The sequence below is a fragment of the Callospermophilus lateralis genome, chromosome 7, assembly GCF_048772815.1.
Source record: "Callospermophilus lateralis isolate mCalLat2 chromosome 7, mCalLat2.hap1, whole genome shotgun sequence".
NCBI classification, from domain to species: domain Eukaryota; kingdom Metazoa; phylum Chordata; class Mammalia; order Rodentia; family Sciuridae; genus Callospermophilus; species Callospermophilus lateralis.
The window spans coordinates 45483362-45555450 of NC_135311.1; the positions used below are offsets into that span (position 1 = coordinate 45483362).

The 72089-nt window shown below is 34.5% G+C and overlaps 2 pseudogenes; one reads left to right on the forward strand and one right to left on the reverse strand.

Annotated features, from left to right (window-relative positions):
- The first annotated feature begins 18093 nt into the window (after nucleotides 1-18093).
- LOC143404239 (poly(rC)-binding protein 2 pseudogene) lies at nucleotides 18094-18617 on the forward strand (annotated as a pseudogene).
- A 48466-nt stretch (nucleotides 18618-67083) lies between these two features.
- Nucleotides 67084-68011, reverse strand: LOC143404240 (putative vomeronasal receptor-like protein 4; annotated as a pseudogene).
- Nucleotides 68012-72089: the final 4078 nt, after the last annotated feature.

Below are 72089 nucleotides of genomic sequence, written 5' to 3' on the forward strand. Positions count from 1 at the left end.
TATCTTCACATATTATACATTTTTTTTTTATTTTTTTTATTTTTTTTTTATTTTCTTTTTATTGGTTGTTCAAAACCCTACAAAGCTCTTGACATATAACCTATTTTTGTGGTGGTAAATTTTGTGGAGTTACACTGGTTGTGTATTCAGATAAGAACATAAGAATGTTATTTCCAATTTATTCTACTGTTTTTAAGTACTTTTATGTAATTCCAAATAATGACAAAATAAACATCAAAGATAAAAAATAGGAAAAAAGTGAAATATCACTATAAAAATTTATGAACTACAAATTAAGGCAGTTTTTTAATAGTAGAAAAAATTATAAGAAATAAACAAAACTTGTAAGTTCTTCCTCATCAGTAACTTAAGTACAAATAAACTATTTTGAAAAAAATTAATCAGAACACAATGTGACTAACAAGATTAAACCTAAAAATATGTTAACTATTTCAGATGTAAATCTACAGAAGATTGTCTTTAGATATAAGGTCACAAAAAGACTAAATCAAAAAGATATAACAAATATTACATTCAAAATTGCAAAGATTATAATACTATATAAATAAGAGACAAAGTAGATTATTATATAAAGATAATTATGACCAATCCTGGGAATACAATCATAGTGAATATATTTGTAACACAAAAAATGGCATTGCATTAGTACCCAGGGAATTAAAAAAAAAAAAAAAAAAAAAAAAAAAAAACTTCAAAATGCATTAAAAACAAATTAGGTTTACAGAGGCAATCTTCTCTATAGTGTATGGAATATTATTCCAAAGAGATCAGGTTAGAAGCACAAAACAAATGTTAAAGATATTAAAATATTGAAGTTGCTTTCTAACATGACATAATAAGTTCCAAAACAAAAGTGAAAGTGATCTTCAAAATTTATGAATATGAGTTTGAAGCCAAATTCAGTGATTAAACAAGGCCCTAAGCAACTTAAATAGACACTGTAACAAAAAGAAATATAAAAACAGCTGCCAGCCAGACATGGTAACACACATCTGTAATTCAAGCAGCTTGGGAGTCTGACAGGAAGATTTTGAGTTCAAAGCCAGCCTCATCAAAAGAAAGGTACCATGATCAGGTAGGATTTATCCCTGGGATGCAAGGTTGGTTCAATATATGGAAATCAATAAATGTTATTCACCACATCAATAGGCTTAAAAATAAGAACCATATGATCATCTCCATAGATGCGGAAAAAGCATTCCACAAAGTACAGCATCCCTTTATGTTCAAAACTCTAGAAAAACTAGGGATAACAGAAACATACCTCAATATTGTAAAAGCAATCTATGCTAAGCCTCAGGCTAGCATTATTCTGAATGGAGAAAAACTGAAGGCATTCCCTCTAAAATCTGGAACAAGACAGGGATGCCCTCTCTCACCACTTCTGTTCAACATAGTTCTCGAATCACTGGCCAGAGCAATTAGACAGATGAAAGAAATTAAAGGCATAAAAATAGGAAAAGAAGAACTCAAATTATCACTATTTGCAGATGACATGATTCTATACCTAGCAGACCCAAAAGGGTCTACAAAGAAACTATTAGAGCTAATAAATGAATTCAGCAAAGTGGCAGGCTATAAAATCAACACACATAAATCAAAGGCATTCCTGTATATCAGCGACAAATCCTCTGAAATGGAAATGAGGACAACCACCCCATTCACAATATCCTCAAAAAAAAAAATAAAATACTTGGGAATCAACCTAACAAAAGAGGTGAAAGACTTATACAATGAAAACTACAGAACCCTAAAGAAAGAAATAGAAGAAGATCTTAGAAGATGGAAAAATATACCCTGTTCATGGATAGGTAGAAGTAACATCATCAAAATGGCGATATTACCAAAAGTTCTCTATAGGTTTAATGCAATGCCAATCAAAATCCCAACGGCATTTCTTGTAGAAATAGAGAAAGCAATCATGAAATTCATATGGAAAAATAAAAGACGCAGAATAGCAAAAACAATGCTAAGCAGAAAGTGTGAATCAGGCGGTATAGCTATACCAGACTTCAAACTATACTACAGAGCAATAGTAACAAAAACACCATGGTACTGGTACCAAAACAGGAGGGTGGACCAATGGTACAGAATAGAGGACACAGAAACCAATCCACAAAACTACAACTATCTTATATTCGATAAAGGGGCTAAAAGCATGCAATGGAAGAAGGATAGCATCTTCAACAAATGGTGTTGGGAAAACTGGAAATCCATTTGCAACAAAATGAAACTGAATCCCTTTCTCTTGCCATGCACAAAAGTGAACTCAAAGTAGATCAAGGAACTTGATATCAAATCAGAGACATGGCGTCTGATAGAAGAAAAAGTTGGCTATGATCTACATACTGTGGGGTCGGGCTCCAAATTCCTCAATAGGACACCCATAGCACAACAGTTAATAACTAGAATCAACAAATGGGACTTACTCAAACTAAAAAGTTTTTTCTCAGCAAAAGAAACAATAAGAGAGGTAAATAGGGAGCCTACGTCCTGGGAACAAATCTTTACTCCTCACACTTCAGACAGAGCCCTAATATCCAGAATATACAAAGAACTAAAAAAATTAGACAATGAGATAACGAATAACCCAATCAACAAATGGGCCAAGGACCTGAACAGAAATTTCTCAGAGGAGGACATACAATCAATCAACAAGTATATGAAAAAATGCTCACCATCTCTAGCAGTCAGAGAAATGCAAATCAAAACCACCCTAAGATACCATCTCACTCCAGTAAGATTGGCAGCCATTAGGAAGTCAAACAGCAACAAGTGCTGGCGAGGATGTGGGGAAAAGGGTACTCTTGTACATTGCTGGTGGGATTGCAAATTGGTGCGGCCAATTTGGAAAGCAGTATGGAGATTTCTTGGAAAGCTCAGAATGGAACCACCATTTGATCCAGCTATTCCCCTACTCGGTCTATTCCCTAAAGACCTAAAAAGAGCACACTATATGGACACTGCTACATCCATGTTCATAGCAGCACAATTCACAATAGCAAGACTGTGGAACCAACCTAGATGCCCTTCAATTGACGAATGGATAAAAAAAATGTGGCATTTATACACAATGGAGTATTACTCTGCATTAAAAAATGACAAAATCATAGAATTTGGAGGGAAATGGATGGCATTAGAGCAGATTATGCTAAGTGAAGCTAGCCAATCCCTTAAAAACAAATGCCAAATGTCTTCTTTGATATAAGGAGAGTAACTAAGAACAGAGTAGGGACGAAGAGCATGAGAAGAAGATTAACATTAAACAGGGATGAGAGGTGGGAGGGAAAGGGAGAGAGAAGGGAAATTGCATGTAAATGGAAGGAGACCCTCAGGGGTATACAAAATTACATACAAGAGGAAGTGAGGGGAAAGAAGAAAAATATAAGGGGGAGAAATGAACTACAGTAGAGGGGGTAGAGAGAGAAGAGGGGAGGGGAGGGGGAGGGGGGATAGTAGAGGATAGGAAAGGCAGCAGAATACAACAGACACCAGAATGGCAATATGTAACTCAATGGTTCTGCAACTGATGTGATTCTGCAATCTGTATATGGAGTAAAAATGGGAGCTCATATCCCACTTGAATCAAAGTGTGAAATATGATATATCAAGAACTATGTAATGTTTTGAACAACCTACAATAAAAATTAATTAAAAAAAAATAAAAAAAAGAAAGGTACTAAGCAAATCAAGGAGACCATATTTCTAAATAAAATAAAAAATGGGGACTTGGGATGTAGCTCAGTGTCTAAGTGCCTCAGAGATCAATCCCCAGTACCCTTCCCAAAAAAGGGTTGTTGATGAGGCTTAATTGTAAAGAACCTCTGCTAAAAAAAAGAAATAAAAATCCTATAGCACCCCAAATAATTTAAGCAGTCCATGTAATACCAATTAATCAATATTACTTTTGTATAAACAAATAAGTTATTTGAACAATTCTGTGGAATATTCTGGGTACATAAAATTTTTTATAAACTGCTTCCTGATATAAAAGTAATAAAAGCTACAATATTCAATATATTTTGAGGGTAATTGAGAAAGCCACAAGTAAGAAAACTGAAAGTACATCAACTAGCCCTCAACTTGATGATAAAATTAAAATATATTTACAGATCTATTGTCATTAAAACAACATTCAATAGAGACCAAGTGAATATCATTTCACATAATTACATGAAGGCAATTTCCAATGAACTATGAAAAGTTTTCAAACTTTTCAAAGATAAGAAATTATATAATATTTACAATGGTCAACTTTTAGTATAGTGTGTTAAGTGAAATAGTAATTGACGAAAACAAAACAAAAAAAAAAAAAACAGGTAATTCTACTTATGAGAGATATCTACTGTAGCCAAATATACAGACCAAAAGGAATGGCATCAGGGATGAAAAAGTGTGACAAAGGAGCACTTGTTTGGATGAAAAGTGAACTTATTTTTTAGTTGATACAAACTTTCTAGAAAAAATGTTACAAATTTTTGAAAGAACACTACTGACCAGTAAATTTAAAATATATAAGACAGTATTCAGGAAAGTTACACAGTTTTGATCACAATTACAAATTTGACAAATATATAAAAGTTAAAAGAATTGTAAAAATCTTTATGGTACATTTAAAAAGCTAAAATCTTACTCCTAGACAAAAGAACAGATTCATATATAGAGAGATGATGAATATGCCATTAATTCTAGCTACTTGGAAGGCTGAGGCATGGAAATACATTTTTAGCTTTAGCCACTTAGCAAGAGTCTATTTTAAACTAAAAGTCAAAAGGGGGTGATGATGAAGGTAAATATTATAAGAACCTCTGAGTTCAAACAAAATTTATATATATAGAAACTCTTGAGTTCAATCTACAGTGTGTACATATATAACAAAATTTAGGTACATCACATGAATAAGCACAAGAACAGGGTAAACAATCAAGGCACTATATATAAATCATAAATAAAACAGGGGTAATATTTATACATGTAAGTAAAAGTATAGAAAGCTTGATTGAAAATTGGCACTTGGTTCAAGTGCAGTCTAATTTCACTAATGTTTTCCTGAAGTGACAAATTATGATAATTTCTATTTAATCAAAACATATAGATATAAAAATAAAAACAATATCACTGATGTGAGAAAAACTAATGAAAACGCTGCAGCTGTCTATAGAGTGAAAGTCAAAAAAGACACAAGAATTAGAGTAATGTAACCCACAAAATTCTGAATAATTGTATTACAATAGAAATCTTTCTTTTAATTATTTTGTAGTTATAGGTGGACAGAATGCATTTATTTTATCTGTTTATTTTTATGTAGTGCTAAGGATCAAACACAGTACCTCACATGTATGAGGCAAGCCCGCTGCCACTAAACTACAGTCTAAGCCCTTAAAATTCTTCTTTAAACCACATTGATCAGCTATACTCACATAACCACTAGGAGCAGACACTGTGAATTACTGCTATTCATTACATAGCAGAATAAATTCACAATGTCCAGTATAATATAAAGCTCTGATGAGAAAATTTTGAATGAATAAATATTTAAATTATATTTAAAAAAATCTTCTATAATATTAATATATTATGGTTTTACTTAGAGGTGTTCGGAAATTAGCAGATGTTCAAGGGAGCCCCCGAATTAAAATAAGTGCCAGGTTATGCATATCCTCTCAGGCATTGTGGAATATTTTGTAGGGATTCTGACTGTGGAAATATACAGAGAATCATTCCTCTGGTGAGCAAATTCCTAGGCCAGGGGTAACAGGCACTCTGTTTCCCACCCTTAGAATGCCCTGGAATTTTCCGTAGGAACTAGTAATGTAATTAAATGCATGTGCAATGTCAAGCTGCTATGGCAGTGCTCTGCTCAAAAAGGCTCTGCACTAGAGTCTTATCAGCCTCAAACATGATCTCTGGAAGACAGCTCCTGAGAATAAAGGAACTCTCTCTTTTTTGAGCATGAAACTCTCTACATAATAGTAAGTTTATACAATGGAATTTCTTGAGAGCTATACAAAACTCCTAAGTTTGCACATTGTAACTTAGTATATAACTGAGGAATAAAGTGCATAATGTTGCTAAATTTCTAACCTGCCTAGTAATAAAATGACAATATGTAGTCATGATGCCAATGACCTAAATTAACCTATTGATACAAATAAAGCTTGGCAGCTTGGCCTCTTTGCCATGATGCCACCTTTCCTGCCTCTTGTCTATGTGTCTTCTTTTTTACTGTCCTACAATACTTTGTTAATTTGAATGTAGGGAGATCACTGGAGGACAAGAAGGAGCTTAAATAATTGAGTGCATGGTAAATATAGAGCATGGAATGCTCTTTATTGATTGCAATAGAAACAAACCTAGGCTTGAAAAACTAATTTCTGTTGGATTTTAGCTTATCAATTAACATTTTAAAATGTGAATTCCTCTTTGACATTTGGACCTCTTATCTGTATTCTTTGATTCATTGATTTCTACCCACTTTGATATGTCTACTGTCAGTTTTCTCTTCAAATCCCAAGGTTATTTCTTTGGGGACAGAAAGGTGACCAAGGATTACTTCGAGAAAGCAAAAATTTTTGATGAAAAATGAAATGTGTCACAATTTGTTATTTTCTTGGTAACTACAGAAGTCTTCTTAATGTTGTCCTCATTAGAAAAAAAGAAAAAGAAAATACCCCATAAGATTCTACACAATTATTTCTCATTTTTTTTCCAGACAAAAACACTAAAATAATTTGAAACCATTTTCATTCTCTACATTGTGACCACTACCTAGAAAAGATAAATTAAACATAGAAAGAAAAACCATCAACATTTTCTTTTCTACATAAACAAATGCCAATCTTTGTCCTAAAAATAAGAATCTAAAACTTTTTTTTCATGCAGAATAGAAATTGCAATAAGACACTCTACAAAGTTTAAAAAAAAAATCCTTGGTTTTGAATTAGAAATTCTGACTTAAATTTAGGCTCACCAATAAAGAGTAGGTTTCTACAGATCTCTAACATCACATCTCCATATAAAGTCTGCTGATAATGGTCCAGGCATTTCCATTCCTCTTCAGAAAAATCAATGATCACATCACTTAATGTCAATGGTTCCTGAAATAAAAATGAGTAAATGCATATCACATAAACTATATGATTAATGACATAGTATTTATTTCATAAAAAATGTACTGAGAGTTAAAAGAAGTGTCTTTCACATATAGTAGTGACCTCATCCATTCAGTAAGATACTTTTTTTGTGGTGCTGGGGATTGAACCCAGGGCCTTGTGTATGCAAGGCAAGCACTCTACCAACTAAGCGATATCCCCAGCCCTAATAATTAGTTACAAGCAGCAAAATTGGTGGATAAAGTTGGTATAATGGAACCCAGGGAGCAGCATATGTGAAGTAAAACACTGAGGCAAAGAAGTGGAAAAAAATCCAACATAATCCCAAAGGATGAATAATAGTAGCAATTAGTTATTGAATATTCAAAAAAAGAACAAACAAACAAAGCAATGATACTTGAGACATGCATAGCAAAATTATAAGTAATAATTTTACTCATACAACAGTGGTCACCTCAGTGACCATATGAGATAACTAAAGACACACGAAAACATCCAACAGTCCACATATTTATTTGAATGGTCAAAGTTGTCTATCTTCTCATATTTACACATACCATAAAACAAGTACTGTATTTAAAAAAATTACTTTTACTTCTTGAGACCACAACATCACAGCTCACTTCTAAAATAATAGAATAAAAATTTTAACTGTCAAACTATTACAAAACACTTAGGTCCTTGGGTCAACTTGAATTACATGGCAAAAAGTTATAAACAAATTAAAAAGCAAATTAAGTGAATAGACTGTTAATCTCTCAGTTTATAAGGAAACTGACACATCAGTTTAACATTCCCAGATTTGGATAACCATTCTCACTGTGAAACTGTATCCTCACCTGGCTCATTTCAAAGTAGGAAGTGAGAGAATACCAAGCAGTTAACAAAAAAATTCTGAAAGGTTCTGGCACCCTAAATGCCTCCCTGACAGCATAAAAATACTACTTTTTCCAGGGTCTCAATTATCACTAGTGAATAAACACATACGTGAAGTTAGTTTAAGGTTCTGATCTGTGATGTCTTTTTTCTGTATTATTATTATTGTTATTATTATTATTATTGTTGTTGTTGTTATTATTATTATTACTATTATTATTATTATTATTATTTAGATATTTAACCCAAGGGCACTGTATCCCAGAAAGGCATTTCTAGAAGATTAAATTTTTTTTTTTTTTTTAATTTTGATAATTGGGCTCACAAAATTGCTTAGGGCTTCTAAATTACTGAGACTGGACTCAAACTTACTTTCTTTCTACCTCATTTTTCCACAAAACTGTGATGTCAGGTGTGTGCCACCACTCCTGACTCTGCAACCCCTTTTGATACCAAATACTCAAATTTTCACAACAACTATTGTTTCGACAACTAGTAGTCCAATAATTCATTTATGATACCATTTAGTACAGATCCCACAAGGTTAAGGTTCACTCCTTTCAAATTTTACTAACTGAGGTACCAGTTTCAAGCCCCAGAATAGAAAAACATTTATATTTATGATTCATTTTCTATAATTTAACATCTCAATATCTACATGCTCAAGTTACTTATTCTGATAAAAAAAAAGAACACACTTATGGATACCAGGTTCTTATAAATTATATAAATCAGGAAGTTGACAATGGAAAACTTGCATAGAACATAAAAAATGTCAGAGAAAAATTGGACACTATATAGGCCATTTTAGGAAATAACTTGTTGAAGATATTACCTCCAATTTTTCTGTTCTGCTACAGCAGTGAAGAGCCCCCTTCCCATTATGATTTAGAAGATCCTCACTATTTTAAATATGTTGATTCAGTTACTCATTCTGCATATTTCCATTTTTTTTTCATCAAAAATATTTAATTGAACACTTTTACATTCAGGGGTAAGAACAAAATATTTGTAAAAGAAAAAATAAAAATGAAGCTTAAGTTTCTTCTCTATGTGAAACAATTATAATATTGAGCCATCGCATCTCAGCCCAAACCAACATATATTCAATTTTCTTAAAACTCTTAGAATACTTATTCATTGGCTTCAGGGTAAGGGATCCTTCACTTGGAATTTTGATATAATTACTTTTTTCGTACAGGAGAATTCTACAACTGAGATATATCCTATGCCTTTTAATTTATTTTTCCTTTTGAGATAGTGTCTCACTACGTTACTACACAAATCTTGAACTTTGACCTTTCTCCCTCAACTTCCAGGTAGTTGTTATTACTGGCATGTCCTAATGTTCCCAGAAAGACATAAATGTTCTAAACTCCTTTGGTCCACCTGCTTTTCACCTTCTTCTTTTTTTTCTAAAAACAAGCCCTTGACAGCCTAAGATTTTAGATGCATCCATATCTTATATTTGATAAATTTGAACTATTGCAATATAGATTTAGAAAAAAAAGCTGCTTATTACCTATCTCTAAATTTTTCCAATCTGATATTCTAGAAATAGCTCCACAGCAATGAAAACTATAACCACAAATAGAATTAAGATCTAACTTAACCTTCAATAATGTTCTATTGAAGGCTCAAAAATTGACCTTAGTTTGAATACAATTTTATTCTAAAATTTTCCTCTATCTTTTCTCTTTGGAAACATTTTTTTAATCTTTCAAATATTAGTGATAAATTACATTTCATAGGTAATGAAATGTTAAACAAAATGAGACATTCTTCATCCGCCATTCCATTTACTTAAATATTTGGTTACCACCCCAAACTTGAGGTACTACATTATGTCTTTCAATTAGCACATAGTGAGTTTTTCTTTGAAGACTTCTGAACAAACACACTAGGATTTTTTTTTCCAGAATTCTTGGTACAGTTTATTTTCCTTTCAAATTCTGGCACCTTATAATCATTTTTCCCGAGATGAGTAAGGAAAGGGAGGACAAAAATAATATTTGCCTTTCTTTTAAGATACAGAAGCACCTAAATAGATCAAGTATTTTAATATTTGATCTATTTAGATGAAACTATATAAAGAATATTCCTGTAATATCTAGAGTATCCAGGTAGTCTAACAAGGTGCACCATTCTCTGATTGCAGGCTGCTCTGAGGGAAGGGAGAGTTACACACAAGTTGGTATTCTGTAGGTAATTCAACAAACATGGAAGCTGTGGGCATCTTGGGTCAGATTCATGTAATTTTTACACCATGACCACTCAAAGACATGGCAGATATTGAAGAGACATCACACACTAAAGTTTCTTAAGGGGGCCCTAAACTTGCTGTCTATTCTTATAAAAGAGAAATAAACAAAAGGTTCAAAGATTTGTTTTTAATTTTGATACCAAGGATTAAACTCAGGACTGCCTATACACTTAGCATCATTTTCCTCCCTTTTATATTTTTTATTTTTAATATATTGATCCTCTTTTTTCATCCTACTAAAATGCTGAGATTATGAACATGCATCTTCACACCTGGCATTAGGTACAAATACTTTTTCAAAGAGTTTCATGTTATAACCACATGTTCCTCTCATGTGAAAGTACAACCACACAAATGCACATGCACACTCACTTTTTAAAATTCCATCCAAACCTAAGGGGAAAAGCTGATTTAAAACCCTGTGTTATTTGAAATGTTCCAGGGAACCATACTTCATATTATAGTAAATTAGCTGAGAAAAGATGAAACTTCAGAAAATCATGCTTACCACACATTTGGAATTAAAAATGGGTGCCACCTTGTAAGGAAAGAGAAACTGAAAACACCTTGGACCATAGCTCCTCCCAAATATTAATTATTTACATGAATCAAAATTCTCATGTCCTGGTCCTGTCTTTAATATCCACTCTGAAGGGGTGTAGGCAAGAAAGTACAGAGTTGGTTTCAGGCCAGGCAGAGGTCACCAATCTGGCATAGGACAAAAAGAAAAATCCTGACTGTCAACCCCATTCTTAGGGACAGAGGGGCAGTATATTGAGCATTATCAAATTTACGCCAGGTTAAAAGATTACAAAGGTGACCTCAAGAAACCCAGGTTCTCACAATTAGTTGTGATTAGTTTTATTCTGCCCCTTTCTTCTGTTTCGTAATGCCCAATCCTGCAGACATATCATTTTTAAAAATAATCTAGATCCTGAATGTTAGAGGAAAAGTGCCCGTGACAGAGTCACCCAGACATCACAAAACCTGGAGATGAATCAAGAGATTTGCCTGAGACAGAGATGAATTGTCTCCCGGATTTTGAAGCCTACCCTCTATTCTTTGGTTGTTGCTCTGATTCAATAATTATCACCCAAATCACTTCTGATTGAATAATTTTTACCTGAATATAAAAAATACCAAGCTCAGACCCCTCTGCCTCTGAATTGAAGGTGAAACAATTTCAACTCAGGCTATAGGACCCCAAAATAACAAAATATTAATTTTATTCCTTCTCAGCAGAGCTTTCTATGTGCAAGAAGACTTGGCTATACTAAGGGACATAGGTATTTAATGTTTAATATAATGTTACATCAATTATCAGTGACAATAATGCCAATGACAGATTAAAAATGCAAATAATATAGTGGGAATTACTTTACATTTTTGGGTTTCATAACCTTCATACTCTGGCTAAATGAGGCTTGTTTGTTTGGTTCCAGGGATAGACTCCAGTGATGTATCACTGAGAAATGTCTCCAGTTGTTTTCAAAATATATATATATTTTTTTCAAGAATCTCACTAAGTCTTTGAGGCTGGCCCTAAGCTTGTGATTAACTTTCTTTACTTTCCTGACTCACCAGCATTATAGGTATGCAACAACACACTGAGCTCATGTTCAGAAATTTTGATGCAGCTAGATTTTAGAAAAAGTAGTCAATCTTCTATAGCATCATAGTTAAAAGAAATAAAATGATGAATATATGTGTAACTGAACTTTTAGAGGTCACAAGTAAAACAAATAAAATAATTATAATAATTTATAAATAAATTCTTATAATTCATAAGTTATCACAAAATTGGTACTTTATAATAATTTAAGTTATAAAATAATTAGAATTTTATTACATAATAAAATTATGACTATATTTTCTAAGAAAACTATTATATTTTTAACACAAACTATCCATAATTTTATCATTCTAATATATAAACAATGAAATTTGTTAGCTAACTACATGTATTTTTCATTCAACTTTCAATTCTCACACTTCTTTTCACTTCTAATACTTCTCAATGTAGATCAGCCACATTCCAAAACTTCATTAGCCACATGTGGCAAATGTGCCACATCACAAGTGTATATCTGAGTGCTGTGGTTTCCTGGACTGCAGAAAATTGAATAACTGAAACCTTCCTTTCTTATTAGAGCTGAAAAACATGTCTTTCTTAACAATATTTCTTCTTTAAACCAAATGAGAAAGAAATGGTATTTTTAGGCCCAGGAGTGTGCTATAAGATGAGAGTTGTCTAAGGCAGGCCATTCTTCTAAAGTGATAATTGTTAAGGTCAGTAGCCTTTTCATATATTAGACAGCAAACAGAGGATGATGCAGATCCTGCGGGAATTGTCCTCATGTCTTCATGTCAGTCTACACCTTGAGACTAAAATTTAGTTGTGGACAAAAATATTAAAACTTTTTTTATTTTGCCATTGGGCCTTCATCCTAGTGATCCAGCTATGGTTGTATGGTTTATCTTTTTTTGTGGAGTATGCTGTGAGTTAAAGTACTAATAACATTTTCATGTCTACATGCATTTTGGCATTACCAAAATCATTTTATAGAACTTTCAATGTTAAATCAAGTAAAAAAAAAAAATTCAGTGCTTTTTCCATGCCTAAATCTATGCAGTTATCTTGAAATTAGCATGTTTTGAATTCTGGCTTCCTGATTCTATTAAATGTATTTAAGCTATCAAGTATTACCAATTTGTCAAGTATTATAAACTACCAGCAAACTTACTAATTCATGATTCAAATGAACACTTTATGAGTAAGCCAAATTTAGACTGGGTTTATTTTGGCTATTCTGATTTCAGCAGAAATTTTACAAGCATATGTTCTGCTATTTGACATGGTTACCCTGTCCTGGAAGAGAGATGGCTGTCCACTCTAGTCTTTTCATTCTCATCCACATGGACTCTTCTCCTTCATAAGCCTAATATGAGCTTCTTCTTCTTAAGATGGTGGGATTTACAAAGATAAAAATGGGAAGACATCAATATACTCTATGTCTAAGAACAATACCAGTACATTTCCATATTTTCTCTCTTCTACTGGATGTAATATAATAGCCAATTTTTTATTCACAAATTGATGAAGAGATATTATCTCTTAATAAAAACAGCTATAAAAGAGTATTGCCAATTTGCTGGGATACAGGGAAGGATATGGAACTAGAGATATTTTTGCATTTTATACTTTTTTATCTTTTCTTCCAGAGAATATTTGTATGTCTATTCTAAATTTACAAAATTTTACCATACCACAGATACTAAGAGTCTAGTCAGGTTTTGAACTCAGAATCACAATTGCCTACCTCAAAAACTCAAAGATTTTCTTAGGTCACCATAATCATGCAACTTTTCTAGGGCTCTTGATATAGTTAAATTGGTAGAATGCTTGCCTTGAATGCAAAAGACCCTAGGTTAAATCCCCAGCACCCCCCAAAAAATTATAAAACTTTTCTAGGAATTTAGTAACTAAAAAATTATACTCTGCTATAGAAGCATAATTCTTTTCAGCTTCAGATCCTTTACTACTTTTTACTATTCAAACACTTTCAAGAACACTCAAGTTTTTTTTTGTTTTTTTGTTTTTTTTTTAATAGGGAATAATTTGGGTAAATCAAATTGGACAATGTTTTGAAAATAAAGCTAAATGAATCATTTTTATTTCTCATCAGGAGATAATAGTAAAAAAATGTGCATAACACACAATATACAGGCAACTTAGTTTGTTCCTTTTCTTTGGTTTTCATAGTCTACTTTTTAATCTACACTAAACCTAGACATTCTTTTCATGAAACAGTCTCCTGATATGAAAGTAAGAGAACAAGATGGATCTGCTGAAAAAGAATATTTTTTCCACCAGAAGTTTGACTAAATACCTGAAGATATAAGAAAATAATCCTTTTATTTTTTTCAACATAGCAAATCTGTTTTCTATAAACCCCAGATGAAAGGCTGAAGTGGACAAATCCACAAAACACACAAGGAAACAACACAGAGCTAATGCATTTTCAACTGGGAACCAGTGACGAGCCCCTCTCCTTGTATATTTATTATTGGTGAGGTCATATGTCCATTTCTTGAATGTCATAGAAATATATTATATGTATTTTTAACAAATAGAATGATAAAAAAAACCTTCACTGCTTTTAAGCACAGAATATTTACATCATCCCCCCAAAAAAACATTCTCTTTCACATGCAACATTTTGTTCCCAGAAGGATGTTAGTGTAATAGATTATAGAACTACATTTTTATTTTGCCTGACATCATGCAATATAATTCAAATACAGCTGCTGAACTATACAGTATCTGTGAGAGTCAATAAGCATGTGTGCATCAGTAAAGTGTTCCTTTGTATTGATGACTGCTTTTATATTTTATGGATTCACTACAAATTGTTAATGTTAACATTCAAGAACATTTGAGTTATTTCTTATTTTGGATCATTAGGACTAGTGAGGCCATCAATAATTTTGAACAAATAATTGTTAAACTCAGCTTTTTCTTTCCTAGTATTTCAAGTAATTCAATGACACTATATATTATTTTTTTTCTGGTTGCTATGAAAATCATCATTTCCATCTTATCATTTCAATTTAATTAGTGTCAATATTATATGAGTTTACTAAATACAAAATAAAAATCTTACCACAGATTGTTTATTTTCTTGTAGTCTTTGTGCAACTACTATAAATATTTATGTACACATTATACATCCCCAAAATATACTGTATAATTTTTTTGTATGAAATAATTATAGATTATTATAAAACAAAGAGAAACAAGTATCAATCATAAGATTGCTAATACATGCTACCCATGATGATACACACCTAAAATAATTCCAGTGACTTGGGACGATGAGGCAACACAATAACAAGTACAAATACTGCCTCTTTTACTTAGCAAGGCTCTAAGTCACCCAGAAAAACACTGTCTCTAAGAAAAAATACAAAAAGAGCAAAGGAACTCAGGATGTGGCTCAGTGCTTAAGTGTACCTAGGTTCAATAAATGGTACCCTCCTCCCCCCAAAAAAAAGATTTGTAATATATTATAAAACAGGCAGTGTAGTAAAATGTTGACAATAATGTAACAAATACAGAATTTAATAGATAATAAGGAGAAATTATGAAATGTTATGAGTCACATTTTGGCTACAATATTAGTAGATATTTAGGTTTTGGTAAATTTTCTTTTCTATGTGCCACATATTTCTAAGTATAAATTTTCAATGTCATGATTTATAGTCTGAGATACCATTTAAACAACATGATACATTATTCTTTAATTGATTATTTTATGTTCTACAAGATACTTTGCTCTCAGATTTTTAGAGTTTCATAAAAGTGAATTCAAGAATGGTTTCAAAGTCACTGAACACTATACAATAAAAAGTATAGAGAACCTTTAATATCCCTGGTGAAAACTCTTAGACACATTAAAGATGAGAAAACAGTTTTATGTGAACATTTTGAATTTAAGTCTTCACTTTCAAATATTTACCTACACAATGACAGTATACTTTAGATAACATTCAGTCAGAAATTCACCACATTATACACTTTCATCAGAAGTCCAGGTGCATAAGCTTTGTTGACTTTTCTATTTCATCTACTTTTTTCTATTTTTATACCCTTCATTTTTGGTTACCTTGAAAGTATCTACTTTTTAAGCTCTGTTATTACACATTTGGGGAAAGAACAAAATCAAAATAGCAAGCCACACAAGGAAGCTACTTTGTATATACCTTATTTTCACCATTTTAAAAACATTGGTGAGAATCTCAAAAACCCACAATTTAGAAACAAACAAACAAACAACAACATCAAAAAAAAAAAACCACAAGACCACCAAACAGACAGAAGTACATTCATGAAAAAAACATGAAAGCAATAAATTCTCTTCTCTCAATTAAGTAGATTACAGAAGCAATAAAGAATTCCTCCAATCTTTAAAAACAAAAACATATATTTTCAGGAAGTTGGTCAGAATCAGCCCTCCACTTTTGAACACTGCAAAAAAAATATATTCAAAAGTATTTTAGAACAAAATATTTTATAAAAAATAAATAATGAAAAGTTATATAAAAGATAGAATACTTCCTAAAGTCACATCTACAGTAAGCAGCATTTAAGAAAAAAAATTAAAATGCTGTCAAATTTGAAGAGTTTGCCTTACCAAGCTGTTTCTGTTTCTGAAAATATGTTAGGCAGCTTTCAATTTTAATTTTCAAATATATGCACAACCTGGAAAACCAGTATTTATATTTGATACCTACCACTTCAGCATGATTCAGTTTGGTCACACCATCAATTAAACTTGCAAAAAATCTCTAGATTCCCATTGCTGCTAAAGGAAATAATCACAAATATAACAGCTTAAAATAGTAAAACCTCATTCTTTTATAGTTATGGATGTTTTTATTATTATGACAGAAAATTAATATCAAAGTATTAGCAAAGCCACGCTCTTTTCAGAAACTCTGGAAGAGAATCATTCTAGCTTCTAGTGGCTGTTGGTATTTTTTCTGAGGTTACAAATGTTTCCCTTTTCCTTGTAGTGATACAGCCTTCAAGAGAGACAAACAATATATATATATATATATATATATATATGAGAGAGAGAGAGAGAGAGAGAGAGAGAGAGGAGCATGGTGCTGTCATAACAAGCTACAACATTCAAGCATCATAGAATCTGAGAACTACAGCAACATAGGAGGTAGATACTCCATTGAGCTTATCTTATTCATGCTCAGACTATTTAAAATTTCATGCACAGTGGATGAAGAAAGAGAAGGGACACAGAGCCAGGAGAATGTAGCAAGACAGGTTAATTATGCACAAAAAGTGAGTGTGATGGATAAAAATGAGACATCATACACTGTCTTTCGATGCAGATCAGAGGACAGAGCCATGTCCATAGTGGAGGTCTTGGAACCTCATAGTTTTTCTTGGAACTCTGGAAACTCTCTCAATCCCTTGGAGCTTTGGATTATTCCAACTAATACTCTATTCATACTTTCTGCCTGTCCTTCATCATCCTCTCACAATAAATGTGCATGGTACTTATTTGAATACTGGAAAAGGAGAAACTACATCAGTGATCTCTGTTACTCAATTTTTTTAAGAACCTTTCCTGTATATTTCCATGGATTCATGTATCTGGAGATGAATTTTTAATATTTTAGAATGAGGAACACTCAGTGATCAAAGCTAAAATATAAAGTGGGAGAAAATACTTGCAAAGTACATATGTAGCAAAAAGTTGATATGACAGAATGAAAGTGGTTTATATTTGTGAGGAAAAGAAGGCATACAAAAAGAGTATGTTACAGTCAAAATATTTCTAAATTCACTTAATAAAAGAGAAAATATTCAATAATCACATGAATACTGAGACAAGTTAACAAAAAAGGAAATTTACTATTGCATACCAACCAGGAAGGGAAACATTAACTAGAAAGAAAAAAAAAAAAAACCTGAAGTTAAAAACATTGGAATTGGCCCAGACCAGCAGAGGCAGCAGCCAGAGCACTCTCTCCCGCCATCCTGCCTGCCCTCTGCCTGCCTCCACCTGCCCTGAGTCTCTTTCCTCCTTCCTTCTCCTCCTCCTCCTCCTCCACCCTCCTATGAGTGGGGGTGTTGCCTTCCCACCATTCCCTATTGTTCTGCCCCCCAGCCTTTCCCCTTCCTGCCTGCTCCCCTTTTCCCCTCAGTCATCTGGCACCTGCAGTTTTTGGCTTTCACCCCCACCAGTGTCCAAAGACTTGACCACTCAAAGTCCAGCTCCCATAACACTGCTCAGCATGGACACCAGTGTGATTGAAGCTGGATTAAATGTCACTCTCACCATTTGGCTACTTATGCATGGCAAGGAAGTTGGCAGTATCATGGGAAAGAAAGGTAATTGGTTAAGAAGATGTGTGAAGAGAGTGGTGCACATATCAATATCTCAGAAAGGAATTGTCCTGAGAGAATTATCACTTTGGCTGGACCCACTAATGCCATCTTCAAAGCCATTGTTATGAACATTGACAAACTGGAAGAGGACATCAGCAGCTCTATGACCAATTTTACAGCTGCCAGTAGACCCCTGGTCACTCTGAGGCTGGTGGTCCCTGCTAGTCAGTGTGGCTCTCTCATTGGAAATGGTGATTTCAAGATTAAGGAAATATGAGAGAGTACATGGGCTCAAGTCCAGGTGGCAGGGGATATGCTCCCCAGTTCAACTGAGTGGGCCATCACTATTGCTGGCATTCCACAATCTATCATTGAGTGTGTCAAACAGATCTGTGTGGTCATGTTGGAGAGCATAAGGAATGTGGCATAGTTGGGAATCAAGGATCTGAATGTGGACATAATGGAAGAAAAGGCAAAGTGGAATGAGTAGAAGAAAAAGTGGTGAAGGAGTAAAAGAATAGATCTGAGGAGGAAAAAGAAACTGCTAACTGTGTATTAGATGAGAAAAATATTGATCACAAGGAGGAGAAGACAGGAAATATTGTGGCAGCATAATACTTACCCCAGTGGCCTCATCTTAGGCAATTCCTAAAAACCAGAACTTAATAGTATAATCAAACAAGGATGCCACACACCTGGATTCCTGCTCTTTGAGCTCTACAGAGATGTCACACTCTTTTTCTTTCAAGACTTCTAATTTCTTCCTCTCCAGGCACTGCTCATCCAACTTAAATCTTCTGTTGCTCCATTTCTAAACCTGTTCCATCTGAGCTCCCTCAGGTTGTCTCCAGTAGCTCACACCTAATCTTTTTTTTCTTCAACCCATCCCACCACTCCTTATACTCTGGTAGCCTCCCATAACTGAACTATTAATGCTCCATTACTGAAATTTTGAGCTACCCCTCTTTTTTCTGACTCCTGGATCACCCTCTGATTTGCTCCACCAACAAAACATCAAGCATATTTGGTGTAAGATTTTGTTTCCTATACAATGAGCTACATCTTTCACTCATTTTATTGTATAATTAAATAAATAAATTATTTCACTCTTTTTAGAATAATACTTTAAAAGAACTAGTTGGAGAAATATAGTTGAAGTTACCACTAGGGTGACTGGAGGGTATAGTTAAAGCAAGAGGATATGAAGCTGTTTTCTGTAGCATCATTAATGTTCTATTTCTTAACAGAAATAGTAGCTACATAGTATGTTTCTCTTGTAATAATTCAAGATCTGTAGAATTTTGATGCTGACCAAGTATTTGCATTGTTAAATACGATCAAGTTAATTTCATAAAAGGTGGTGGGGAAGAGCATAAGGGAGAGACTAAAAAATCAGGGTACTAGAAATTATACTATTAAATGATTAATTCAAAATAAAACTAAGAATTCATTAGCTAAATATCGGTCTCAATATTTTGAGAAAGACAATTTTTATAGGTATAGACTGGAGGGAAAATACTAACAAAGGAGTAATATTTAAACATATTAACAGTGAATATAGCATAGAAAATGTCAGTATTTCTAAATATTGCATTGAAAACACAACTAAAATTAAAAGAGCTCTGGTAAATTTCACAAGTAAAATTTTTATATTATTTATATATTATATACTTGTAAAATGTATGGTATGTATAATGATGCCTCATTTAATGATGTGGATACATTCTGAAAAATACACCAAAAGGTGATTCTGTTATTTTGCTAATGATATAGGGTACTTACATAATTCTATATGGTATAGACTACCACATACCTATGTTATAATTTAGCCATTAGAGTACATAAAGTTCATTATTAATGAAAATATTGTACCACATATTATTATAGGACTAACATTTCAGAAATCAATATAGATCTCATAATGAGGTGAATTATTAGTCCTGTGAAACTAAAGACAGAATACTTAAAAAGACTCTGGCCATTTAGGCAAGGATAAAACAGAGAAACTGACCTATCATAAAGGAGAAAAAATGACAACTTTTCCAAAGAAAGCTGCTAAAACAATGGAGTATCTGCATAACAAAAAAGTCCCATTGTATTATTTCCTGGTATGACTTAATAAATCATTCAATTGTAAAAAATACTTTAATATGAAAGAAAACCATAAGATATGCCAAAGTTTTTATAAGAAAGAGATTTATTCAGTGTATATACTGGTTGGTGACTGTAATGCCAGATACTTGAAAGAAAAAGGAAGAAATATTGCAAAATTAAGATCAGCTTAAGCATCTTAGTGAGATGCCTACTCAAAATAAACTTTAACAATGACTGTGAATGTGTCTGATAGTGTGCCACACATTTCCTTAATCATTCAGAATAATAAAATAATAATAATATAAGAGAGAGAAATATGGTTGTTTGTTTTCAAAGTTAAATGATATTTTTATAACAAAACAGAAAAAATACTTAAATTCAATTTATATTTATAATATGATACCATTAAAGGGTACAAACTGAAGTAACAAATTGGGAAAAAAAAACTAATTGTCTCACATATGACAAAATGTATGCCTCACATATGATAAAGGAGTAACAGAAGCTAGGGAAAGAGGATCCCAAGTTTAAAGCTAGGTTAGCAACTCATCCAGGCTCATAAGCAAATTAGAGACTGTCTCAATCATAAAAAATAAAAAGATCAGGGGATGTTGCACAGTAGTTAAGAATCCCTGATTTCAAAACTAGGTACCAAACAAAAAAAAAGTAAATAAAAATAAAAAGAATGTCAAAAACAGAGACTCCAAAAAAGAGAAAGTAAGAGCTATGAATGGTAGCAGATTTCTATACTCCCAGCAGCTCAGGATACTTAAGAAAAAAAAATCTGAATTCAAACCCCATCTTAGCAATTTAGCGAGGCCCTAATCAATTAAGTGAGACCATATATCAAAACATAATATTAAAAAAAAAAGATGTAGGATGTTGTTCAGTGGTTAAGTCCCTCTGGATTTGATCTCTGGTACCAATTAAAGGAAGGGAAGAGACTTCAATAGCCTCCTTTTTATTTTGAACATAAGTGTTCAATAATTATAAAATAGCTCAATAGCTTTAGAAAATTGAAAAGGCAATGTACATTGAGAAAGATATAAGGAGAACAGGGTTAGAAAGACAAAGGGAATACAGTGAGAAAAATGATTTCCAGAACCCATTTGCATCATAATACATCCAGTTTGACAAATATATGAGTCTTCACATAATTTTATCTAGATGTCACATACATGTGATATTTTGCATTCATGCATGTTTAAAAACATGTAGAGTTTGAGAAAATAAAAATATTCAAAAGAACATAAAAGACTTGATCATATACATGATTGTGTACATGATAAAACTCATCATTACCAAGTTGTAAAATTTCTTCTAAATCTACAATATCACCTCATTAAAATGTTAGCACATTTTACTTTTAATGAGAGAAGTGACCAGAGCAAAAATTTTAAAATTTATCTGGAATGTTATGTTATACATGAAATCAGCCCCCAAATTGTGAATTAAAAGAATAACATATTTTACAATAATAAAAACCAAGGAATCATAATACAATACAAAATCCATAGATAAATGTATATGTATGTAAAACTTTATTTGCACTTAATAGAAATTGAAAGGTCAACATAAGTCTGAACACCTCAAGAACAACATCACATGTGAATGATTGACATGGCCAAACCAAGAAAGATTGACTTGGGGGCAGAATTCACTGGTGTAGTTTATGTATACAATCTGCAAAGCACTGGTTTAAAATTCCAGCCTAATGATAAAAGGCATATCTTAAGTGAGGGCAATGTTGCAAAAATAAATGAATAGTAGCTCCTGACTTTCTCTCCATCCATGAATACATTAAATGGAAATATTATGTTTCAAGTTCCTCTTAGGCAAAGTAAAATGAATGAGTTGAGAGATTTATATAAACAGTACAACTAAGAAAATATCTGCCACTTATATGATTTTAAAAAGCTAGTGTAGACTTGGGTCTCAGTCCAGCCTTAGGCAATGTGCTATGTAATTGGAACAGAATTAACAACAGCCAATGTCACCCCGAAAAGAGGAATATTGGACCATACATATAACTCCCTACCTCTAAATAGTTTTTTGTGCTTTAGATTTTAATTTTGCTTGTGCTGAAGAAGGATCTTCACATTCATACTACTAAGAACACAGAAAAAAAAATGATACTTATCTATGTTCTTGCAAGGGCATCCATGTGCTTAAAACCCTGGGATCAGGACAGAAAAATAAAATCACAAAATATTTTGGTGTATGCATATATGGGTATTCAGAACACAAAGAGCTCCAGTCTCCAGTCTGTACCTCTAAAAACTCCATTTTTTCTCAGCAGGAAAATTTGTCTTCACTGACTAATGTAACATCTTCCATTCAATGGAAGAAACTAGTTACCTCACATATAACAAGGCACTCTGAAAAAGAAAGGTAGGAGACTTAGGCAGAGGACCCCAAATAGAAAGCCATTCCAAATGCTCAAGTTCTGAGAATGAAGCTTACTGATGATTTGCAAATCTCCCCTAGATCACAAACTATTGGTTTTCCATTGATTTGCAAGCATCTCAATGGGCTGGTAAAATCTCAAGCAGTAGTAGTTCAAAGAAGGGATTAAAAAGCACATATATTTGTTAATTCCCAGAAAAGGTTTTTACACACTCTCTCTGTAGATACTTGATAGACTGGATTCCACAATCTTCCCTGACATTTTTGATCCACAAGTCAAATAGTGGACACCTGTATACTGAGCACAGGTGTTAGAGTAGCTTTTGCCACCAGGCACAGTTGCACATGCCTGTAATCCTAGCAACTTGGAAAGTTGAGGCAGGAGGATCTTGAGTTCAATGCCCAGCCTCAGAAAAAGTGAGGCACTAAGCAATTAGTGACACCCTAACTCTAAATAAAACACAAAATAGGGCTGGGGATGTGGCTCAGTGGTTGAGTGCCCCAGAGTTCAATCCCCAGTGCATACCCCAAAAAAGAGAGGGAATAGATTTGTCAGTAATCTAATACCAAAAAGAGTCAAGAAACTATGGATCTGGGAAAAAGACAACTCTTGCACACTGTTGGTGAAAATGTAAGTTTAAAAAAGTCACTTGTGAAAACAATGTAAAACCCTTGAACTACTTAAAACAGAAATAACATATAACACGGTTAAATTAATTCTGGGTATAAATTCAAGAAGTTAAAATGAGTAAATCAAAGAAATTACTGAATGCCCATTATCATGTAGCAGTATTGACAGTAGTCAAAGAATAAAAAAAAAAAAAAAGACTTAGGTGAAGAGTGTCTCAGGAGTTTTATTTCAGGTGCAAGGGATCCAACTACTCCCCAGATAATCTCCACACTATACTTCAGACTGCTTTCTCTTGGCAGGAGAGGACACAGAGATACAAATGGGCTATACACTCCCAAACTATATAGACATGACACCGTTGGGTACCTCAGAAACAACTGACCCAGGAGAAAGGACATATCATCCTGCCACGTCTACAATGGGAATCCCACTTAAATACATTGCAGTAAGGTATCTGTGTCTCTGGAAGAATAAGAGAGGACAAGCATGAACATTTTATTACAAAGTATCAAGTGATTCTTCTCTTTCTATCACTCATATTAAATTCTCACAAACAGGAAGATACAAATCCCATAAAAAGTGCCACCTAGGACTTGGGTTGTGGGTCAGAGGCAGAACACTTGCCTAGCATATGTGAGACACTGGGTTTGATCTTTTGCACCACATAAAAATAAAATAAAGGTATTGTATCCACCTATTACTAAAAAATAAAATAAATATTATGAAAACCGTGCTATCTAGTATTAGAAAAATATAGTTACAAAATAATGTGTCTATTTGAATATGAGAAACAGTTTATTTTGTTGTGGAGTAATAAAGTTGTCATTGGGAATGTGAACAGAAAAAATTAAAAAAGAGAATTATATTCTGAGACCATAGAAAAATGACACTAAATAAAAAGTCCAGCATTCTGAATTTGAGGTCCTGCTTCCCAGACATAGAAAGCTCAGGAGAAAAAAGCAACTCAGTTACCTATATACCAGCAACACTTTTATGAGAGAAAAAAATTACATCTGGATTGAGATTCTCTCCTGATGATTGTGCCAATCAGTACCGCAAAATCTGAGGAGATGCCATGATTCCAGAACAAAGCTGTCCACATACACTTCAGGTCATGCCTGAAGATATTGTGATTATATAATACAGAATGTCCAGACTTTCAGCAGCTGATGCATTTCCCACTGAATTGGTCAAAGGAGACTGAGAATGAACTTCTCTATGAGATGATTCACTTTTGCATATACTAGAGACTATGCTGGAAAGTTCCCATCTACCAAAACCACTTCCAGCCATAGCAATTGCTGTTTGAAACTTCTTTTAAATGGTCTCCCTTTCCAGTGTACAGATGTTGTCTCAAAACCCTGCACAGTCACTATTGCCTGGATTTCAGTGTGCCTTGCATTCTCTGTATAGATTTTTTATCATCTGTGTGGAAGCAGAATCTGGGTTTCCTGAGCATTAAGAAGGAAGCCTAGAAATGGATCTGAAAGAATGGAAGCTCCAGAAACTAAAACTTGATCAGATAGTGTAAACCATACCTCTTGTACTTATTATATGTTGGATCAAACAATTATCACCAAGAGCAGCTGATTGGAAAACTGCTGCCCTCTTAGTCTGAATCCGCTGAGCCTACTTTCCAAATGACAGTAGATGGAATCAACTCCAGGAATAAAAGAGGCCAGAATGAGTCAAGATAGGTTGGTTCTTGGGTGCATTTACTTCCCTTTTTTTAAGGTGATTAGAATTGAGCAGCTTTTTTAAAAGGCAAGTTTTTCCAAAAGTGATGGAGTCTAGCCTTACCGTAGAATATTTAAATTAAGCCTTTTATATATGATAATATCAATGTATGAATTATATGCACACATATTGTTAATTGTTGGAAATCATATAATGGGCAATATATTTTTTTAATTTAATTTTTCTGATCTATTTTCTAAAAAGGCAGTTAGAGCTCTCAATTGGGAAGCATTCCTCTAATGTGCGATATAAGTAATGTTAGGCACAGGTGTAGTTTTTAACTAATTTAGTATATACAATAAAAAAAGACATATTTGAAATTTATTTTAATCACAAAACTGAATATATCAAGAGTACTATTATTATGTGACAAATATAAAATTACTAATTAAGAATATATATGCATTTAAAACTACATCCTTGCAACTCCCTCTATTTTAAGGCTCTGGCTCATCTTAATTCATAGTGGTCACATTCCATTTTGAGAATATGGCTCCTCTGACCTTGGGGAGTCAAAAAGCCTGGACTCCTTCATTCCATACAAGAGGTGTGAGAAGACACTCTTTCATCAATTCTTTTCCCAAAACCAAACAGCAAAAGTGGCACTGTCCTCAGAAAGAGAAGGAAGACCAAACAAGACAGGGTTCAAAAGATACTGACTTTTTTTTCTTTCTATGTAATGCTGAACACAGACTTATTAACATTTCAGGTGTCAGACAGCATAAAAGAGAAGAGAAAGTTCCAAGAGTGGGTGTCTCATTTTGTATATCTTTTCACAGCCTTGACACTGAAACTTAAATATATTAAAGAAAAACATCTTATTTTGCAACTTAGCCTTTGACTTAATGCCTAGGCTGTGATATTGTTTCCTCACTTGGTATGAGGTCCTGTGAGAGTTTCAGCATAAATCTGATGTGTACATGTCTGCATAAGCTAATAGTACCTCAATAATGGTCCAGACTTAGGGAAAAAAGAAAATAACAATAAGGCAACTGCTGTTTTCCACAGAATTTTCTCAAGGTATGTGACAGAATCCTGGTTTCCAATTATAATTGATGGATGAGTCACTCTAAAGCTTATTAGATCATAATTGGTCTGGTAGAATTCAGAATCAACTATGTATGACTTTAAATCCCAAAGATTTTCACTAGACCACATACTACATGCACATTTTCTTACTCTGAGACATACCAAAAAAATCAGAATCTGTGTCCATATTGTGTACATCACCAGTGGGAATAATATATTCAAGAGTATTCTTCTGAAACTTCTAGAAAGTACTTGGAATAATTTTGAGTAATGGCTGATTTCTCAATTTAGAAAATCAATAATCAATGATACATTTTTTTATGAGAATACTACAATGCATTCCACAGGCATGGTGATAAAATATTCTTTGGAAATTCTAGAAAGAGAATACTTCATCTGTGTCCCAAAAGTGAGAAAAATGAAAATTTGAAAACCCATAAAAGAGAGTGTAGAAGGATACAGCACTTTTAAACAAGATACCAGAGAATGCACTAGAACTTTCTGATTAGATTATTATCTGGGCCTTTCTATATAAGAAAATAAAGCTACATGGAACTTGAATCAATACAAAATGATTTTTGATAGACATAAATGGGAAGTACATTCCATGATTATAATATATATGCATTGATAAGACACCATCTTAAATAATCATCATCATCATCATCATCATCATCTTAAATAATTATTAATTGCAAGAATTATTCCAAATTTTTAATAGAGAAAAATATAAACAAGTCTTAGTGAAAAAAAATGAATACAAATTAATGGTAAACAACTAACAATTTAAATTTAAATAAATTCTAAGACACACCCGATATAAGTAAAGCCACCCCTGTCACGACAGTGGTCCCTGGTATAGAAATGAAAATTCAGTTCCAGCTATCAACTAAAGGAGCCATGTTTATCCTAGTTTCCTGATTACTAACACTTCTGTTAGTAAGTGAGAATAGTTTTCAATAATACAGGTGAACAACATGTAAACTTTGTGAAATATTAAGCTAACCAAGAATGGTGGCACAAACCTAAAATTCCAGTGGCTCAAGAGGCTGAGACAGAAAAAAATAATAAGTTGAAAGACAGTATCAGCAACTTAGTGAGGCTCTAAGCAACTTTGAGGGATTCTGTCTCTAAATAAATATAAAAAGTTATGGGGATGGGTATCAGTGGTGCAGTGCCCCTGGGTTCAATTTCAGGTACAAAAATATTTTTTTTTTCCTTTAAAAATGTTGTGCTTCAATTTTTCCTCACTAGTTGTTCTTGTTTATGTCTCCTAAAATTAAGTAAAAATTATCTATTGTTACCTAGTGTATCTTATTGACATTGACATATCCTATCACCTTAAGCATTATAATTACTTGAATATTTAGGTAGTGAACATATGAACAAGATAGAACAATTCAACAATGAAAAAAAATTGAAAGTATGTAAGTAAACTCCACACCTCTGGTCAATTTAATTTTGACAATTTTGTCAGAAAAATTAAATGGAGAATAAGTAGTGTCTGCCTTAAGCAAGATTGATATAAATGAATATTTATAATTCAAGTTATGTTATCGGATTTTTATGAGATTATGTACAATATTTAACATGAAATATAGTTTACACTAGGATATAAGAGCAAAAACTATAAAAATTAAGAAGAAAGCAATTACATATTTATAAATCAGATTTAGCTGTGAAGTCTTAGTTATTTATTATAAGAAATAATAAATTGGACTTGAAAAAACTTCTGTACAAAAAATAACCTCAACATGAAAGTGAAGACATAATTATAAAGTTTTTCTTTTTGTTTTCAAAGAACTATTTGTTTCAATTTATAACCTTTGCTAGAGGGCAGTCAAACCTCCTTATTGAGAAGCTGATTAAGCCCACAGCCCAAATAATTTTTTTCTTAGGCTCTCACACTCCAGCGCCAAAAGGCACACTGCATAATTATCCCATGATAAGAGACTCAACAATTGAAAAATGTTATACATCCCAGAGACCCCCAAATTTTTCAAGCTGTTAAGTCAATGATAAGTCTAAAACCTAAATGATTTATAGCACTTGACATGTACAAATTGCTGCCACAGTTTTAATTTGTTTTAGTTAGACCTTTGAATAAACCACTATTATTCTTGGCAGTATTTTTCTGTTTTTTTTTGCCTATCCAAATGCAACTGTTTTACATTATGTAAAAAAAAAAATTATTAACATTTGAAAAAATACCATAAAGTGGTAAATTCTTGGCAGTATTTTTCTGTTTTTTGGGTTTTTTTTTTTTTTTTTGCCTATCCAAATGCAACTGTTTTACACTATGTAAAAAAAAAGTTTATTAACATTTGCAAAAAATACCATAAAGTGGATCAATATGGAAAAGAAAAAATGTCAGTATGCAGAAAATTAAAAATTTTATGCCTCTTTAATACAAAAGTAAAATTAATTTGGTGGTTTCTTGGTAAAATAAAGAACTACTAGATGAGTAAGCACTTACCTCTGAAATACACCAAAAATAACTGGAAATGTGTTGAGACTGTCATTCATACAGAAATATTTATTGCTGAACTATTCATAAGAACCAAAATGTAAAATCAATGCAGGGTAAATAGATAAATGGAAACATGTAAATCCTCACAGTAGAATATTACTCAGCAATATTATCTTTGTGTTACTAGGAATTGAACTCTGGGCCTCACACATGCTAGGAAAGCAATCTACCTCTGAGCTATTATCTTAGCTATATTGAGCAAGTATGTTTCATGAAAGCACTAAATGTTACAATGAATGTGTACACGGAAACCTTAAGCTAATTGAAAGTAAGCAGAAAACTGTAATGTGTTTTACAATTAATATTATATGTAATTTTCTAAACAAGTAAATATCCATGAAGACAAAACACAGATTAGTCATTGCCAAGAGCTGTGTGAAAAAGAAACAAACAACAACAACAACAAAAACTGCTAGTGGGCACTAATTTCTTTCCATCTAAAATAGTTTGTAGAACTAAATGTTGGGGATGGCATATATGTGAATATACTAAATGATAAAGAATTACAACATGAAAATATTTATAAAGTTAATCTTAACTTGATGGGGGCTTTGCAGGAATGAATAGATAAATAATTTATGGAATGCATAAAGCAGCCTAAATCCCAGCCAGTAAAGTGTAACTGATCCTGTTCAAAGAAACATTGAGTTTTCATTATGAGATCCACTTGCATTTACGTGAATTTTACTGTGGCTTTTTTGGTTTTCCTTTGTACTTCATAATTTGTGATAAGTATATAAAAAACCTATGTCTATACATCAACCACTATTGCCAAGTTGTCAAGTTTTTAATATACTTATGTAAATAAATATACATTTTTGTGAGTGTGTGTGTGCCTGCACTGACTGAGATCAAACCCAAGATCTTGTACAAGTATGGCAGGTGTTTCACTGTTTTGCCATAATCCATGTACAAACGTGCAGTTTTAATCTTGGTTGCTTCTCTCTCTCCCTCTCTCTCTCATTCTCTCATTCATTCATTCTCTTTCTCTCTCTCTCTCTCTCTCTCTCTCTCTCTCTCTCTCTCTCTGCCCCTCACTCCCTATCTTTCTCTCACTCTGTCTATTTTGTATTCTTGGGATGCAGATGGCACCCAGGGGTCACTTACCACTGAACTACATCCCTAGTCCTTTTGATTTTTTTTTTTTTTACAGTGACAGAGGGTTTTTCTAAGTGTATTAGGCTGGCCTCCAATTTATAATCTTCCTGCATCAGCCCTCAATCCTGGGATTACAGGCATGTCTTGCCATATCTGTCTATTTATCTCTTTTTGAAAGGATATCTAATGCCAATTTTAACTTTGTATTGTATATATTTCTTATTACTAAAATGAACTTTTTATCATGCTCTAATTAACATTATGCTAATACCCTATTGATTGTTGTTGCTGTTTTATGACTGAATAAAAATTTCACATGATTAACCACTATCTTTTACTACTTCACACATGTGCTTTCTTGTTTTGCCTATTTATTTTATATAGAATATAAAATTGATCTCCCTGATGATTAGTGTGCTCAGTCTCACATACTTCTCAGTTCTCTGGGATCCTCAGCCTCCTCACTTCTGCGTTTGCTCTAGTTCACTGTTGGCAATTTCTCTTACCTCTGCTAGTACATAGGTCCTGGGTCTTACTCTAACATATCAAGACACAGATCTGTGTTAAAACAAAGAAATAAAAAAATCATCTTTATCTCATGGCAATGTTTCAGACAGAATAAAGTATGCATAGAAACAGACAGATTTATGAATAAGGAGTCACAAGGCATTTACTAAAAGACAAATGAAACCTGAGAAATAGGATCCTGGGTATAAAGTTCCCTGACATGTTATTTACTTTTAGTTATATGAGTAATTCATAAAGATGCAAATTACACAATGTATCATATATCTGTAAAACTGGCAATTTTGGAGGCCGAAGCCAGAGGATTAAAAATACAAAGCCAGCTAAGCAAGGTCATTCTATTTCCAATTGTGCTCTCTTAAAATCTAATAACTATAGGGAGAACAGTGGCACACTACTGTAATCACAGAAGGTTGAAGGTTGAGGCAGGAGGATTACAAGTTCAACTTCAGCAACTTAGTGAGGTCCTATGCAACATAGAGAGACCCTGTCTTAAAATTGAAAATGCTCAGGCTGTGACTCATTGGTAAAGTGTCAATGGGGTCAATCACCAAAACCTCTAAAAAACTAATACCCATAATTTATAAAAAATGAATGAATGAATTATCTAAAAGTTGTTTAAATTACAAAATCAGTACTTAGTACTTAAGTGAAAAAATGTGGCCTACACATTGTTTAGCCTCACTTTGAAAGGATGAAAGAAACTGAAGTTAAAATGTAAAGGACCAGGTATTGTAAAGTTTCTAAACTGCACTCAGAACCTGAAATTCCTGTGGCAGTTAAGACAATACCTGGAACTACCCATTAGATATGTGTCCAAATCCCCCCTGACCACTTAGTTGCTTAACAACCTGGAGCCTGTGCAGCTCAGGGCCTAAACCAATCAGTTTGAATGTATACCCTGCTTTAGGACTGACCTATCACTCCCGCCCGACCTGTTCCTGCCAATGAATGTGCTAATCATGTTTGAGAGTTGTTGTTTGACTTTCCTGCCCCTCATGATGATTTGCTCTGATGTATGCAAAGCCCCTGACCTCCCCCAAAAAGTGTACTTAAGCACTGCTTAACCCCTGCTCGGGGCTCTTGGCCGCTCTCCCTTCTTGAGTGAGCACGGAGCCCCAGTGCGCTGGATCTTCAATAAACCCCCTTTTGCGGTTGCATGAGTCAGTCTCTTGTTGGTCTCTTCCTCCAGTCCCTTACAACTTTTAATTTCTACTTGAAGGAGATAACTTACAGTTGAGGTGCATGATATATATTGTAAATAACTAAAGAATTGTAAGCCCCTGAGACCAGAATATATATACATTACTTTTAGTTTATTATCCAGTTTCATGAGGCCTAATTATAATAGTATAAGTTTAATAACCTGTGTTATTAACAAATATTAATTTAGTAATAAAATAAAAAACAAATTTGAAATATGTATCTTGCTTCAGGTATATATATCACTCAACAAGCACCAGGCATGATGGTGTACATCTATAATTTTAGTAAGTTGGGATGGTAAGGCCAACCAAATAAGTACAAGACTCCTAGTTATGATGGTGAATTTCCGTAATACCAGCAGCTCAGAAGGCAAAAGCAGGAAATTCTCAAGTTTAAAGGCAACCTCAGAAACTTAGTAAGCCCTTAAGCAAATTAGTAATTTCCTGTCACACACACACACACACAAAAAGCTGTGTATGGTGGTGCACGACTGTAGTCTCAGTGATTTAGGAGATTTAGCCAAGAAGATTGCATGTTCAAATCCAGCCTCAGCAAATTAGAAGAGCTATAAACAACCCAGTGAGATCCTACCTAAAAATAAAGCATAAAATCCTGGGAATGTGGCTTAGTTGATATGCACCCATGACTTCAGTGCATGGTCCCAAGAATAAAATAAAGAGAGAAATGAACAAACTAAACAAAAAGAGTTTTTGATGTGACTCAATGGTTAACTTCCTCTGGGTTTAATTCCTGATACTTATAAAAGTACAAAACCAATGGGCAATGTAGGCAGAGATAATATTGTACAATTATAGAACACTGCTAGATTTGACCCCAGTACAAAGAAAAACAAGAATAAGAAGAATAAAATAAAGAGACTCACATTTACTTAAATCAATTTCACAGAAAAATTTTTAATTTTAGTTTTTAGTTGTAGTTAAACACAATACCTTTATTTTATTTATCTATTTTTATGTGATGCTGAGGATTGAACCCAGGGCCTCACACATGCTAGGCAAGTGCTCTACCTCTGAGCCACAGCCCCAGACCCCACAGTAAATTTTTTTTAAAAAATAATAATCATTAATCAGTGCCTTAGTTAAGTTGGTAGACTTACAGAATTTACAAGAGTTGCTCCTGCACATTCAATAAGAGAAAAGCTGGATTAACTGAAATTGAATGATAGTTATTCTCAGCCCATATGAGGACTATCCATTGATGAATAACTAATGTGGCACTAAGCACATGGTAGACTACAAGATATACATGCTGTAGTTATTGATTGCACCCTGAAAAAAATGTAAATTGGTAAAATTAAACCAGGATTTTTGTAACAAGCCAAATGTATGTGTGTGGAAGATGGATAAAAATGTTAAACACTCTATTTTTTTTACATGTTTTTCTTTAGAAACCCCGAAATATGTGTCAAAGCATATAAGGAAGGATACTGAGAATGCTTCCTACATGGTGTGAGGTTTTTTGTTTTTTTTGTTTTTTGTTTTTTTTCTGATACTTGGGACATATATTCTAAATACACAGTTTTATATGTTTCTTTCAATATCCATTAACAAAGTAGAAAAATGTATATTTTTTTTTTTCTGTTTGTTAGTTCTGCTGGGCTAAACTTTCATGGATATATTCATGCTGTCATGCTAAAGGTCTCTCAAAAGATCATATTTCAATGAATGTATACTGAATAAATTTTGAGCTATGTTTCTAATGGACACATTGTAGCAACACATTAATTACTAAGCAGAATTAAACAACTCACAATCACCTAAGAAGTAGTCACACTACTACTTTCTTTATCAGATGTGATGATGACTGGAATAAATAAAATTCAGTGTTTCTCTTTTGGATGAATCAAAATTTTGTCCTTGGCCTACTCATCATAAAATGACAAATTTGAGTACAAACAGTAAAAAGTGTGTCTGAAAGTAGCTAGATTGGGGTCACATAAGATTTAAGAAATATGAGTTTATTTATTTTTAGGTACAACATAGCTACAAAAATATTAAATGTTGTAAAACACTGTCAAGGAAATGACACTAACATAATATATCAAATATTTAATTTAATATGTAATACATAAAAATCATAAACATTACCCCCAAAATCGATACCACAATGATAGTTATATACTGAATGGAAATATATTTCTCTAAGTGCAATATAGTTGTATTTGCAAGTTTAAAATAACATCAAATTAAAAGATGCAAGATGTAGTTGGGCAAGGTGGCACATGTCTGTAATCCCACTAGCTCTGGAGACTGAGGATGAAGGATTTCAAGTTCAAAGCTAGCCTCAGCAACAACAAGGCACTAAGCAAATCTGTGAGACCTTGTCTCTGAATCAAATACAAAATAGGGCTAGGTATGAGGCTCAGTAGTCCAGTAGCCCTGCGTTTAATTGCTAGTTATACCCACCACCAATCAGAGACTTTCATGGGAAACTTTGAAGAACCAATATCAATGAGGTAGAAAAGTAGAGAATGAAACCCTAAAATTGATCAAACAACATTCACTCAATAAAACAAATGATAGAAAACTAGCCAACAAATTGACCAAGTTTAAATTGAGTAGGTTAAAAAGCTGAAAATGTATCAGCCAATCTCCAAAATACAAAACAAGAGTGATCAAGATATGTATAGCAGTATAAAACCTCCTTCTCTGAAAATTAGTTTATTTTAGTTCCAAATAATAAAATGTATCCCTATTAGGTTCATAAGGAAATAATAGTTAAGGCAGAAGTCACCAGAAGTAACTAAAAGCAAAGAGAACATATGAGTGTCTAGCATAAAGAGAATAGTTTACCAAAGAACATCAATAGGTTACATCACAAAGAAACTATTATTTTGAGTGTGTGTGTGTGTATGTGTGTGTGTGTGTGTGTGTGCTGGGGATTAAACCCAGGGCCTTGTGCATGCAAAACAAGCACTCTACCAACTGAACTATATACCCAGCCCAGAAAACTGGTACTAAGAAATGAATCACAAATAAACTTACATACTATTCTGAAATTTAAAGCTCCCTGATCAACCTGTTTCTGACACTCAGAAAAGGAAGAGAAGTTTCCATCATGTTTTATAGCAACTGTGTTCAATGGACTCTTAATTACTACTTAATGCTGATCATATTTTCATGATGGAAATTTAAATACATAGATTTAATTTAAAGTAATTTCTGATTTTTAATATAACTAAAAAAGAGAATTAGACACTTATTGGAATGAAATAACCAGAAATTATTTTTACAATTTTGAATTATTTAAATACAAGACTTTCACAGTGTGAGTGACTTTGTACAAATTTCAAAGTATTTCAAAATGATGAAATAGCCATACTACCTATAAAAGCTCTAAGAGAAAATTATTCTTTGCATTTTCTCAAATCTCATGGCTTCTAGTATTTCTTAACTTCTGACCACAAATGCTTTTCTTCTGAGTTGATTGAACACACAAAACACAGAAAACAGGTAAGCCCTCTCACAGGGAAGATGGTAGTAATACAGCAGGGAAATACCCTCAAACGCCACAGGGTATGAGAACCATATTATATGATGTGGAAGACCCCTTAATAGACTGGCTCTTCCAAAGATTGTTTGTAAAGATAGAGAAAGTCAGTTCGTTAAACAAAATGAGTGAAATGGTTCTGTGCCTCTGTCGGCAAGAATAAGTTGTAAAAGAGCCACAAAAGTGAGTTCAGGACTGGGCATTACAAGAAATAGCTGACAAAATCCTGAAAACAAAAGAAAACAATAATTCAGAAAGCACTTTACTCACCTAAGCTCATTTGAGAGAATCAAATTCAGATGAACAGCAGAGGATAGAGGCACATCCAAACAGATATAACAGTATATATTTTTACTAAATTTTTATTATTGTTTCCCACAATTATAGAGTTCTAAATCACTTCAATTATCTACTTTTTCATTTTTTGGATGTTATCATTACCTTGTACATACAACTCATGTAGCACACTGAATTTACCCCTGCATTTATAAACTTATCATTTATCTTTTTCTCAACATAACTGTATATGTAAGTGTATATTTTTAGTCCACATTTCCAAGATTTTGCCATAAAAATTTCTTTGATACCACCTCCCTGAAATGCATTTTTGTCATTTCAGTTCAGTAAAACTAAATGTTCCATTCCATGTAGTTGGGAAAGAGGGGGCAATTGCAAGGTTTTTCTTATTTGACTAATTATCCATAGAATTAAAGATCAACCTCAGTGCCTCCAGAAGATTTAATTTTCACTCACCTTTCTTATACATAGTGTTTTATTTTTTATGCAAGCAACACTAATTGTTTTTAAAACATGAGTAAAAGGTTCCAAGATGCACATGGTGCTTTAGAGGTTCCCAAATCCATAGGGTGGTGGTTCTGACACCACATTACCACTGAAGCATCTTGATTGCATTCCATCTTGGTCACTGGTACTATGCTTCCACTGAAAGTGATTCATTAGTTATGAATATTGTTCTTTTTCTGTCCTCAATACTCTTGAAATTGTGTGGATAGGTGATAGGTTTAGAATCATAATTTTCAATACACTTATCATAGACTCATTTGATAAAAAGAGACACCCATATTCTAAGAAGAAGAAAAAAGACCATTTACTAAGTCCTAAATAGGTAACAGAATTATCTCTCGGAATAAAATGAAATAATAAATAAATTTGTTTCAAAAATATTTTAGTCGTTGATATATTACTGCATTAGAAAAGAGTGATGTAAATGCAATTTCAATTATTAGAGTGTGACTGAGTATTTAAAGAGTATCAAAAGCTGTGTGCAGTTGTGCAAGCCTGTAATCCTGGAGTCTTCTGAGGCTGTGGGAATAAGATTACTAGTTCAAAGCCAGACATCCTTAGCAACTTAGTGAGGCTCTAAGAAACTCGGCAAAACCTTTTTTTCTCTATAAAATATTTTATAAAGGGCTGAGGATGTTTCTTAGCAGAAAAGCATTCCTGGGTTAGGATCCTTAACAAGAGAGAGAGAGAGAGAGAGAGAGAGAGAGAGAGAGAATGAATGAATATAAAAAAGGTGGTCATTGACAAGTTTAGGGTCAAGGATTTAAACAATTTAAAAACAATAGGGGGTTAGTCCATGGAAACTCATCTAGGTTTATTATATGCTGCTTTGGAAAGTTAGTCTGCTCTCAAACATATAAAAACATATTCAGTTTTAAGGTGTTTACAGGACCAAAGAGGAGTTTTGACACAGCTTTTAGTTGACCCAGAGGCCCACTTTAGTTTGCGATTGGAATTATGCCCAGGATGTAGATCCTTAAGCTGTTTGAAATAATGTTTTTTTTTTTTATCAAGTATTCATAAAACAAGATTAAGACCTAGTATAAATCAGGCTTTGCACAGGGGAAAATGTTCAAATAACAAGTATATAAATATACACATAAACCAATATTAGAGAAGATAACATTCAGGATATTTATACCATTATATAATCACTAGGAATGTAAAAACAATGACAACAAAAGAAAAAGTGAATAAATAAAATAAATAAATAATGGAAAGAATGAATGAATAACTAAAAAGTAAAAAGATGTAATGTGACTGGAATTGTCAAGAAGATCTTGTAGCCTTGAAAAAGTGTCAAGGTACTTACTTACTGAGGAATACCTTATAAACTACCAATTCCACTTCTAGATGGGAAGAGTTAAACACAGAAGACATTCACCTGGCTCTTTCGCTTGGGAACTGTGCAACAGTTACCTTTTTCTTTCTCCCCAAATTTTATTTCTGTTTCCAAGAACACTACACCTCTACCCTCATGATGCCATGTAGACTTGTTGCATCTGAACCCTTCTACTGTTCAAGTTTTGTCTTTATTTTTTATTGCTCTTTTCCACCCTACCCCCATGTATTACACAAATTTTTTGAAATATTTATTTTTCAGTTGTAGTTGAACATGATAGCTTTATTTTATTTATTTAGTTTATGTGGTGATAAGGATTGAACCCAGGGTTTCTTATATGCTAGGTGAGCCCTCTAGAGCTGAGCCAAACCCCCAGGCCCTCCACAAATATATTTTTGTAAATAATAATAATAATAATAACAACACCAATATACACAGTATCCACCAGTCTTACATCCTGCTCCATCCATTTCCTGCCTTGTGCATGAATAACTTTGAGATCCCCTCCATTCAGACATCAATAGTCCAGAGTGCTCAGAATTGGGGTAAAATATGCCAAAAATTAGAGGTTGATTACACAACATTAAAGCTATATATAGTGGGATGCCTCTAAAGCTGAGGATAAAATAACAATTTACAGACCTCAGTAGTTAAAATAAAAGGCCTAAAATTCATAAAAATTAATAATTTTAAAAAGACAAGTTCATAAAAAGAAGAGTAAAGGGAAGAACATACTAAGCAAAAGTGAACATTTTCAAAGCACATTAAATGTACATATGCACACAGTGTCATGTGTGGGTACTTCCAATGACAAATTCAATTAAAAGAGAGATGATTGAGATAGAGCAATAAAACATTAATTGTATATAATGGTAATATATATGTATCTGTACCAAATATGCCTCATTTAATGATGGGTATTCATTGCAAGAAATGCACTCTAAACTTCTTTTTTTTAATGTCATAGTGAATAATGACATCTAGATTATTGTATTACCAAATGTTTAGACTACATATTATATTTACTTGAAGTACATCACTGAACAACAGATGATTTTACCACACATTGTTGTATACTATGAATTTATAGAAATAAGTATATACCTTATTATAATATGAATAAATAGACTTGTGTAAGTAACACAGAACCTTTATTAAGAAAAAGAAAAAGAAATAAAAATAGTTGAAATTTAGAGAAAGTTTGAAGTGCTTTTCAGAAGTAGAAATATGGCATTATTTTCAAAGAAAAACCATTGGGACAAGGAGTTTTTTTTTTTTTTTTTTTTTTTTTCTTGGAGGGGGGCAGAAACTATATTATATACTTTCTTAATACCAGAAAAATACATCATTTTCAGAAGTAATATATACTTCAATATAAAAATAAAATATAGCTGTGAATGGTATTGCACTTACAATCCCAATGACCTGTGAGGAAGAGGCTGAAGAACCAAAAATTCAAAGAAAGCCTCAACAATTTAGCAAGACCATGACCACCATCAGAAAGTTCCTGTCTCAAAATAAAATGATAAATGGCCTGGGTATATGGCTGTGGCTTAAGGGTATACACCCCTAGGTTTAATACCTAATATATATCTGTCAAAACTATAACAAGGGATTTCTTCTAGGTGGAGTGGCACAAGCCTGAAATCCCAAAACTCTGAAGACTCAGGCAAGAGGATTGTGAGTTCAATGCCGCCCTCACAAAATGAGTCACTAAAAATCCTACTGAGACCCTGTCACTAAATAACATATAAAATAATACTGGGGATGTGATTAATTTGTCAGGTGCCCCTGCATTCAATCCCAAGCATGAATAAAAGGGATTTATACCAAAAATGCCATTGTAATGCCTCTAATGCCATCTATTTGGGAGACTAAGGCAGGAAGATTAAAATTTCAAGGTCAGCATGGGCCACTTGCTGACAACTTGTCTCTATATAAGTTTAAAAAAATGGCTGGGGATGTTAATGAGTGTAATGGCAACTTTGGTTTAAATCTCAAGAACCACAAAACAGACCAGTTATTTATTTTCAAAAAGTTACACAAATATGTTAAAAATTTATAAGTGGAGCAACATTAAAATAAAAATTTTGTTCATTAAATACTACAAAGTTGGGCTGGGATTGTGGATCAGTGGTAGGTCACTCACCAGGCACATGCGAGGCCCTTGGTTCCATCCTCAGCACCCCATATCAATAAATAAAAAACATAAGGGTATTGTGTCCAGCCACAACTACATAATAAAATATTTAAAAACAAAACAAACAACAACAAAAAACATATAAAGAGAAGTGACAAAATGGAAAAACTAATAACCTCACATAAAATTAAGCATGTTTAATAAAAAAGGAAATGACACTTTTGGTTTGAAAAAATGTTCAGAAATTAAAACCTCTCAGCATTTTAACAAATTAGAAAAATACAAACTAAAATCAGATACAAAAAAAATTACACAGTATTGATTAGGACATGAAAATTATCTTGAATTAGAGAAGGAATGTATATTGCTAATATTTTTTGTGTATTCATTTAATATATATGATATTCATCAACCAGAAGCATAGCCTATAGAAATTACTGTGCTTCTGAACCCTTATAATATATAGTTACATGATAGCATAAGGTTACGACTATGTTAGCCCATGCAGTTGAAACCAGGAAAATAGGTGCAAAAAAGGAGGTACATTCAAAATAAATAAATACTATATAAGTTTGAAAAAAATTGCTTTTTTGGAATGAGACACATTTTTAGTTTTATTGAAGTTACATCCCCTTTCTCCACAAGAAAGTCTTAACTAGGCTTTTCCAGAAATCTTCACATTGGCTGATTTTAGGACTGTCAGCAAAAGAGTCTCTACAAAAGAGTGCAATGTAGATAAACTTCTAATTTTCATGTTTCTCAGTTTTACTTGGCCACTGGCCAGGAAAAAATCAGCACTCCACGTGATGGACACCCCTTACTAGTTTCTCACAAACATGTCTCCAGTAGAGTAGTTTGTAAAAATGTGTAAGCAAAGCCTCTGGCCTTGAGCTGGGGCTTCACACAGATGTCTACGTTTCTAAGAAAAGAGAAGTTACAAATTGGGCTCCATGGTAATAGCTGGAAGGGGAGGAAAGAAAGGGGAGAAAAAGCTCTCTTTTTCTCAGGTACTGTCCTTGAAGAGTTAACTTGCCCAGAAAAGTGAAAGAAAAAAAAAAAAAAAAAAGCTTTTATGTGACTTCTGCAGTCTGTGAACTTCTGAGCCCCTCCCCTTACATGCTGGATTTAAAACTCTAAAACTACCTGAATTCAGGGTTCAGGGGATTGATTGATTACAGCAAAAGCTGTGCCCTCTGAGCCTGGCTATAGGCGAATAAAACTGTTTCCTTCTATCTTCTGTGCCTTGCCTTGTCTGTTTCTACAACATCATCATATACAGTTTAATTGACAGAACAAAATATTACATAAGTATTACATAAAAGTGATATCTATGTAACATATCACATGTATAGAAGCTTTCAAATACAATATATGCACTTATCACAAAATAAAAATTTGAAGAGGACATAAAATGCTCCATTATACACACCGTGTGTGTAAATAAAACTCAAAATTACAAAAAACTATTTATCTCAGTTCAAGATATAATATCACCCCATTAAAATTTTAGTTTATTTAAAATGTTTTTCTAAAATTTATTTAGGAAAAAAAATGTAAAGTAGCCCAAAACCTCCAATTTTGAAGCCCAAATAAACTTGCTATTTTTTGTGACATTAATGTGTATTATGAAACTATATGCAATAATACAAACCATAAATCATAAATTAACCAAATATAAATCCATACATATGTCATTTTTGGCATTATTAAGAGCAATAGAAAGGCCTAAATAAAACCATCCATATTAAAAATAATATTTGTCAGGGACTAGAAGGAAATTCTCCTTCAAAGATTAGCCTGACAGCCCCCTGGGAGACATCCTGCCTGGGAGGCATCCTGCAACTACCTATCTCCCTGGAACATCCTGGTTATCAGGATCATCAGACAACTTTATCAGGATAATCAGACATCTTGCACCTGGCAGTTTTGGCACCCACATCCAGCAATTGCTGATTAGAGAGCTTCCCTATCCCCAGCATATAAATACCCCTGTGTGAACAATAAAAATTTGCAGCTTGATCAGAACTACTGTCTTGCTGTCTCCTTTTGTGTCTCTTGTCCCTTCATTCCTCCCCATCTAGGTTTGCTGCCCATGTTGATGTGTCCTGCCAATTGGGACATTAGCCATGAATGGCGAAATTATCCAATCTGAAGTTGGAATTTGGTATTAGTAGCAAAGATCACTATTAGAGTGTCTGTGCAGAATGTGCAAGGTACTCAGTTCCAAACTTAGAAACACAATAAAAGGCAGATGTTAAAAGGGGATGATGTTGAAAATAAATCAGAATATTAAAATTCTGCATTCTCCCTCCATCTATAAATACAGTTAATGAAAAGCTACTCATGTTCTGAGTGTCTCATTGACAAAGTTATAAATGAGTATAAAGACTTAAATGCATTTGACAATTTAGAAAATAGCTACCATCAATCAGAATGAAAAGCTGGGGTACACTGAATATTAGTCTTGTCTTGAGCAAAGCACTGCATTTGGGACCAAATCCCCATTGGCCAGCATCACCCATAGTAAACAGAAATGTAGGAGAAGTGACATACAGGTGTCTAAGCAACAGAAAATATGATAATTTCTAGGAGCCATGAAAGCCTCTGCAAGTGTTTTATCAGCTGGGTTCTAGGCAGGATAAATAACCAAATATCAAAGCAGTTAGTTTATCTCAAGAAGACATTTGCCAACATATTTTCCCAGTGGCTGTTGCTGTCAGAAAATATTCTCACAATACAAACTAGTATTGTGGATGTAATAGGGGGATATACAATAAAAAACTGGTACCCTGTGAGATTTTAGCACTTCATGAACTCAGCCCCAAACCTGCTCACCCCAGTAATAAAGCCAGAACTATCAATTGCTCTAAAAGGAGTTTGCTTGTACACTGAGTTTCTCAACTTGAACATATTTTGTTTAGGTTACTATTTCCTGAAGTTCCAAGCTCTGGAAGCAAAAGTGACCAAGCTTATGCAAATCTATATATTGAAAACCAATGAGTGTACATTGTTTTTCTAGCACCTTTATGGACTATGATACTCAATAGTGGTTCAGAAAAGGGGTTAGAAACAAGAAATCCCTGTTTATTCAAACAAATCTTTGCAGAATACTCCTACTCTGGCTACTTCACATAAACATGCCTGGGGGATTTAATGCATGAGCCCAATAGATTACCAGAGCTCTCTTCAGGGCTCTTAGAATGGCTTTAGGAAAAATCTGAGAGACAGGTATAGTGGCAGAGGCCTGTAATCCCAGAGGTTTAGAATTGTGATTTGAAAGCTAGTCTGTGCATCTTAGCAAGCCTCTAAGCAACTTAGTAAAACCTGTCTCAAAATAAAAAGGACTGGAGATGTTGCTCAGTTCCCAGTACCAAACTAAACAAAAGCAATCAAATATCAGAAAGATTACAGGGATGCCAGACTACATATACATGTAAAAATATTGGTGAAAAATAAAATTAATAAATATGCTTTTGAAAAAAAAAGTGTTAAGGTTCTTCAAAAGCTTAACATAAAAATGACATATATTCCACTAATAATAATTTTGGCTAGCAAAGCAAGGCTGCACATGCTTGTGCTCCCAGTGGCTCATGAGGATAAGAAAAGATGATCTTAAGTTCAAGACCAGTCTCAGCAATTTGGTAAGGTCCTAAGAAAATGAATGAGACACTGTCTCAAAAAAGGGAAACAGGTTGGGCTATACCACAATGACAAAGTGCCCATGGGTTAATCTCGTGTACCTAAATAAAATAATAATAAATCTGGATTATAAAAAGCCATACAATCCAGTAATAATATTTCTGGGTATATATCTAAATAAATTTGGAAACTTTCTCAAAGAAATAACTGCAGTTCCATTTTCATTGTAGCTTTATTCACAGTATTTAGTAAAAGAAAAAAAATAAACTTTCAGTCAGGCATGGTGGGAATGCTTGTAATCCCAGGGGCTTGGGAGTCTGAGGCAGGAAGATGGAGAGTTCATAGGAGCCTCAGCAAGAGTGATGCACTAGGAAACTGTTTCTAAATAAAATGTAAAATAGGGTTGTTGATGGGGCTAAGTGGTTGAATGCCTCTGAATTGATTTCCTGATATGGTCCCCCCAAAATGAACTTCTTTTTAGATGAAAGGAACATCAGAAGATTCCTTCCAGCTTCACAGCATCCAACTGCTCCCCTTAAAGGCTACACACTTACAGTTCAAACTTATCTCTAGAAGGCAAGACTCAGAAACTGATATTTACTAAATAGGCCAAGAGACTTTTGTATCTGTGGACACCTTATGTCAGACTGTTCTAAAACTAAGGACTGAATAAATATGGGAGGTTGTAATGAGAACACAATACACAGTAAATCCTTCAATGGGGAATCTTAACTCAGACACTGGGTTAACTGAAACTACACTCAGACACTGAGATAACTGAAACCACACTTGGAGATAAAACTAGACTCTCTGCTTCACTGATTCCTGGGTTATTGATTCAACCCAAACAGATATTGAAACACTATTAAAACTACTGGTTAATATTAATATAAAACAGAGAAGCCAGATTTAAAGATAGGTAGTTAGTGTAGTTAGGTACATTGGGTCTAACATTGAGTAAGATAAAGAAAATGGAGACCATTATTCAGAAGGGAGTCCAGGAAACCAGAACACCTGAGAATATTGAAATGCTAATGTCCTCAAGGCCTGGAACCCATCCTAAAGAATTGTTAATGAAGTAGGACCCACCAAACAGGAGGTGCTAATCAAACCACCCCAGGCCCTTCCTGCTCACCTTACTCCTCCAGGCCACCTCTCTCCCACCTTTAGGACTTCCCACCTGTATTCTATCACTGCAGGATAGAGGAAAACAAAGCACAGGAATGTGGAAGGACTAAAAAATCTTAGCAATAAAAAAAGGAAAGACCTCCTTCTTCCAGGGATTCCAGGTTCCCTTCTTCCTCTGGGAGGAAGTCTTTTCTTCTATCCTTTAATAAATCCTTCTACTTTCCACTCTATACTTGCCTAGGTGTGCTTCTGCGTGTTATATTTCAGCATTCAGGGAAGCAAGGACTCATCACTGGTACACAGTGGTAATAACAGGTTATGAAAAATGGACCAGGTTATTTACATGGCTTTTGACTTTCAAATTCATGTGCACTCTAGCCCTTGGGATTAAACTTTCCTGTAGTCTACAACAAGTCTAGTCCCATTATTATTTTCCTCCACACCACCACAAAGATGATTGCTGAAATGTTTGAAATAATTTTACAGGTAATTTAATAAAGTGGTCTCACATATAAGGGAAAAAATCTTTAATTGGGACACATTAACTATACTTTATTTAGAAGAGTCATTATTTTTAATGTCACCTTATTTTCTAATTTTTCCCTTTCATCTTATGTGAAAGACTCACAAAGATAAAGCAAAATCTTTTAAAACTGCCCTCCAGTCCTTGGAGAAAAAAATACAAATAAGGCATCCTTTCAATATGAAACATGTGAAAAAAATAATTGATCATGTGAAAACTGGAGTTTTGAGGTGAAACTAAATTTTCCCATTTAACCAATTTTCTGAGATTCTGTCTCACAAAGTTTGAAGAATCAAATCTATGAACACTCAGTGAAAGTAAGAGTAAAAAGAATAAGATTTATTTAAGCAAGAGGAAATAGAACTTCATGTTGTGGGAGAAAGCATAATAGCAGAAAAACCCATTTTGGTGTGTCAGCATTGGAGTATATGTATGACTTTGAGAAGAGTATGAGGCAACATCTACTTAAAATAGATATTGAAAAAATCACCCTGGCTACCACCTGGGTTTACATATGTTCTTTCTGTATCCCATCCTTCTTCCAGTAATTTTCGCCTGGGTTCACCCTGTGACAAATACTTTAGTTGAAGGCATTTGCACAATTGAGCCTCAAGGTTTTTTACATTTGAAATAGGCCTTAAAGACACTCATTAACATATCTCTCCATTAGCTCCAGGTGTGGTAGAAAGCTCTCCATTATACAGCTGCCAGGTCATTTTACTATCTACTCAATCTATCCTCAATCAAGGTGAGCAGGGAACCTTGGCTTTGCAAATGTGAAGTGAGAGCTGAAAATTTAGAGATGTATTCTCAGACCTATGGATAGCTAAACTGGAGTTCTGGATATAAAATAGCTGCTCTGGATTTGAAATACTGCTTATCCTAGATTTACAGAGCACAGGCAGCTGAGAATGGAGAGTTCAAAGCCAGCCTTACAACTTACTGGGGCCCTAAGAAACCCAGTGTGACCTTGTCTCTAAATAAAAATATAAAAAAGGGCTGGGGTTATAAATCAGTAGATAAACATTTCTGGAATTCCTCATCACAAATAAACAAACAAATATTAAAAAACAAAAACAACAACAAAACAAACACACAATAACAACAGCAACAAAACCTCAGGAGGAGCAAAAACATATGGCTTCTTAAAAAACACAGCTTCTCTCATGCAGAAACACAGCCAATGTAGTTGGTCTCCTCTCAGTCTTCACCACAGAATCTGGGGTCATGCTTGGCTAGTGGCACACAGCTAGTGGCATACAGATTTCCACATAGGAATTCAGGAAGGCCCTGAAAACAACATACAGTGATGGCAAAGAATGCCAGGGCTCTCAAATCCTGATCTAAGCTCCACTAGACTAGTCAGAGCAAACTGAAGACTGAGTTACCACAGTGCCGCAGTCTGGCTGGGCACAAATAACCAAGCCACCGCAAAGCCTTGTAGGTTCAAACAGCAATTTTTTATTCACCAACTCTCACCGGCACTGCTCACACACTCCTCGGGAACACACTCCTTCCACTGAGCTCCGTGAGAACTCCACGGGAACTCTAAAGTAGTGGGCAACTGAGGCAGATTCCCGGAGCCACCCTATTCCCAGAGCAGGGTCCATATACAACTCAATTAACCCAGCATCACAGCAATTATATACAGCTTAACTCAAATCATCATCTCAATGGTTCTCTGGAGTCACCTTTCAACCATTCCCTCTGGCAATATGCCAGGTGTCATTCAGACTCGGCTGTGGCTCTCAACACCACAGAGAGACCTTCTGGCCACCAGACACTAGAGAAACCTCTGAGGAGTCCCTGACCACCAATTCCAGTTCCCGCCATTGCCAGCCCCACTGGCTTCAAATAGCCTTGCTACCCAGTCTCAAAATACGAACACACACTTACCATTTCCTGGCTTTCAGTATGCTTACTTCTCCCTGATAGTTTTTTTTTCCAGCTCCTGTGTAGTGCAGAAACCTGGGGCTCCGGATCTAGGATTGGAAGCATAGAAATCCTCAAAGAATGGCGGACTCCAGAAACAAAAGTCCGCCCCCTCATCACTGGCTGCGTGAGGATTGGACACTTCTCACCTAACAGACAGATTGGAAAGGGCTTCAGGCACTTCTTCCAAACAGAGCCTAGTAGGACAACTGTTTGAGTGACAGGTTCTTGGCTGCTCTTTTTTTTTTTTTTTTTTTTTTGTGGATAAAAGACTAGGGATCAACCATGTACAGTGGTGCATACCTGTAATCCCAGCAACTGGAGTCTGATGAAGGAGGATTGTGAGTTCAAAGCCAGCTTCAGCAATGGTTAGGAACTAAGAGACACTCTCTCTCTAAATAAAATACAAATATGGCTGTAGATGTGACTCAGTGGTCATGTGACACTGAGTTTAATCCCCAGTTGCAAAAACAAAACAAAACAAAACAAAAAAAAACTGGGGATCAGATCCATGGTACTCACTAGAGAGCCCCATGACCACAGATTGATGGATGGATTGATAAATGGATAGAAACATAGATAGATAGATAGATTCCTGGGACAGTGTCTCTAAATCTCCTGAGATTGATATTCAAATAACTGATGTTACTATAATGCTCCCACCCCTGGATTTTTTTTTTTTTTCTGTGAATTGCATTAAGTGTCTCAGGATAGAATCATTTTATGGCAGTGTTTTTTTCCCAATACATAGACCCAGCCCAGACAGAAGTTCCTTTAAATTTATCACAGTATATAAGGTTAAATCAATTTATGAATACATATGTATATATTTTTATAAAAATATCACAATTTAAAAAATTTACTTAATATTTCTGTTCTCTGGTATTATGAGAAAACATCTTGAGATTTCTACTTATAAGTAATTCCCTGAGGCAGCAATGTCCCTAATCCCCTAAAAATGTGAGGCACAAATAAAATTTAATGTTTCTAGTATTAACATTAAAATGAAAAAAAAAAAAAAAAAAAGATGAAGGGTGCAAGGTCTCTAGATCTTTCAGTATCCCAGACTATGGAGTATAAGAAATAAAAAACAAACTTATTTGCAATGTTTCTTTGAGCCTAATGATAGGATTATGCTGTCTTTTTTTTTTACTTCTTTGGTATGGGGTACTGAAAAACCAGCCTCTACCTCAGAGCAAAGCCTGTCCAAGGAAGGGACATGACCTTTGTCCTTGGAGAAACCCACAGAGCACTCCTAGGCACATTCCCACCCTGCTAAGTTGTTTATCTACAGGAGAGATCTGCTGCACCAGGTGTCCCTGACTCAGTCAGGCTAGGTGGGGACCCATAGCAGCCCCCTAGGAGCCACCAATCAGCATGAGACAGGGAAATACCTGGGATGCCAGATGACCGTCCCAGTAGTTTATGATGTTGGGAAACCATGTAGTTCAGCATGTACACCCCTGTTGGCTTAAACCAATCAGTTCAAACAAATACCCCCTTTGTACTGACCAATCACCCCTAGACAACTTGTTCCTGCCAGTAAATATGCTAATCATATTTTAGAGTTGTTATTTGATTTTCCCGCGGTGTGTGATGATTTGCTAAAAGAGGCTGTGATGTATGTGAAGTCCCTGCCCTCTCCAAAAAATGTATAAAAATGCTGCAAACCCTGGGTTCGGGGCCTCTCAGCATCACCAGTTGCTGTGTGTGCATGCGGAGGACCGAGCTAACTCGCAATAAACACCTCTTTGCTGCTTACATCGATCTTGGGTCTCTGGTGGTCTTTTGGGGGTCCCAAATTTGAGCTTAACAGTACTATGAGAATATGAGCACAAATCACAGGCATGTGTGTATGTGTGTGTGTGTGTGTGTGTGTGTGTGTGTGTGTGTAGTTAGATATAGATATTTTTTCTATAGTTCAGTACAGCCCATCAATAGAGTCAACTTTAAATTTAAATTAAAAAAAAAAAAAATTAAACCTCTATTTCCAGGGTCAAACCCTAGCAGAGATCCAGGGATCCAGAAAGATGAGTGACTTAGGTGAAAGAAGAGGAGGCAGGACTACAGTTGCAAGTTACAAGAAGCCTTCAGAAGTATCTGAAACTCTAGAGGGGCTTTTATTTTTATACCTTTTTTATAGGTGTTTTTTCATGTAGTTAATGGATAGCTTCAAAGCTCAAAACTTTTTTGATTTCCATAATTTTCAAGAGTTACAATATTTTCAGACATATATTAATTACCTAAGATATTGAGTACATTGTTTAAAATACTTTTCTGTAATCTTTGCCAATCATAATTAAGCTTTTACATTTTCACCTCAATCACTAGGTGCTAGACTACACAAGGGGACTACATGTATCTTGACCTATTATTAACTTTTTTTTTTTTAATTAATTTTTATTGTAGGTTGTTCAAAACATTACATAGTTCTTGATATATCATAATTCACACTTTGATTCAAGTGGGATATGAACTCCCATTTTTACCCCATATATTATTAACTTTTAATTTTAAAACATACCTATAATTTTATCATTAACCTTTAACTATAAAGCATAACTATGATTACTGGTAAGCTTTCTTACTTCTAAAGTCCCAATAAAACACACTTAAAATAGTGAAAACCTATTTCTTAAAAGCCTACTAATCTGAAGTGCTTCTAAATTATATGTATATTAATTTTATATTATTTTATTTTGAATTTCCAAGGTAATTTCCTTTTTTATATGACCTATTTAACTGCTTTCTTAAAGAGTTTCTTTGATCCTTGGTCAAATACAACAATTCTTATGTCTTTGTAATCTTTAACAAAAGAGCAGGCTCTTCACCTCACCCTATTTGCAATTAATATTAACTATGTGTTTCCCATTTTTATCATGAATTCCTGTGTAAGGCAAAGGAGGGTCTGTAAGTGGGGGGGGGGATGTAGGTTGCACAGGTTGTAGCTTTAGAATGTGGGACTTAGTGTAAATTGTTAAGCTTTTCTCAAGAACCTTGATTTGCAATCTTTTCTTCATAAATTTCTTGAGGAATAACACTATCTGTTTGTATCCTGAGAGATATTAATACACATCTCTTGGTATGTCTTAATTGTATCCTTAGTCTCATTCTGGCATCTTTCCTGCAATTTCAGTCCACACATACTTTTATTATTGATTAATATGTACCCTATTATCCATATCATTAGTTTCACAAACCAAACACTTAACGTTCCCCATGGTTCCAGTTTCCAGATGGTGGATCCCTGCCACAGCATCCCCCATGCTGTGACCCTGTCAGATAGAAGGTGCAGGAACACCTTCACCACACTATGTATAAGACACCATCTGTTTTCCATATGACTTCTGTGAAGTTTGTGATTGAATCTTGACATTCTGCCTATAGTGAATCAATTAGTTGTCACGGGATAGCAAGTCATTCTAGAACTTATTGGCTCACTCAACTCCTAAGTCAAATCCCCAGCAATATTTTGTATTTTATTTAAAGAAAGAGTTTCACTAATTTGCTTAGCACTTCTCCCTTGCTGAAGCTGGCATTGAACTCATGATCATCCTGCTTCAGTCTTCCAGGACCCTGGGATTACAGGAGTGCACCACTGCACTCAGCTCTGTTCACATTTTTAATGCCAGCATTCCCTCTTTGCCTTATCAACTATTTCTTATGCTATATTTCAAATGGATGCAGTATTTCTGATTTTTCTCCAAGAACCAGATAGCAGTTTAAAGATTTTGCTTTCTCTATGTGAGCATTTCACATGAGAGAAAAGCAGACAAAGATTTTATTAGAAGTGATGTAAAGGAGTGAAGGAAGAAAAAGGTGACCTTTTAAAGGGAGAGAATGTGTCCTCTCTGTAAAAAGAATAGCATGGCTCTCTTGCACTCCAATTTTATTGGACATCTAAAAAAAAGATTCTAAAGAGTCCTGCTCAGGTACACTTCTTGACTTTGGGCTGATCCCAGGATAACATCAAACTCTCAAATATCCACTGCCATGACAACTTTAGGTTAATTAGCCTCATGTTTATGATTTTTAATTGAATTCTTAAGAATAAACTCTTGCAGATTTTATGGTTAGTAGAAATTATCTTTATTTCCCTGAGTTCCAGAATCTGGTCATAACAGAGTCACAAAAGTCTCCCCTTCAGGGTAACTTATGTTCCTTTTATGAACATTATTTTGAAACTGTATTTCTCCTGCAGAAAATAGTTTGATAAAGAATATGAAACATCCTGTCCAGTTTATCCAGAAAAGAGGCAAGTAAATTGATTCTTGGAAAATAAAGCATAGGGTCAATGTGTTGGGACTACTTATTGATTGATTGATTGATTGATTGATTGATTGTGTGTTGAGATCAGAACTAGTCAACCACTGGGCTACATCACCAGCTCCTTTTTTATATTTTATTTAGAGACAAGACCTCATTCATTTGCTTAGTGCCTCACTGATAATTTGCAAAGACTGGCTCTAAACTCATGATTCTCCTGCCTCACCCTCTCAAGCTGCTGGGAATACAGGCATGGGGCACCATGTACAATCTACCATTTACCTTAAAGGTACTTCAGTTCTTTTACCAGGTTCTGTGAAAAATACTACAATGAAAAGATAAATGTGGTGTTTTCTATGATGTAATGACTCCAATTTTTTTAGATAAATACCCAGAATTACTACTACTGAATCATATGGCATTTTTATTTTAACTTATTGAAGAACCTTAATACCATTTTGAAAAATAGCTTTATTCAATTTGTATTCTCATCAGCATTTTTACAACTGAGTCTTTGTATTGATGTTCATATGCTCTGGAGTACCTACTATCTTTCAGATTTTTATTTTTTACTTCTAAATATTTTATTTATTTATTTATTTGTCATAGATAGACAAATAACTTTTATTTTATATATTTTTTCTTATTGCATATGTTCTCCCTATTCAGTTTGAGTAGATCATATGTCTCTACTCTAGAAATTTGTCAGTGCCCTTGAGATTTTCTATTTTATTGGAGTATATAGTTTCAAAATAGTTTCTAATATCATCTATATTTCAATAGTACTGTTGTGATATTTTATTTTTCATCAGGAATGTTTGTAATTTGTGTTCTTGCTCTTCTTCTTTTCATTAGGGTGACTAAGGGTTTATAAATTTTATTTATTTTTTTCAAAGAACAAGCTTTATGTTTTATCAACAGTTTCAATCATTTTATTTATTTCTATTTAATTGATTTTAGCTCTGGTTTTAATGATTTCCTGTCTTCTACTACTTTTGGCATTGTTTTCTCTTTTTATAGGGCTTTGAGATGTAATATTAGGTCATTATTTGTTGACTTATTATTCTGTTAATGAATGAGCTTAATGCAATAAACTTTCCTCTTAGCTCTGCACAATTACTTGTTTTTAATATATTCCACACACTAGTTTACATAAATTATCTTACTGAATTTGTCTCAAAGTTTGTCAGGTATCTAGAAGAACATTATTGTCATTTTATTTGTTATATAGTAGATTTGAGATAAATTTTTTTTGTTACCTGGAACTTAAGCAAGAGGTGTTTAATCTGTGAGTCACATCCCAAGGCAGTGTTTATGTTTTATTTAGAGACAGGGTTTGGGAAATTTTTATATCTTGCTAAATTGCTGCCTGGCTTTGAAATCTCAATCCTCCTATCTCAATGTCCCATGCCACTGGGATTTCAGGTGTGCTACACTGCACCTGGCTCTCAGATGGACTTTTAAAAATGATATTCCAGATCTTTTTCTCTTCAGCCTGAATATAGTGAAGTGACATTGGAACAAACTTTCCTTGGTATTTAAGGAAATACTGGCTATAGTTCAGGGAGATAATTGTTACTCATGTTTGAGTGGAGACTGAGTCAATGTCCTTGGGTATGTAAGGTACTGGTTTCCCTCATAAGACCTTTGTTTACTGTCCTCTCTAAAGATATTGAAAACTGTAACAATAGATTTGTTGACCTAGTTGGTAGGTAAGTGTGAGAAAGAAGCTCAAGTGCTCATCCCAAAGGATGGACAGAAAAACACAAAACTATAGCATAAAAGTAAGGCTTTCACATATGGTGTTGTAGGATCTGGGAGGGTTACACCTAGAGCAGTTACAATTAGCCTTTGTCAGTAGTGCACAAGGTCCTTCTCTGGGTTCCTCAGTGGTGAGTACTAGGGACATACAGTCTTCTTGAATGTTGCTGAGGTTTTCTGTCTCTATTGGAGTATTTTAAGAAATGTTCATTTGGTGGTCCCCCCTCCCTTATTGTCTTATGGAGGGAAGACCTTCATAGTAGATCTGTGTGGGTCAAGCATTTCCCTCACCTCCTGTTTGTCATGGGGCTGTAAATCTTTCATACTCAGATGTAACCCATTGGTAACCATTGGTTCTATTTCCTCATTGGCTGATCTTCTCATTTCCTCAATGATTTTGGAACTAAAGTTGAAACACTATATTTTGAAAATGGACCATGGGACTTTCTATTTATCATAAAAGGACAAAGAAAACATCACAGGAAAATACAGAAAAAAGAAGACAGTGTTGTTGTGGGTTATGAATTCCTAGGACAAAGGCATCTTTGTTACCGGTTGAGGGCCATCCAGGCATAACTCACAGCTAACTCTGAAATTTCCCCCAAATGTGTTCTTTTTGTTTTAAAGATAGGCATGGTTTTTCTGAAACAGGGTTACTGTTATAGGGTAATTTAAAATATAGAAGGGAGTTCCCATATGTCTACTCCCCACACATTCTCCCTATTATTTACATCTTGCATATCTGTGTTAGATGGTTTTCATTAGAGAACCAATATGATTCCAAAATCATTTAAAATATTCTGTTTAGTGGAGACAATGTTGGTCAGAAGTAGATTGGTTGTCTATCACACAATGAGACAATGGGTTCTATACTTGCACTGCAAAATAAATAAGTAAATAAATAAATAAATAAGTAGGTCGGTAGCTAGATAAATAACATGTGAAATTTACTGACCTCTACTGTGTTGTGGTGAACTCACCACCTCTATCTTGTTCCATATTTTAAAATTACCACAATTTAAAAATGCAAACCATATATCCATTAAGTGATTACTCTCACATACTCTCTGTTTTTGAGACCATCTTTTCTGGTTCTGTCTGTTGAATTTCCACATTCTGTATATTTCAAATATATGGAGTCATAAAATATGTGATTTTTGTGTCTGATTGGTTTACTTAATATTTTTGAGGTTCATCCATGTTGTAGCATGTATCAGCATCTCATTGGTATAAGTTGATAATAATCTATCTTGCATGTATGTGTTATAACTCATACATCATAGTTTATTTATCCATCTGTTGGTGTACATTTTGATGCTTTTAATCTTTTTGCTAGGTTGAGTGGTGCTCCTGTGAACATTCATGTACAAGTGCTTGAGTTTCTGTTTTCAGTTTATTTGGTAAACACCTTGAAGTGGAAATGGTGTATATATATTTTTAATGAAAAAATATTTATATAGAGATTTTTAATGAAAGATCAAACTATTTTCTATGCCTACTGCATAATTTTTAATTTCTATCAGAATTGGTTATGGATTTATATTTCTCCATATTCTTACCAATAATTTTTTCTCACATTTTTACTAGGTGACAAGTGATATTTCATTATGGTTTTAGTTTTAGATTTTGGTAGAGGTATTGAACCTAGGATTGCCCTACCACTGAGCTACATGCACAGCTACTTTTTGAAACCCTGTCTATAGTAAACCAGTGTGAACATAAGCTCACATTCCTATTGCCTCAGCCTCAAGAGTAGCTGGGATTACACCTGTGCACCACTGCTCTGCCCAGCTAAGGTTATGTTTTATATGGTATTGGGGACTAAACCCAGGGGTGTATTTCCCAATTATTTTTATTTGTATTTTAATACAGGGTCTTGATAAATTGGCTGAGGCTGGGTCCTAACCCATGATTCTACTGAATCAATGGCCCAGGTTTGTGGAATTATATTTGTGTACCACCATTCTTAGCTCAAAACAATTCTTAAGAGTGAGTGCAATTTAATGCATGCAATTTTAAGCAAAGGAAGGAAGCATGTACCTCTAATAGACGTTCTCTTATAGAATTTTTAAGAAGTGTAATGCAGGAAGAAAGAAAAAAATGCCCAGAATGAAGGTCTGAGACAAAAAGTAAATAGAATAAATAACAGAAGTTTATTAAACTTCAAATGAAGACCCTGATGCCAATATAGTGAAAAACTATTCACAGGCCAGATATGTTATTTTGACACAACAGAAAGTGTGGCATCCTAGCTTAATCAATATTTGTCAGAGAGAATATTTTATAAAATATAGAAAATTTTTCTAATAAGAGTAGAAAAATACTCTAGATAAGTTTTGTCAGATGTAAGTTGTGTAATTTTTGTTATTTGAGTATCAGCAGCAATTAGCACCAAAGGACTGATTGTGCCATAGCCATTGGCAACAAGCATCTGGATACACACTATGATGGGATTATTAGTCCATGTCAAGCCTATGGCCATTGAAATGAGGAAGTCTGCGCAGTACAGGACGGCAAAACAGCAGATCAGCAGCAGGATGCTCTGAGTGGCCCTTTGTTCTGGAGAGGATTTTGGAGAGAACCTGGAATTGCAAAGATGCTGGGACTGCTTTGTGTGTCTGTACAAAAGAAGGACCATGTACCCACTGGAGAGAACCATGGTCCCATAAAGAAGACATCCCTGCATGCCATCAAGGTGAGAAAGAATGGTCTGTGGATGTGGCTTATGGGCAGATAGGAACAGCATTCCGTCACAAAAAGAAGTGCAGGCTGGGTCTTATTCCGTGTGGCCACAGTGTAGAAAAGCAAGTTGCTGTAGGTGGACATGGTGAGAACCCACAATAAAAGAAATAATGCTAGGATGGGATTTGTGGATTTCAGTTTGAAGTGGGCCAACCAGGAGCCATGGGGACTAATGGTGATGGCCTGAGGCACACTCAGGACACAGGTGGTGCAGATGGAGAGTCCCCTCATGACCTTGTTTAGGAAGACAATTATTTTGCATTTGAAGTCACCTGAAATGTCCTGTGTTTCCAAAATGTCTGTAGATACCAAAAGGCCCATGGTGAGGAGCATGAGGATGTGTGTTAGAGCCAGGTGGGTGACGGGGAGATCAGTGAGCCTGGGCTTGTGGCCCACAAGGACAGCAGCAGTGTGGAGGCAAAGCAGAAAGGTGTTTGCTGCAATCCCAATGCCAGCCTGGGGATAGAAGGCATTTCTTATGGCAACATAACTGAACTGTTGGTCCATCTTCATGGGATTTTAGAGCAAATGTTTCTGAAAGGAAATACAGTAGTACAGAAGTGTGTGTGTGTGGAAGCGGTTGAATTTTTATTGACAGGCTTTCAATTATCAACTCATACTTTTTGTTTTCTAGAATTATAATTTATCAAAATAATTCTATGTAAATATGACTATTTCTGATTGCTAATTTTAATGTGAAGCCAAGGCCTGGGGTGTGGCTGTGGGTGGCAGGCTGGCCCACATTCATGAAGCACTGGGTTCTGTTCACTACACTACAGTCAATATGTTTATCAGCATCATTTGTTTCTCTAAGAAGTTACTTTTTTAAAAATCTACTTGTCACCTCATGGTATATACATATAATATATTTATCTGAAAGCTTGTAGTACTTTCTGTGCTTTTGTGGATGTCATTAATTACATTATTTGATGGATAGATTTAGTTACTTTCCTATTTTCCCACAAATTTCCTATTTATGATAAGAGGGCAGATACCTCCTCAGTTAACTTTCTATGTGAAAGATCCAAATCAGTGCTGCCCATATAGACATGGTTCACCAAAGACTATTGATGTATATCCTAGACAAGGGGAGATAGGAATCTTCCAGGAGCAATATCTCAAGGGACCCATTCTCATGGTTTATTTATGGAAGTTCAGGACCCTGAGGGATTTAGTAATATGTATCCTGAACCTAGCAGCCTTTGTTTAACCGTGGACCTCCACTTATTAGCTAGGTGAACATTGTCAGTCAATTAGCATCATGAACAAAATTGAATAAGGAAAAATCATTTTTCATAGCATTTTTGGAATAAATAAGTAAATATATGAAAATCATTTAGAAAATACTTGACATGTATGGAGTAGTATAACAGTGTTAATTATTTATTCATTTTTTATCACCACCTAACTTTGGTTTGAGAGAGTTCATGTAGCAAAGTAAATATTTCATATCTGAGAGAAGAAAATCCTACCATAACATTGGCTTCCTCTGGCATATTTTGATTCTTGGATACTTGAGGAATTCTAAGTTTAAAAAAAATTGTTATTTTCTCAGGGAAGAACTTCAGATATTTCCGCATTCAAAATCCATTATGTGGAGACAGTAGTTAGGGCCTCTTTCTCAATTATCAGTAAATAAATGCCATATTCTATGCTTTCATTTTTTTTTCTCATACCTGTGTATTTGAAGAGAAAATAGATCCTTTCTCAGAATGATTTTGGGCATCCTTTAAGGAAAATGACTTACACAAAGTATTCAGCCATATCCTGAAATATGTTCAGAGGATCCTGTATAAGAACTGAGTTCTTCACGTCTCCTTAGATTAGTCTGCAGGAACATGGGTAAAAATTACACTGAATGATACGGCCATGATTTAAATCCAGGCATTTTACTCAGTTGCTTTAACATAAGTAATTAATTAAGAGTTTTGATCTGTATAATACTGTGGAAGTACCAATAACTCCTGAGTGTCCATATTGTTAGTAAGAATGGCAGAATAATAATTTTTAATAATCTATCAAAATTTTCCCAGTTTTATCATGATACATTTCTAATGGAAGGCAGAGTTATTGAGAGTACAGATTCTTGACATGATGCTCCTGAGCTAAAGGCAAAATTTTTAGAAAGACATACAGAGAAATGCAAGGGACTCAATCAAGGGAATCCACATGGGCCCAGAGTGGCATGTACATATACCATAATATGCATGAAGCTCCTGAGATACTTTTGATTCAATAACTAGATTCAGTGAAAGGAGGAGCAAATATTTTTTATGCTGTTGTAATAATGTCTCCTGCCCTGGGGTGTTGGTGTGATTTGTGAAGTAGAACTGTAGACAGTATTGCAGGCTTACGGAAGGTAAAAAAAGAGAAGCTCTGTCATTAATAGAAGACAAAAGAAGCTGGAAACCCAAACATTAAGCCTAGATATGATTTGTAGAAAAGAACAAAGGTTTGGAGACTTCAAGGAAACAAATGATCAGTTCTTTTTTCTCTCCTTAGAAGAGTAGAGGTTGCACACTTACTCAATAAATGCAATGTAGCAACCAATTTCAAGGGAAATCAAGTATTTCAAACTAGAATCTAGGCCTTGGTATCTGCACCTGTCCAATCCAACCTATCAAATTGTAACTGGCACGCCCATCACCAAGGAGTAAAAAAAGGACAGTGTCAATGAATAAGTTTAAGAACACTGGAAATCTCCCATGTGAATTTATGTTTGAATGATGCCTCTAGTAGAAAATTTATTGAGGCCCTGGGAGACACCTGATCTCGCAAAAATAGGCTCCCAGGCCTTTGAGTCTCCTTCAGGAAATATATCCATGTTTCCCAAACTTTTGTCATCCTGTATTGTTAGCTGGATTCACATGTTTCAGAACCAGGGTGAGAAACATCTCCTATTTGATGATTCAGTTACCACTTATTCTCTTTCCAAGTCACTGGTCCCCTGGAGAGATGGCTAACTTTCTCTCACAAAGTGTGGAGTTGTGATCATTCAGTGATGGGAATGAAAAGGAGCTCAGAAAATATTTTTGTAAAGAAAGTTTTTAATTGTGAAGATCACCATTTGAGATTTGGCAGGTATGAGTGGCAAAAAGTTCTTTACAAAATGAAATATTGTTGATGAAAAGATAAGATAGTTTTCCCTAGATTTTTATAGATTTATCTTATTTGTTATAAATAATGCAGTGAATCTACAACAAAGAGCTAAACATTCTGGTGTTAAATTCTATGTCTTTTCCTAATGACTATGCATTAGTAAAGAATTAGTCTAAAGCTAATAGATCATTAGTCTAACACTAATATACCAGCTGTGAGAAGAAGGAATTTCCAGATAAATGTCAGGTATGAGGGAACAATGATTTCTAACAGAATGACATGTAAACTGTTGCCACATATACAGGCCTGTGGCACATAATGATCACTTTTGTCAAGTCATGCAAACAATGTTTTATTTCATTACAAATTTAAGTTTATTCTATTTTTCTGATCTCTTGCCTTCCTGAGACATTTTATAAAAGCTTAATACAAGCATATATTTAGAAGAATATGTTGTACTTAAGATGAAGATAAAAATTTTAGATATAGTGAAGCAAGCAACATTTTGAAATAAAGCAATATGATTTTTTTCCCTGTAAACACACGGTACACATGTTTTGAATCTATTTTTTAAATTTCATTAATCCATTTTAATAAAATCTAATAATTTTATTAGATTAATTTTTAGTAGGTTTTTCTTTGATCTTATAAATCACCAAAACTGCACTGCAATCATTTTATTTTCTTGAAAGTACTGTGAAGCTAGAAGCTGCCAACCTTTTGATTTATTATTACTTGTGGGTATTGTTATAAAAATTATTCATAAGATTGTAATTCTATGACATTATCAATAAAGATAATATGACTTAAAAGTAATACTATGAAATTTTAGGTAAATAATAATGCTACAAAAGCTCATAAAATGCTTGCAGCACATTAGGAATAAATACCTGTGTCGTGGATATGATGTAGTAAAAGGCAGATTTTACAACTCCTTCCTCCAGGGCCTACTCAGGCACTCCTCAGCTTCATCTTCCACTCCGATTTGGAGCTGAACTTCCAGATGAGGTGATAGGGCACAGACAGCCTAAGCTCTTCTCTCAGTGGACTGCTAATCTTGGTGTTGCATCCGAAGTCTGACAGCACCTGTATTTCTGTAGGCAGAGAAAAGTCCCCAAAGCAAAGACAAATATTTCTTTCATCCTCAGACAATGGTAAACAAGCCCCATCTGGATGAAAACTTTTTCTGGGTAGCTCTCAATTTCCAAGGTCATTGAAGGCTGGGTTGTTTTCTGCATTTCAATCATATCAAACAAATCAAAGTCTTCTCGAGTTACCCCAAAAATGGTACACCCTGGCATAAAATAAAATGCAGTATAAAAACCGATGTTTTATATGAATGGAAACACATTTAGAAAATGTATTTCTTGGGTCTGTCTACTGAAAACAACTCAGCATTTTGACACTCCAATATAAATAAATATGTCTCCATTGAGCTTTGATTTCTATATGGTTGTTACAAGAAGTTATGGAGACTGAACTGGGGCATCCTGTGCTAGAAAGGTATGATGAAAGGGAGGGAAAGAGTGTGAGAGATAAAAACAGAGGAGCAAATGACCTGAGTAAAGATGGAAGAGCTCAGAGATTAATGGGATTGCTTCAAATGGGCAGATAGACAAGATTGAGTTTTCTCTTCATTATCATCATTTTTACTCTCATCAATGTCTGTGGGTCCTTAACTCGGCCATCTTGTGGGTCCACTCCACCACCGGTGTCACCCAAGTCTTGTGTGCATTCGTCTCACTATTAAGGACCATTCCATCACAGAATCTGGATGAGCCATAGCTGAGCTTGGAGGTAACACTCCATTTCTGTAGGGTGTGACTCAGGCATGAGCAGGTGGTGTGAGAATGTCAGATGTCAGGCACCCAGGACTCACTCCTTCCCACCTTGATGAAAAACCTCTATCTTTGATAATAATATCAGACACAGTTATTTTCCACACCTCCATTGGTGTACTATAATTGTATATAGTGGTGAAATTTACTGTTACATGTTCATACTTGTGCACAGCATACATTGGGCAATACCATTCCCCAGTATTGCCCCCTCCATTCTGCTTCCTCCCTTTGTCCCTTTCCTTAACACTACTGATCTCCCTTAAGATATTCATGATATTTTTTCTCCATCTTTTTTTCCCCATTTTCATTTTCTGATTTCCATATCTGAGAAAAACACGTGACCATTTACCTTCTGAGTTTTGCTAATTTCACTTAATATATGACCTCATGCACCATCCATTTTTGTTGCAAATGACAATTTCATTTTTCTTTATGACAGAATAAAACTCCATTTGGTATATTTACCACATTTTTTAATCCATCCATTGATGGACACCTATACTTGAATTCCATATTTTGCTGTTGTGAATTGTTCTGCTACAAACATCGGTATGCACATATCACTATAGTGGGATTTCCAATTTTCCCAGCACTATTTGACTATTTGTTGAAGATGCTATCTTTATTTTTTCAATGTATGTTTTTAGCACATTTGTCTAATATAAGATGACTGTAATTATGTGGGTTAGTCTCTGTGTCTTCTGTTCTGTACCATTAGTCTACAGTCTGTTTTGGTGCCAATACCATGCAGTTTTTGTTACTGTTTCTCTGTAGTATAGTTTAAGGTCTTGTATAGTGAGGCCACATGCTTCACTCTTCTTGCTAAAAATTTCTTTAGTTATTATGGGTCTCTTATTTTTCCAGATGAATTTCATGACTGCTTTTCTATTTCTATGAGAAATGTTACTGGGATTTTGATTGGAATTGCACTGAATCCATTTAGTGTTTTTGGTAGTGTGGTCATTTTGAGATTCAGTGTCATTAACTTCAAGTGCATATACACTGTGTTTGTAATTTGAAGTTATGATTAACAAGAGAATTATTATTCACCAGAATTTTTAGCAGGTATATGGTTGAATTTGTAAATTGCCAAAAGATGATTTTGAACATTTTAATTCTAGATATTTATGTAGCCTAGATATTACTGGCCTTTCAAAATGTTATAACTTTGAGTCATTAGGATAAAAAAATTCGATAAGGTAATTTAATTATGTAACATAACATTATGTTCATATCATAAATCATAGTAGCAATACAAATAATACTATAAAATTTGCATAACTTAAAATGCTGTTAGATTTCAAATAGGTTCTTTAACATATTGGCAGTAAATATCCTGGAGATGATGTAGTAAGTCTTTTGTGTATAAACTGAGGAGTGGGGTAGCTGGGTCAAATGGTGGTTCTATTCCAAGTTTTCTGAGGTATCACTATACTGCTTTCCATAGTGATTGCACCAATTTGCAGTACCACCAGCAATTGATGAGTCTACCTTTTTTCCACATCCTCACCAACACTTACAGTTGTTTGTATTCTTGATAATTACCATTCTGACTGACTGAAAGAAATTCTTAAAGTACTTTTAATTTGCATTTTTCTAATTGCTACAGATGATGAGTATTTTTTTCAATATTTTTTGATTGATTGTATCTCTTCTTCTGTGGAGTATCTGTTCCATTCCTTTTATTCATTGGGTTATTTGTTTTTTTTTTTTAGTGTTAAATTTTTTGAGTTCTTTATGTATTCTGGAGATTAGTGCTGTATCTGAGATGTATGTGGTAAAGATTTGTTCCCATTCTGTACACTCTCCCATCATGTTATTGATTGTTTTCTTTGCTGAAAAGAAGCTTTTTAGTTTAAATCTATCCCATTTATTGATTCTTGATTTTACTTCTTGTGCTTTAGAAGTCTTGTTAAGGGAATCAGGTCCTAAGCCAACATGATGAAGATTTGGGCCTACTTTTTCTTCTATGAAGTGCTGGGTCTCTGTTCTAGTGCCTTTGATCCACATTGATTTGAGTTTTATGCATGATGAGAAACAGAGGTTTAATTCATTTTGCTACATATGAATTTCCAGTTTACCCAGCACCATTTGTTGCATAGGCTATCTTTTCTTAACTGTATGTTTTTGGTGCCATAGTCTAGTATGTGACAACCATATTCATGGGACTTTGTCTTTGTGTCATTTGTGTACATGTCTAGTTTGGTACCAACACCATGCCATTGTTGTTACTGTGTCTCTGTAGCATAGTTTAAGGTCTGGTATTGTCAAGCCTCCTGCTTCACGTTTATTTGAGATGATTGCTTTGTCTGTTATGGGTCTCTTATTTTTAGAAATAAAGTTCATGATTACTATTTCTAGTTCTGTGAGGAAGGTCATTGGGATTTTAATAGGAATTGCATGAAATGTGCATAACAGGTTTGGTAGTATGGCCATTTTGATGATATTAATTCTGCCTATCTAAGAGTAGGAGATATTTTCATCTTCTAAGATCTTCAAATTCTTTCTTTATCTTTCTGTAGATTTTATTGTAGAGGTCTTTCACCTCTTTTCTTAGATTGATTCCTAAATATCTTACTGTTCTTATTTTTGCTACTTAGAATGGGGCAGTTTTCCTAATTTCTCTTGCAGTGGATTCATGACTTATGTATTGAAGTGCATTTGATTTATGGGCATTGATTTTATATCTTGATACTTTGTTGAATTCATTTATGAGTTCTCAAAGCATTCTGGTGGAATTTCTTGGACTTCCTAAGTATAGAATTATTTCATTTGTAAACAGTGGCAGTTTGAGTTTTTCTTTGCCTGTTTGTATCCCTTTAATTTCTTCCAACTCTCTGATTACTTTGGCTAGAGTTTCAAGGACTATGTTGACTAGAAGTGGTAAGAACTGGCATCCCTGTCTTATTTCAGTTTCTAGAGGCAATGATTTCAATGTTTCTATGTTTAGATTATGTTGGCCTTTGGCTTAGCATAGATAGCTTTTACGATGTTGAGGTTTGTTCTTACTTTACTAGTTTTTCTAGTGTTTTGAACATGAAGAGGTGCTCTATTTTGTCAAATGCTTTCTCTGCATCTATTGAGATGAAAATGTGATTCTTGTTTTTAACTCTATTGATGTGATGTGCTACATTTATTGATTTTCATACTTTCAGTGAACCTTGGATTCCTAAGATGAACTGCACTTGATTGTGATGTACTATCTTTTTCTATGCAATTTGCCAGAATTTATTGAGAACTTTTGTGTCTATGTTTATCAGGGATATTGGTGTGATGTTTTGTTTCCTTAATGTGTCTTTGTCTGGTTTTGATATCAGGGTGATACTAGTTTTATAGAATGAGTTTGGAAGGGTTTCCTCCTTTTCCATTTCATGAAGTTATTTGAGAAGTATTAATATTGATTTTTCTCTGAATGTCTTGTAGAACTCTGCTGAGAATTCGTCTGGTTTTTCTTGGAAGGCTTTTTGATGGTGTCTTCTATTTAATTGCTAAAAATTGATAGGTTTAAGGTGTGTATGTCCTCCTAATTTTGTTTAGGCAGCTCATTTGTCTCTAAAAATTTGTTAGTGTCATCAAGGTTTTCTATTTTATTAGAATATATATATATATATATATATATATATATATATATATATATATATATATATAAATGCTTTCTAATTATCTTCTCTATTTCAATAGTATCTGCCATGATATTTTCTTTTTCATTATAAATTTACAAACTTGAGTTTTCTTTCTTCTTGTTTTCATTAGGGTGGTGAAGCGTTTATCAATTTTAATTATTTTTTCAAAGAACCAGCTTTTCGTTTTGCCAATTTTTTCAATTGTGTCTTTTGTTTCAATTTCATTGATTTCAGCCCTGATTTTAATTATTTCCTGATTTTTACTACTTTGGTGTTGATATTTTTCTCCTAGGGCTTTGAGATATCAGGTCAGGTGGTTTATTTTTTAAATTATTTCAATAAATGAGCTCAATGCAATAAATTTAGTACTGCCCAATTACTTGTTTTTAATGTTCCAGCAACCTCAATTATGTGAATTATCTTGCTGAATTCATGTCAAAACTTGTCAGGTATCTAGAAGAATAGAATTCCCATTTTATTTTTTATTTGGTAAAATTGAGATGGACATATTTTTTGGCACTAGGAATTAACTCAGTGATGCTTAATCACTGAGTTAATTTCCAGCTAGTATTTACTTTTTGTTCCCAGGCAGTATTTATGTTTTATTTAGACAAAGATTTTGGAAAAGTTTTTTAGGGACTTACTGAGGCTGGCTTTGAACTCTCAAAGCTCTTACTTCAGCACCTGGCTCTGAGATGAACTTTTAAAAAAGCCATATCAGATCTTTTTCTGCTCAGCCTGAGTGTAGTTGACATTGGAGTGAATATTCCTCAGTATTTAAGGAAATACTGGATGTAGTTCAGGGAGATAAATTGTTACTCATGTGTGAGTTGAGATTGAGCCAATTTCCTTGGGTATGTAAGGTACTGGTGTAGTCCATAAAGTTTTTTTGTTGACTGATATCTATAAATAGATTGAAAATCATAAAAATGGATTTATTGGACCTACTCGAAGGAAAATGTGAAAAAGAAGCTCAAGTGTTCAATCCCAATGGTGGACAATGGCATGAAAACATCACATAAAAGTGAGGTGTTCACTGATGATGTTGTAAAATTTGGTGCCAAGGTGAGCAGGCACACACACAGCAGTTATAATCAGCCTTTATTCAGTAGTACACAAGTGTCTTCCACTGGTTCCTTATGGATGAGTTTTATGGGATACACAGTCTTCTTGAACATTGCCTAGGTTTTACCATCTCTATTGCATTATTTCAAGAAATATGCCTTTACTTTTTCAAACCTCTATTGTTGTCTTATGGAGGGAAGGATAAGTGTCACCTTACTCCTGTTTCCCTGTCAAGGAATCAAAATGTAAAAACAAATAACTGAGACAGGAGCAGACCTCATTGGATTAAACAATGTAATTTATGAAGCCATAGAATCTATCAATTTCACATCAGAAGGCCTCATTTTTAGGACAGAAATTGTCTGTTCATTAGAAAAGGGGTCTGTGTTTTATAGTTTTTAAGCAGAACATGTCAGATTGTGGAGTCAGGAGAGAATTTGTAAAATGTTGGAACACTTTGTTACTGGGAATGGATAAAAGCCCAGATTCTGAGCTGGGGTTGTGGCTCAGTGGTGGAGCACCCGCCTAGCATGTGTGAGGCACTGGGCTTGATCCTCAGCACTACATAAAGTAAAATAAAGACATTGTGTCACCTATAACTAAAAAGAAAGAAATACTTTATAAAAAAAGTGCCAATCCTGACACTCAATGATTGTATTCTTCTTCCAGAATCCATTGTTACCTGGAGCTTCACTGTTTGCTTTTCTCCATCCAAGACTCACTGACAATGAGAAAGGGTGAAAGTCCAGGGCCCAGTGTTCACTCCTCCATTCAGGACCCATTGTTACTAGGAAAGATAATGTTTGCCTCCAACCCCCCCCCTTCCTCTGGGCCCACCTTTCTTCCTAGGGGCTGTGGCAAGTGACATGCTACTATGCTATATTCCAACCCCTTTTAAGTTTTTATTTTGAGACAGGATCTTGGTAAATTGCCCAGGCTGGCCTTGAACTTGTGATCCTCTTTCCTCAGCCTCCTAGGGTTTAGAGATGTGTACCACAATGCCTGGCTGATAATTTTTTTTTTTTTAATGAAACTGTAGAACACAGATATTTTTAGATAAGAGAAGAGACAGTGTACCTCCAGCCAAGCCACAAGACCAAGGGTAATATAGGAATGAAGTACATAAAGAACATGCAATAGCTGGATGCAGTGCACATGCCTATAATACCAGTGGCTTATGAGGCTGAGGCAGGATGATTGCAAGTTTCAAGCCAATCTCAGTAACTTAGTGAGGCCTTCAGCAACTCAGTGAGACCCTGTCTCTAAATAAAAAAAATAAAAAGTGCTGGAGATGTGACTCACTGATTAAATGGCCCTGGGTTCAATCCCTGGTATAAAAAAAATGATCAATGCACCACTTGCAGAGCTAAATTTATTTTTCATTTGGTATTGGGTATTAAACCCAGGGTGTTTTCCACAATTCTTTTTATTTTTTATTTTTTAAATTTTGAAATTTTTTTAGTTATCAGTAGACTTTATTTATTTATATGAGTACTGAGACTTGAACCCAGTGCCTCACACATGCTAGACAAGTGTTCTACCACTGAGCCACAACCCCAGCCCCTCTTTTTATTGCAAGACAGGATCTTGCTAAATTGCTGAGGCTGGGCTCTACTGGATGATCTTCCTGCCTCAATGTCCCAAATTTGTGAGGTTACAGGTGTGGGATTACAGGTATCTGCCACATAACCTAGCTCAGAATTATTTTTCAGGGGGCTGGGGTTGTGGCTCAGTGGTAGAGTGCTCACCTCACATATGCAAGACCCTGGGTGTGATTCACAGCATGACATAAAAATAAACAAATAAAATAAAGATATTGTGTTCACTACCACTAAAATATAAATATATTTTAAGAAATTATTCTTTGGAGTAAGTGCAATTTAATGAGTGCAATTTTAAGCAAATAAAGGAAGCAGGTACCTCTAAGATATCTCTACTTAGTGAATTTTTAATAAATGTAAGGCAGGAAGAAAGAAAATATTTCCAGAATGAAGGTCTGAGATGAAAAATAAATGGAATAAGTGGTAGAGATTCATGAAGACCCCGATGCCAATATAGGGCAAAATTGTTCACAGAGTTTCTTCTTCATCCCAGTTCATTTTGGGATGAAAGACAGTTTGGAATTTTACCTTAATCAGTATTTCAGAGAGAAAATTTTATAAAATAAAGAAAATTGTTCTAATTGGAGTATAAAGTGCTCTAGATAAGTTTTTTTTTTCCAGAAGCTAACATTTCTTCCCACGTGTAAATTGAATAATTTTCATTATTTGAGTGTCAGCTGTGATCAGCACCAAAGGACTGACTGTGCCATAGCCATTGGCCACAAGCATCTGAACACACACTATGATGGAATTATTAGTCCATGTCAAGCCTATGGCCATTGAAATGAGGGAGTCTGCGCAGTACAGGACGGCAAAGAGGCAGATCAGCAGCAGGATGCTCAGAGTGGCCCTTTGTTCTGGAGAGGATTTTGGAGAGAACCTGGAATTACAAAGATGCTGGGACCTCTGTGTGTGTCTGTACAAGAGAAGGACCATGTACCCACTGGAGAGAACCATGAGTCCCACGAAGAAGACATCCCTGCATGCCATCAAGGTGAGAAAGAATGGCTTGTGGATGTGGCTCACAGGCAGAAAGTAGCAGCGGTCAGTGACAAACAGAAGTCCAGGCTGGGTCTTATTGGGAGTGGCCACAGTGCAGAGGAGCAGGTTGCTGGAGAGGGACATGGTGAGGACCCATAAGAAGAAAAATAGACACACAATGGGATTTGTGGATTTCAGTTTGAAGTGAGCCAACCAGGAGCCACTGGGGCTGATGAATGGCCTGAAGCACACTCAGGACACAGGTGGTGCAGATGGACAACCCCCTCATGACCCTGTTTAGGAAGACAAGTACTTTGCATTTGAAGTCACCTGAAATGTTCTGTGTTTCCCAAATGTCTGTAGACACCCAAAGGCCCATGGTGAGGAGCATGAGGATGTGTGTTAGAGCCAGGTGGGCGACGGTTAGGTCGGTGAGCCTGGGCTTGTGGCCCACAAGCACAGCAGCAGTGTGGAGGCAAAGCAGAAAGGTGTTTGCTGAGATCCTAATGCCAGCTTGGGGATAAAAGGCATTTCTTATGGCAACATAATTGAAAAGTTGATCCATGGGCATGTTGAAGCAAGTGTTTCTGAAAGAAAATACAGGACTACATGTGACACAAACAGCATTTTCATTGACATGCTTCCAATCATCAATCATACTTTGCTTTCTCCAGAGTCATTATTTATCCAAATAATTCTATGTAAAGAGGACTGGCTCTGATACCTCATTTTAACTGTGCTGTGGTTTATGTCATTAATTACATTATTTAATGGGTAAATTTTGTTTACAATCCTGTTTTCCCTGCATATTTCTGAAGAGTGGAGATGCCTCTTTATTTACCCTTAGATCTCAAAGATCCAAAATCTTGCTGCCTAGTTGGACATTGTTCAACAAAGACTGTTGATGTAAGTCCTGGAGAAGTGGAAATAGGAATCTTCTAGAAAAAGTGTCTGAAGAGGCTCATGGTTTATTTATGGAACTGCAGAACCCTGAGGAATTTAGTAGCACATATCCCGGACCCAGCAGCCTGTGATTAACCAAGATCCACCCCTTACCAGCTGGGTGAGCATTGTCAATCAGTTAACCTCATGAATTAAAGTGGATAAGGACAGTATTTTTTTCATAACATTATTTGAGTAAGCAAATTAATATATGAAAAGCATTTAGAAAATCCTTGATGTGCATGAAGCACTATAATAGTGTTAATTATTGGTACATTATTTATCACCACCTAATTTTGGCTTGGGAGGGCTCATGTAGCACATTAAATATTTCATAGCTGAGAGAATCTAAGCCTACCATTCCATTGGCTTCCTCTGGCAAACTTGGATCCTTGGTTACTGGAGGCATTCTGGGCTTTAATTTTTTTCCCCATTTTCCCCAGGAAATAACACCAGAGATTTCTGCAACCAAAATCCATTGCATGGGGAGAGCTAGTAGACCTTTTTCTCACTTATCAGTAACAAAATGCCGTTTTTATGATTTCATTTTTTTCCTCAGACCTGTGTATTAGAAGATAAAAGAGATCCTCTGTCAGGGTGAGCTGGAGTATCCTTTACTTAAAATGTCTTTTACAAGGTATTCAGTCACACCCTGAAAGACATTCAGCTGCTCCAAAAAGAAACTGAGTTTCTCAAGTCTTCTTAGCTAATTTTTCATGTGTATCTGGAATTCTGTAGGAACATGGGTAAAAAGTCACACAGAATGATGAGGTCATGATTTCAATTCTAGCATTTTATGCAATTTTTTTAATATCAGTAATTCATTAAGAGTTTTTGATAATACTGTGAAAGTAGTAATAACTACTCAGTTTCCATATAGTTAATAAGAATAATGGAATAATGATTTTAATAATCAAAAATTTCCCAATTGCGTCAAAATAAATTTCTAATGGATGGCAGCGTTATTGAGAATCCAGAATCTTGACACAAAGCTCCTGAAATCAAGGCAACAATCTTAGAAAGACATACAGAGAAATGCAAGGGACTCAATCAAGGGAATCCACTTTGACAGAGGGAATGTATGAATATCATGTGCTGCATGAAAATCACTAGATACTTTTGATTTAAAACATGGATCCTGTGAAAAGTAGAGAAAACATTTTTTTTTTGCTGTTGTAATATCTCCTACCCTAGGGTGTTTGTGTGATTTATGAAGTAAAACTGAAGACTATATTGTAGGTTTAGGAAATGGTAAAATAGGAGGAGTTCTGTCATAAACAGAAGACTGAAGTTAGCTGGAAACCCAAATGTTAGGACTAGATGTATTTTGTAGAAAAAAACATTGTTTTGGAGACTTTATTACACCAAGTGATCAGTCCTCCTGTCTGTCATCAGAAGAGTACAGGTCACACACTTACATAATCAATGTAGTGCAGCTTTGATTTCAAAGGAAATCAAGTATTTCAAACTGGACTCTTGGCATTGGTATTGGGACCTTTCAAATTTGACCTATTACACTGCAACTTGCACTTCCGTCACTAAGGAGGAAAAAGAATAGTCCCAATGAATAAATTTAAGGATACTGGAAGTCTTCCATACTAATTGATGTTTTTATGATGCCAGAATATTCTTTTACCTAAGATGCCTCTACCAGCACATTTACAAAGGCCCCATGAGAAACCTATGCTCTCAGAAATAGGCTTCTAAACCTTTGAGTATTTTTCAGAAAATCTATCCACTTCCCAAGCTGTATGATTCTTTCACCAATAGGTGGATTCACATATTTTGGACCCAGGATGGGAATCATCTTTTTTATGATGATCCAGTTACTATTTTCCTCTTTACAAGTCACTAATTTCTTTAGGATATGGTTAACTTCCCTACACGAAATGTGAAGTTGTGATTATTCAGTGATGATAATCATATTGAGCTCAGAAAATATTTTTGTGAAGAAAATTTTCAATTGCAAGCATCACCATTTGAAATTTGGAAGGTAGGAGTAGCAAAAATTTCTTTAGAAGATGATATATTCTTTTTTTAATTTTAAATTTAAATTTAAAATTTTTATGTAACATGAGGTCTCAGAAGATAATATATTCTTGATGAAAAGATCAAATACTTTTTTAGATTGTTATAAATTCATCTTATTTTTTATAATAATTCAGTGAATATTAGAACAACTGGATGACTAGATATGGCGAATTCTGGTGTTAAACTCTACATCCTCCATTAATGATTGTGCATTAGTAAAGAATAAGTCAAAAGCTGGGAAAAGGTGTACATTCCAGATATATGTCAGATATCAAGGAACAACAACTTCTCACACAAGGAGAAATAAACTCTTGTCAGATAAATAGGCCTTTGGTTGTGTACATCATCATCTCTATGTCAAGTTCTGAAAACAATATTTTATTACATTAAAAATTTAAGGTTAGTATGTTTTTCTGTCCTTTTGCATCCCTGGGATCTTTCATAATGCATGCTTAATACATGCATAAATATAGAAGAAAGTCTATATGTGGTAAATATGAAGATAAGAACATTTAGATGTAGTAAAGCCAGCAACATTTTGAAACAAAGCAGTATCAAATTTTTTCATGTTAACACATGGTACACATGTTTGAAGTGACTACTAAAAATAAAACATTGTGTTCAATTTTTAGTAGGTTTATCTTTGATCTTATGAATTACCAAAGCAGCACTTGAAACATTTTATTCTTTTGAAATTATGGTGAAATTAAAAATTACAAGGCTTTGGAATTATTATCACTTGTGAGTATTTATAGTGTAAAAATTACTCTTAAGATAGTAAAACCTGTAATACTATGAATTATAATAACATGAATTACAATTGTGAAATTTTAAGCAAATATTAATGATACAAAGGCTGAAAAGATGTGCTGCAGCATATTAGGAACAAATACCTGTGTCCTGGATAAGAAGTAGTAGAAATCAGACTTCAAAATGCCTTCCTTCAGCACCTCTCCAGATGCCTCTTCAGCTTCGTCTTCCACTCAGATTTGGAGCTGAGGCCTCCAAGGTGATGTTATATGGCACAGACAGCCTTAGCTCATCTCTCAGTGGACTGCTAATCTTGGTGTTGCATCTGAAGACTGACAGCACCTGTCTTCCATTACGCAGAGAGGGATCCTCAAAGCAAAGACAAATACTTCTTTCATCCTCAGACAGTGGTAAACATGCCCCATCTGGGGGCTGGGGATGTGGCTTAAGTGGTAGCGCGCTCGCCTGGCATGCGTGCGGCCCGGGTTCGATCCTCAGCACCATGTACAAACAAAGATGTTGTGTCCGCCAAGTACTAAAAAATAAATATTAAAAAATTCTCCCTCTCTCTCTCACTCTTTCTTAAAAAAAAAAAAAAACATGCCCCATCTGGATGAAAACTTTTTCTATGTAGCTCTCAATTTCCAAGGTCAGAGGAGCCTGGTTTTTTTTTTCCCCCTGGGTTCCAATCATAATGAACAAATCAAATTCCCCTCATCTTGGCCCAAAACAGGTATGCCCTGGCATGAAATAAAATGAAGTACAAAAACCAATGTTATATGTGAATGGAAACACATTTATTAACATTTATTTATAAATAACATATTTATAACACATATAAATAATACACATATTTCTTGGGTATGCCTACTGAAAACATCTCAGAATCCTGACACCCAGATATAAATGACCATTTCTTAGGTTAA